The 72,089-nt window shown below is 31.1% G+C and overlaps 4 protein-coding genes and 1 long non-coding RNA gene across 6 annotated transcripts; 1 reads left to right on the top strand and 4 right to left on the bottom strand.

Annotated features, from left to right (window-relative positions):
• Positions 1 to 16,097: 16,097 nt before the first annotated feature.
• LOC105764072 (probable beta-D-xylosidase 2) lies at positions 16,098 to 20,597 on the bottom strand. Its single transcript, XM_012582526.2, has 5 exons — positions 20,155 to 20,597; positions 18,883 to 19,161; positions 17,988 to 18,157; positions 17,470 to 17,918; positions 16,098 to 17,380 (listed from the first exon to the last, which is right to left on the bottom strand). Exons 1-5 carry the CDS (start codon positions 20,563 to 20,565, stop codon positions 16,365 to 16,367), a joined length of 2,325 nt encoding a protein of 774 aa, XP_012437980.1. The 5' UTR covers positions 20,566 to 20,597; the 3' UTR covers positions 16,098 to 16,364.
• Positions 20,598 to 33,449: 12,852 nt separating this feature from the next.
• Positions 33,450 to 37,952, top strand: LOC105762460 (uncharacterized). The gene is made up of 2 exons (XR_008192098.1): positions 33,450 to 33,525; positions 37,303 to 37,952. It is a non-coding gene; the product is annotated as an uncharacterized LOC105762460 (long non-coding RNA).
• Positions 37,953 to 40,356: 2,404 nt separating this feature from the next.
• On the bottom strand, positions 40,357 to 41,242 carry LOC105762457 (uncharacterized). 2 transcript variants are annotated; one of them, XM_052625815.1, is made up of 2 exons: positions 40,835 to 41,242; positions 40,357 to 40,726 (listed from the first exon to the last, which is right to left on the bottom strand). In XM_052625815.1, exons 1-2 carry the CDS (start codon positions 41,126 to 41,128, stop codon positions 40,544 to 40,546), a joined length of 477 nt encoding a protein of 158 aa, XP_052481775.1. In that variant the 5' UTR covers positions 41,129 to 41,242; the 3' UTR covers positions 40,357 to 40,543. The 2 variants fall into 2 exon arrangements, with proteins under 2 accessions (XP_052481775.1, XP_012435707.1); XM_012580253.2 differs by having other exon boundaries at positions 40,357 to 41,242.
• A 21,840-nt stretch (positions 41,243 to 63,082) lies between these two features.
• LOC105764071 (GTP-binding protein SAR1A) lies at positions 63,083 to 65,796 on the bottom strand. The gene is made up of 3 exons (XM_012582524.2): positions 65,419 to 65,796; positions 65,079 to 65,210; positions 63,083 to 63,695 (listed from the first exon to the last, which is right to left on the bottom strand). Exons 1-3 carry the CDS (start codon positions 65,545 to 65,547, stop codon positions 63,375 to 63,377), a joined length of 582 nt encoding a protein of 193 aa, XP_012437978.1. The 5' UTR covers positions 65,548 to 65,796; the 3' UTR covers positions 63,083 to 63,374.
• Positions 65,797 to 68,793: 2,997 nt separating this feature from the next.
• LOC105764070 (universal stress protein A-like protein) lies at positions 68,794 to 69,810 on the bottom strand. The gene is made up of 4 exons (XM_012582523.2): positions 69,564 to 69,810; positions 69,374 to 69,483; positions 69,158 to 69,276; positions 68,794 to 69,060 (listed from the first exon to the last, which is right to left on the bottom strand). Exons 1-4 carry the CDS (start codon positions 69,745 to 69,747, stop codon positions 68,976 to 68,978), a joined length of 498 nt encoding a protein of 165 aa, XP_012437977.1. The 5' UTR covers positions 69,748 to 69,810; the 3' UTR covers positions 68,794 to 68,975.
• Between the last annotated feature and the right edge of the window lie 2,279 nt (positions 69,811 to 72,089).

The raw sequence follows: 72,089 nt of genomic DNA, 5'->3' as shown, positions 1-72,089 counted from the left end.
CCAACAATCCAAAAGAATTAGTGGTTAAGAACTTTGTGTTGATATTTGAGATTCAAGGTTCAAGTTCTGACAATTAATAAATCATATAAAACTTGTTTAATATTCACAAATTTTCTAACTTTACCCTTCTTTGCTACCTAGATTCGGTTCTTATCCCAACCCTTCCTCTTATATATATATATATATATAAAAGACATTGGAAGAACAACTTATCATTTACCCATTTAAATACACATGCTATGTCTCAACACTTCTTTATAAATGGAAATGGCCAAAGTTACAAGAGGCATTAAAACCTTTATCACTTCTCCCCCACCCCCATTTTGCCTAACTATTTGTTTGCCTAGACAAATTCATGTGCTTTTTCTTTCCTTATCATATAACTAAATAATAATTGATGCCAAAAATTCATGGTGGATCCCTCCCTACATTCTTAATTTCTCATTTGTATCTACACATACAATAAAACTTATAACTAACTCCTTTTGTTCTCATTCCCTTTTTAAATCATATACTAACAATTATTTATCATCAACTATAAAGTTTCTATGCCATATTGATGCAATAGTGCCAACAACTTGCCAACTATAAACTAGCACCTAATTTTCATCTCTTACCAAATAAATTTTTTGGGACATGTTTTCATTCTTGTTTTGGGTTTTGTAAAAGAATCACAATTTTAAGCATTCAATTAAATTTTTGTTTTTGAGTAATTGAAGGCATTTCACTAATCATCAATAAGGATCAAACTTCATTTTTGTAGGGACCATATATAAATGTAGTTGGGTAGTTTTGGTTGTACTAAAAAATTGCAATATATTATCTAATTAATGTGTTGAACCAAACTATTTGTGTGTCTAATTAAAGTAGCAAACTTCATCATTGGATCCCAACTTAATTATAGGGCAAAAGGTTCACCTAACCTTCAAAATCCCCATTTCACATTTTAAAACAAAAAAAGAAATTTGAAGACTAAAAGTGCAAAATTATAGAGGGTTTTAGTTGGATCAACTAATTATGAAGGAATTTTAATCCATTTTTAAAAGCTATAAAAAGAAGGGGGAGATGTCATGAGGAACCCACCAAGTCGCCAAGGTGGTTAATGCTTGCAAACAAGATCCTTGTTTAAAGGGAATTAAGATAAATTAATTTATAAATCAATGAGGTTTCTCTCTTTCTAGTTTCAATCTTAGTAATATTAATCATACATTATTCTTTTTGGTACATTTACTGTTTACAAATTGGGGAGAAGATTAACACATAATTTTTATCATTTGCTTTTTAGGGTATGTTTTGTTGGAGGAATATAATAATTTTGAAAGTAATGTGAAATTCTGGTGTTTAAGGATTGGATCCAGTCGGAATAATGCAAAATTTTAGACTTATCTTTTAGGTTTGGGTTCTATTCAACCTGAAAAATAGGTCTAAAATTCTGCTCAAGTTAGACTTAGATTAAAAATGATAAACCCAAGCTCGACTTAGTTTGCCTGTATTAATTTTTTAGATTATTTTTTATATAAAAACAAATTTAAAAAATTTAATATATCAAATACATTAAAATATTAAAATAAATGTTTTCCAACAAATTGGAAATACATTAAAAAGTCTTCATACTTAAATAACACTAAGATAGTTGCAATTTAGCAAGCAAATGCATCTAAAATAGTAGTAAAATTAACAATAAACAAGAGCTATATGATATCCAAACAATAATAACAAAATAGTAGTAATATAATAACGAAATGGTAGCAAAACAACAACGAAACAATAGTAAAACAGTAGCAAAACAACCTGACCCATTTAGAAAACAAGTCTTAGTTTTTGTGCAAACCCATTTTTTCAACTTATATTTTTGTACAAACCTCTCACTTTTTGAGCAAGTCTTCGGGCCTAGGTGGTTAGCTCAGCTCATGGTTAGGTCTACTCTCATATTTATTTTAAAGTTATTTATCTTTGATTCTAGTAGTATTTTAAGATTTTAGTTTATTTTGTAGGTTAGTTTTAGTCTTTAATTTATGTATTTAATTTATCATATATAGATAATGTTAATTCAAATTCATTTTTGAGTGTTTCTTACTCAATGTAGGTAGAGAAAGGATTGCTCAATATATGTAAATAAGACATTTTTCTACTCTAACGAAAGATTTGTTCATTGGAACGGCGTGAGTACTTGATGGAATTTTAAGAGTGAGCAAAATTTTATGGGATGTAAAAGGGAGAAAGACTTAAACTACAAACAATATGGAGAAAAAGAGGGAGAACCCACCAAAGTATTGAAGCATTAAGGATTGACAAAATTTATTGAGAAGACTCAATTTCTCGATCAATTTTTTTTTTCCTATGACTGGTTATTATTTTTATTTTATGATGTTTTTTAATTGAATATTTTTTATTTTCATCTTTTTTATACAGATATTTGATTTTTATTCATTATTATTTTCATTGATCATAGTCTAATTAATTATTAATTTGACAAAACTTAAAGAAATTAGAAAAGGACATGCCGCTTTTAGGCCTAGAATGAATAACCCTTTGTCTAAATTAGATGAGTCAATTCATAATCAATAATTAAGATGAGATTATACATTATTACCTTGAGTAGCTATAAGTGGCGGGATTTGTTTTAACCAATATGGTCTTAATTATTAGCATAGGAATATAAGTCAATAGGATTAAATTAATTCTTTAGTTGCTTGGGAAAAAATTAAGGGAATTTTAATGCCTCAAGTTAGTAAATAGCACTATTAGGATAAATTGGGTGGGTAGAACAATTAGCTAATACATTGAATAAGCTGTAATATTAAATTTTGTTATTGATTGATTATTTTGTTTTAATTTGCTTTGCTTATTACTGTTTATTTGATTTAGTTAAAAATTCCTTTATTGATTTATTAGGATAGATATTGGAGTAATAATTGGTGATTAGCATTATAATTAGTAATAATTCTTTGTGGGGACGGTATTTTTAAACTACTTGCTATGATACGTATACTTGTATGTGTGATATTCACCAACACTATCTTAAGTCGAATCTCACAATCTTAATAATGTTAAGATTTTAAAATATCTATACCTTCTCTTCTTAAGACAATCTTACTTCATTTCTAATGTCTTGGACTAATTTTGCATAAACTAAAATGAAATAATAATAATAATAACTAATTAATCAAATTATCTAGTTGTTTGAGTAACATCTCAACTATATATATTTATTTCAAGTTGAGAAAAAACTAACATTTAATCTATTATATTACATTTTGCTTGGATTATTACTTATATAACAATTTATTATTTTTAAAATCATTTTGATTAAATTTGCCCATAAGCTATAACAAATAATGTTTTAATAAAAATAATAATTTTCTTCTTTCTTTTCCCTATCACTTTGATTTAAAGAGAAACCTAGATCAATTTCAATTTATTTATTTGAGGAAGGAGATATGAAATTAATTTATTAGACAATTGTGTAAAATAAAACATTATAAGCTTCAACTTTTGTAGTAATCAATAAAAAAGGCTTAAATATATATTTAGCCCCTGAATTTAACATTTTCTCTTAAGTTGATATTTATAGTTTTTTTTTTGTCCCAACTCGGTACTTGAAATATTTTTCCGCCAACCAGTCTAGTTTATATTACTTACATGAATGCTTTAACGATTCATATGTTTGAACTTAAAATGACATTTATCAATCCAGGGTTCCAAAATAACCATTTACATTATAAAACTGACTCAAACTTTAGGTACATGCTATATATTTAAAAACATAAAGAACTATACAACTATTGTTGAGTCGAGAGTTGCAGATGGAATGCTGGATCCCTCCTCGAGTCTTTGAAATCTACTAATACCTGCGCATAGAATAAACAAATCGTACGTTGAACGATAAATCTCAGTGATACTTTCATTATTCAAATCAATATTACATTAGAAATAACATGATAAAGTTTCCATCTGCACAATTTAGTTTTCATCAATTCAATTCACAAATCATACCTCATGTATCAAACTCATTTACTAACTCATTTGGCGACACATATAAACATTACATACCATGTTTACGGTCATCTCATAACATTCATTTTTGGATCAAATCATACCATCTATTAATTTCTCAAATACCAAATTAAGCACAATTTCATTTAACCATTTATATAAACATATAATGTCATGCTTTCAAACACAAAGTCTTATTCAAATTCATTTCATAACATACCATTCATTCATTTTTTGTAATATGCCACTTATTCATTTTGTTACCTCGTACCTTTCTAGAATCTATTAATTTGTTTCATTACCATATCAGCCCTTTTTAAACCGATTCGCATGATCTTTCACATGTTGTCATTTGATACATCTCAGCTATGTATACCATTTCATATCATCATTTCAGTTCAAATATCATTTATCAAGTTCCTGTTTTATAATCCTTACTAACCAGACACAGACTCAGGAAAAATATGTGGATTATCTGACCATCATCAATCTGGCACCCAGTGCCTCATCAGAATGCCCGAAGTATAATTTGCGCCTAACGCTAATTGATATATCACTAAAATAAATTGTGTGCCCAACACTCATTGGAACGTTCGAAGTAATATGTGTCCAACGCTCATCGATATATAATCGAAGTATAACCCGTACACAATCTAATCCTATAGCATGCCAACTATATCCGACTCTACCCGTGATAGTTAATAGGGTAACTAATGTTCCAATTACACCTCATATACATGTTCATCTCAATTCAATTTTCGACATATTATAACATCACATATCAACCGAATCATGAGACAGAATTATGCTTACCTCAATAGTTAGTTGCAATAATCATATATATATATATATATATATATGCATATGTATATATGTATTGAACTCGAATCATAAAAGCACAAACCACAATTTTTATCGCTCGTCTACGACTCTCGTCTTTCCCTTCTCTCAAGACGGCCTAGCGTCGTCTTTAGCTACGTTTGATAATTCAATTATAACAATAATATTAGTTTGCATCCAATTTACATTCAAACACATAACCAATAATATTTTACATTTTATTCAATTTAGTCGTTATATCTGGAATACTCATATTTTTCTGAATCTAACATTGAATTAAAATCTGGTTTCATATTTTTTCATTAAGGACCTTATAATTTTCATTTATAACATAATTTCATGATAGTTTTAATTTTATTTAATTTAGTCTCTAACGTTACAAAGTTATCTAACAAGTTTAACTTAGTCTTTAACTTAGTCCTCATCAAAATCTAAGCTTACTAACTACCAATTTCTTCAATTCAAGCTCAAAATCATCAATTTCATTCTAATGGTAACTTATTAAACATAAACTAATTAGAAAAATTAACACATGGGCTAGCTAAATCAAGCTCCCATTATCATAAACCTATAAATATTTTTCAAGAAAATAGTTTGGTTACCTTAGGAATTTTGCAATGGCCGAATGTTGTTTATAACTTGAAGTTTTCTTTCTTTTCTTTTAATGGAGGACGGTGGAAGGAAGAAGATATGTTTTCATCTGTCATTCCACTATTTTTTCTATTTATACTTTAATTAGAATTAGATTAAGTTAATTAATCATGATTAAAACATTAATTAATCTTGTTTTTATTCTTTAATTATAATTACAGCAATCTAAATGCCCATCATCATCATAGTCCACTATATCCTATTTAAAATTGGTTAAATAACCAATTTGATCCTTTAGATAATTTCTAACCAGATACTTAAGTATTTTCTAAATTAAAATTCAATAGCGATTGGTTTTTACAATTTAGTCCTTGAGCTTTAATTAATGATTTTCTTGATTAAATTACATAACTGATCTTTACTATATTTTATATTAACTCCACAAATCACCCTATTTTTGCCTTTACGGACTCGGTTTACAAAAATGAGATTAAATTTTTTTCTTGGGATTAGAATTGTCAAAGTTACAAATTATGATATAAATTTTAGAAGAAATTATTAGATTTCTCACCATCCAAAACTAAGAAAAACTACATTTTGATTTTTCATTTTTTAATTTTTGAATTGCTAAAATATATTAATATTTTATTTTAAAAAAATATTTTTTAATAAAATTTAAACATTTTAAAATAATTTTTGGATGATAATATCATCATTGCCACGTGTTAGCATCACAAGATTCCATTTGTATTAGATTTAACAATGTTACAAAAAAAATGTTGGAATGGTGGACGGAAAAACAATTTGGGCACTAAATTGGGACAAAAAAAATCATAAGTATCAATTTGGGAGAAAATGTTAAATTCAGAGGCCAGGTGTATATTTAAGCCATAAAAAAAGAAAGGAAATTCTACAATAACAATTTAGTATATTGTGCTTTTAGGTAATATTATATTTCGTCAATCAAATAACAAAATTTTTCGTTCATCTAAATGTACCAAATAGAGTAATGTAACATAACTAACAATGTACTAAGTAATCTTCTATTCTAATAATCTTATTACCAAAAGTAATCTTATAATCCACAAATCAAATGCCCATTAAGATTGTTGTCAACCATGCATAGATTTTCATGTGAACAAGTGTTTCAAAAGATCACTCTGGACAACAATGATAACCAGTGGCGGAGCGTAGTGGAGTCCCAAGGAGGCCATGGCCCACTCTAAAATGGTAAATTTTTAATTTAGGCTATTTATAATATTTTAAATTAGTAATGATAAAATTGTACTTTGTCCTCCTAAAAATGATAGAAATATGATTTAACTCTTTAAAAATTATAAAAATATAGACTATTAAAATGATAAAATTACATTTTTACTATTATAAAAATATATAATTTAGTTCCGAACTAAAAAAATTCAAACTCCACCACTTATGATAGCAATCAAATAAGGTAGAAGCATGGCATCCAAGAACATAAAAGGGCACTAGTAACAATCCAATCTCATGTGTCAATAACAAAGGTTCATCTAATATATAATTTCGTTATAAAAAAACATGTGGTAGAAGGGAAGACTCTCTCGTTCTATAGACATGTTTGTAGCGAAGGGAGCAAATTCATGGCGTGAACCTCCTAAAAGATTCTCTAATTAAAAAATAAAATGCAAACTTAAGCTTAGATAAGCTTCTTATCTACTTATTTCGTACTATTACATTGTAGTATCATTTTTATAAACCACTCTTTATTTTTTATTTTCTAAGATATCCACTAAAGCGAGCTCAATGATTAATCATCCGTGTTTTGTAGGCCTATTAAAGAGGTAAACGTTGGCTACAAGCTTTAAAGTTGCTCCATACCCAAAGCGAGGATCGAACCATTAATCACTGATTAAAGTAAGAGAGAATAAACCACTCTTTTATTTAATCTTTGGACATGGGACGTAAATGTGAATTTCAACGTTTAAATGTGATAGATACATAAAAATAATTAAAGTACAATACAAAATATAAAAAAGGTAAGTTATATCCAATGTCACTAAACTATTAGTAAGTTTACGTTTTGGTTATTAAACTATTCAAAACTTTTATTTAAGTCATCGGGCTGCAAAGGTTTTTGTTTTTTTAACAGTTCAACTAACAAGCTTTAAACAATGATTCAATGACTAGTACAATGGATCAATACCTATGGGCAAGTAGAAGATCATATCTTAGATCTAAGTCTATTGAATAGTCAATGTCAAAGATCGAAGAAGAAAGTTGTTTAGATTTTGTTTTGCAGACTGGTGCAGGCAGTGAGTACAAAGAATGTCATAAATAACGATTTTAACATCCTAATTATTTAAGTGAAATTTTTTAAATAATTCGATAATTATTTTATATTTTTTTAAAATTGAATGACTAAAATATAATTTTATTAACAGTTTAGATATAGATGTAGTATACATATTTATATATGAATTAGGGAATGCTGACAGTATGACAAAACAAAAGCCTTATTTTATGGGAATTAAGGATATATAGATTTGGGGGGTTAACTTTTAAGCCAATCATAATGTTGTTATCGGGTAAGGGTTTTAGGGGTACTGGAAGCTCTGCCAGAAATCAGAGTGGGCCGGCGACTGAGCCATGCACGTGTCTACTAGATGGAATTTCACGTGGGGATGGGATGAACCATGTGCCATGTAGCAGCACAGCTTTGCCAAATGCAAAGTGCTAATGCTATGCTTCTTCTCACTTTAAAATCGCCAAAATAAGCCAGCTTAATTTCGTTGTTGCTCCTTTCATAAATAATTCAATTAATTTAAAACCATATTAATCCCACAATTTGAATTTCAAACCATTCTTGTTTTATATTCAAAAACGAAGGGTTGCCTTTTGGGGGTTCTTCCAATTTTTTAAACTAAGCCTCCTTTTCATGGTAAAATAACTATCGATCCTATTATATTAGGAGTCATATTGCATTTTGTCCCTTCAACTCAAAAAATAAGCAAATTAATTCATGTACATTAGATCAAAGAACAAGTTAGTCGTTCTGTTAGAAATTTCATCCAATTCTACTATTAAAATTTGATCATTGTAATTGTTTAGTTATTCCGTCAGCTAGACCAGCTTTTAAAAGTAGAAATGGATAATTTTTTTTAACAGAAAGGATTGATTTGCTCTTTGATCTAACCTACAAGGATTAGCTTGCTATTTTTTTAGTAAATGAAGCAAAATACAATATGATTTTTAGTATAATGGCCTCTGTGACATTTTTACCTTTAAATATCATATTAGTGATCTAGCTTTACTATCAATCCAACAATAATTAAATAAACAATTAATGATATGTTTGTTTACTAGTGTAATAACACGAGGAAAAAATATTTAATACATATATATATTGAAGGGTAAATTCCAAAAGAGTCAATTTTGTTTGCCTCAAGTTACATTTTAGTCACTTATATTTGAAATGTTACGTTTTAGTCACTTATGTTATCATGTTGTAACATTTTATTCACTGAGCCGTTAATTTCCATTAACTGTGTAATGGTAAGCTGGCGTGGCAAGTTAAGTCATTATTTCAAACGAAAATTTTAGGTTAAATTATACAATTGCTCCCTATATTTTTAGTTTTGAACAATTTAATTCTTTTTTTATGTTCTTTTAAGTTTTTTTTTCTTTATTTTCCATTTTCTTCTGCTTCTCCCTCTATTTTTCTCCTTTCTCCATTTCTTTTAACGTAGTTTTTCTATATTTTCATTTGTTAAAACCATCCCTATATATATTTTTATTTTTTGAATAATTTAATTTTTTCTTTTATTTCTTTATTTGTTAAAGTCAAATATCTATTATTAACATACTCTATGTGTAAACCCATAGACCATTTTCGATCATAGCAAGATGAATAAAATCGATCCTATTGAATTAATCAATATTGATTCTTCTTCGATATATAATAGAACACCAAGCTAAAATCTACCAAAGACATTGATTTGCTTACCAAATTGATGCCAAGAACTAGAAACCAAGTTAACCCTAATGAGATCAGAAGGGTTAACCAGGTTCATGAGAATCTTCATTGAAATACCATGTCCAAGCAATTCTATAAAATCACTACAATAATCCATTTTTGGATCCTTTGTATAGCAGCAATAATTGCAAAATATCAGAAACCTCAATTCACAATTGTCTACAATAAGCAAAAAAGATTTTTTTTTTTAAAAAGAATCTTTATTATGGGCTTTCATTGAAGATCAATATAAAATTGTTACCCTAAGCTGAAAACATATTAAAAGCTAATTGAAAGGAAGATTGAGCCGAATGTACAGGAAATATCCAATACGAAAATAAAAGTATAGGGACTAGTTTTAACAAATGGAAAACATAGAAAAACTATTTTAAAAAATGGAGAATGGAGGAAAATAGGGGGAGAAGCGGAAGAGAATGGAAAATAAAGAAAGTTAAAAAACTTTAAAGAAAAAATTAATTTGCTCAAAACGAAAAAATATAGGGACTAATTGTATAATTTAACCTAAAATTTTCATTTAAAATGATGATTTAACATGCCACATCAGCTTACCGTTAAATGGTTAATGACAATTAACAGTTCAGTGACTAAAATGTTACAACACGATAACATAAGTGACTAAAATGTAACCTGTTGCAAACATAAATGACTAATTTGGTAGTTTACCCTGTATTAAAATAGTTAGATATAAAATAAAGAATACTTAGTATAAATTTAAACTTAAACTTAAAATTAGAATGATAAGAAAAACTCTTGCAAAAAATAAGACATTTTCAAAATAAATAAAAAAACCCATTCTCTTTATCACAAATAAGTCATGCAAATGGCTAAAATTATCGATTGTGATTAGTTTATTGCTAACTCATATACTAAAACACGTGAAAAATATAATACTCCTATCAAATGTAACATAATTTTAGGGTAATATAAAACTAGTCTCTATACTTTTTTTTTTGAATAGGCAAGCTTGTGGACTAGTTTTAACAAATGGAAAACATAGAAAAACTACGTTAACAGAAATGGAGAAGGGAGGAAAATAGATGGAGAAGCAGAAGAGAACGAAAAAAGAAAAGAAAAGTTAAAAGAACATAAAAGAAAAAAATTAAAGTGCTCAAAATGAAAAAATATAGGGACCAATTGTAGAATTTAACCTAAAATTTTAATTTGAAGTGATGATTTAACATGCGACGTCATCTTACTGTTACACCATTGATGACAATTAACGACTCTGTAACTAAAATGTTACAATATAATAATATAACATTTCGAACATAAATGACTAAAATGTAACCCGAGACAAATAAAAATAACTATGTTGTTTCAGTTTTTCACGAATTGTAGCCTCTCACGAGGGAATAAATTCCTTGGCGACATGTCTCACATTAACAAATATATTATAAGGTAACAAAAAAAAGAATATTTTTTTTAAATGCATAATAATCTATAGTTTACTTTCATTATCTAAAAGAATCCCAGAAAATCATTCATGAATCTAAACTGTTAAACCATCCATTTGGCAATGCATCAATGTCAGAAAAAAATTAAAAAAAAAACTAAATTATTTCGATAAAAATAATATTAATGAGGCTTAAGCTATACCATCTGGCCTTAATTAAGAACCCTTTTATGATTTTTTTTTAACAAAGCATTTCATGGAGTTGCCATGGCACCAACTTTGTGAGAAAGTCAAATGCTGTTTGTTCACATGTTATTAAAGAAAGTATTAGCAAATGATTAAAATTAAGAAAAAAGTCAGCTTAAGTGAATGATATTAATAAAGATTGAGGGTTGATTTTGCAAATATCCCCTCTCAAAGGCCCGGCAGGATTGCAAAATTTTGGGAGGGGTGATTGCGGTCATGCAGGCCCGTGATTATAGCCGGATTTGTTCGCAAATCACATATTAGATTAGGGTAAAATTAAAGTGTACAAAAAAAAAAAAAAAAAGAGGTAAAAACAGATAGTGATAAAGCAATTTCGGTTGGGTCGAGTCATTAAAATTTTAATGTTTTTAAGTAAAATTTCGAATTTCGATCATAATGATTGGAGAAAATAATATTAAAAAAAATTATCTGTCGGTTTTTTTTTTTTTGTAAAGAGAAACAAGTATAGTACTCTAATCACATAAGATCGTCACTTGCTTGATCATTAAAAGAAAGTGTAAGCAACTCCCTTGGGATCTCCTCAAATATCTTAGATCATGGTTTGTGCTGAACGTCATCTTAGCTAGACAGTTAGCAATTTTATTAAAGTCTCTAGGAAATCATTCGTTAGAAGAGGGTAGATATGTCTAATAAGAGTAGAATTTGAACTCAATAAAGAAGAATCCTGAATGAGTTTGACCACTTTCAAGCTGTCTATTTGAATCATCACGTTTTCATAACGCCTATCGTAAATAAGAGTTAAATTATTGAAAATACATTACAATTCAACATTGAGAACTGAACATTTATCTGCCGTTTAGAGATTAGATTCTATTCGATTATAAATTTAATTAGAATTTAATAAAATCAAATATTTTCTAAAAAAAAAACAGAGAAACAAGAGGTCAAGTTATTGCAATAATTGAAAACACGTGAAAAAGTGTTTACGGGGGCCAATGAAAAGATCCTTACAAGATCGAAACCAAGAATAAGCCGAAGTTATTAACTCATTACGTTATCATTCTAATGGTATTTCGTTTTCAAAATATTTTAATATTTAATATCTATATTTATATGATTTGGATTAAATATTATCGGAAAAAGCTATGAATCTCGAATATGAACTATATATTTATATAAAATTTTACACTTTATTTAAATGAAATAAATCTCAAAATTATATATGAGCTTTGGTTACACGAGAATTTTAACTTTGTACAATTTTATACATGACATTTTTATTTGATTTAGTTTTTACAAGCTACTAACATCATTATTGATACATCACAATTTTGCTTTACATATTACATATACAAACAATTGTACTTATCTAATATAAAAATAAGTAGATGTATTCATTTATATAATATGTATAATTGAATCAAAATCAAAATTTTATGTACACATTTAAACCGAAATCAAAGTTTGATTTATATAATTGCACGTTAATCAAAATTTATGTATAATTTTAATATCTATCCCTATTTAATTTTATTATAGTTTGAATTTGAATTATTTCACTATCAATTCAATAGTGCACTACAATGATTTATTTTAATTGCAATTCCTTAAATATATGTATTCGATACAATTTTGTTACTACCTATAAACTTTCTTAATCATTAAATCAAAGGATAATGCATTTGAATTCACATTTTCTTAATTGTTACAACAATAAAGATGTTAAATGAACTAAAACTCGATCCTATATTAAATTTACATATAATCAACCAATAGGTAAAGGTGAGGTCCCAAGAATGACTAATGCTTTGGCAATTCTTTTAGCATCATCATGGGGTCCCCCTTTGGTAGAGAATATATACCAAAGGCTGTTTGTTGATATGGAATTAGATTAGATTTGATTAAAAGAATATTGTTTTCAATGTGCTCTCTAATTTTACCCCAAAGTTATTGCCTTTTGTTTAATATATTTTAATAATAATCATGCCATCATCGAATCTGATTCCGACTACTCACATTAATATCTTTTACAATTAAGTCCTAAAAATTCACTGTAAATTGTATTAGTCACTCAATTATTAGTGTGTTTATATTTTAGTTACCAAACTATAAAAAAAAAAACTTTCCATTTCATCATTAACATTTTCAATATGTTCTATGTTGTTTACTCTTCATTAAATTATTAACGGAAATGATGGTGTGATCTCTTAATTAGTAGAGTAATACATTTAATCCTCAAGACTTACATATTCTATCAATTTAATCCTAGCTTTAAATAATTCAACACCTTTAACCCTACACATTTACAAATTCTCTCAATTTGATTTTCAAACACATCTTCATCATAATTTGGAATCATAAATCAAATTCAATTGAAAAATGGTTTTATATTAGCTAAGATAAAACATTTGAAAAATTAAAATTTTATTTATTTTATTCTATCTATCATTGGACTTGATTCCAATCTCATCATCTCTTCCTTTCCTCAAGTATTTTGAATCTAATTTATAATTTCAATTTATGATGAAAACATATTTAAAGATCAAAATGATAGAATTTATAAATGTTGAGGGTTAAATTTATTAAATTATTTATAATTAAGACTAAGGGCATAGAATGTATAAATGTTGAGGATTAAATGTATTATTATATTAATAAAAAAATGTTACATCATAATATTTGTTAATGATTTAATAAAGGGTAACCAAAATAAAACTGATTGAAAACGTTACTGACGAAATTAAAAGTTTTTACTGTTTAGTGACTAAAAACAAAAATACATTAATGATTGGATGACTAATTGTACAATTTATCCAAAAATTTATAATAAACACGAGATGAAATTAGAATTATTCTCTCTGGTTCGTAACGAGTGCCATTGAATTATCATGTGTTATATTTTTCAATGTAAGGGGGTCTCCACCCCTGAAAATCCACCATCAACATAATAACATGGTTTCATTTTATGTCTGGCCAAGGGATGACAAAAAAAATTGTACCCGACGTGTTCCGATCCTATCCAAATGGATAGGATCAGATTTCTTTTCAGATTTTAAAATCGGGTTCGAGGTGAATCAAATAAATATTTTTTTTAACAATTGGGTTGGTAGGGGTTGGATTTAGAAAAAACCCAATATTAGAACCTAATCTCTATTATTTGTGCCTCTCCCTTTGTATATTCTTCTCCTGTGCAAGACTTTTTAATTATTTTCTTTTATTTTCACAAGTTACTCACGGTTTGAAAGTGTTACCTAAATCAAATATAAAGACAAAATTTAATGAGAAAAAAAAATAAAAATTATAGTTCACATGCACAACACTATATTAGATAAGAAAAAAATTAAAAATTATCAAAAAATTGTGCCCAAAATGTGGAAGTTTTGCTTATTGGGGTGGTTCAGGGTTGAGTACTTACTTTCTTTTTCAAGGCGGGTTCGAGACATATGAGTAGTACATCGAATGAGGATTGAGATAGTAAAAAGTCCGACCCGAATCACCCCGTTGTCATCCCTAATCATGCCAAAGGGGTGATGATGTAGAAAAAGAAATGGGTTTTAAGGGTTTGAATCATCCACCACTAAAACCCAAAAAATGTTTCAAAAATGTCAAAAAACCAGACCCATACTAGCTGCTCTTCCATGTCTTTTATGTGGCAGAAAACCAGTCATTGTGAACACAATGCACATGGAAACATGACATTTTAAAAAAAAAAAATTTAGGGTCAAATTTTTTGTTATTACAGCAATACAAGTAGTACAATATCATTTAAAATTGATAAGACTTTTAGAATTGCTGACCTATGCCCATCCAAAAGAACATTCACTGAAATCATTGATGAAAGAAACCAGCTAATGTGAAATGACATGAAGCTCAATAATGTCCACTACACTGTAAATCAATGAAAGTGGCGTTGAATTGAAATTCAAATGAGAGGGTCCACAAAGTATTGGCATGAAGCCGAAAATAGCATGGAAGATTTTTCTTTCAATTTTATGGGTATACAAGGAAGCGTGCAAGGGCAGTGTCACCATTTTTCTTTGTGCATTATTGGGTTACTATGGAGTTCATAGGCAAGATCATGAAACCCACATTTTGAGGCTCTTGAAGTTTGTAATATAACATTGTGGGTTGGGGCTGAGTAATATGGACCCATTGATAATAAATTATTAGGACAAGCGCTAACAGGGCTCTTTGTTGACTACATTAATGGGCTTGCTTCTTTATATGGAAACCTAGATATATGTATACCAAGTCATGTTGTATTTTGCTTTCACTACTTAATAAGTAAATTAGTAAATTAAAGAGTAAATTGATCATTCTGTTAAAAAGTTCATTCATTTCTACTGTTAAAAACTAGTAGTTGTATGTTAGAATAAGGTACACGTGACATGCCATGTGTAATTGTCTAGTTATTCCGTCAGTCACACATATTTTTAATGAAATTTTAATAGAAAAGAGCATTATGCTTTTGATCTAATGTATAAGAACTTATTTGTTCATTTTTAAGTAAAGGTGACAAAATACAATTTGAATCCTAGTACAAGATCCTCCATAGTAATTTTATCGAAATTTTGTTGATTTTTGCAATTTTTATACGTGATATTTTGATTTGATTTTCACAATTTATTTTCATCATTATTGATATAAGATTATGTATGTTTGCATATTTTATATACAAATAATATTACTTATCTAATTATAAAATAAATTGATATATTTTTAAATGTATATCATAAAATCAATATTCATGTATTAAATTGCATTTTGAACTAAATTTCATATATAATTTTGATATTTATCCCTTTTAGAAAAACATAATAGATCCACTCATTTTGATCATTGATTTAACCGTAAATTAGTCGAAATTCGAATTAATCTAAAACTAAACTAATATAATTAATCGAAAACTGGATTAATTTGTTCAACTCAAATCCAAACTCGCTTAAATCCAAAATAATTCAAAGTTAATTTATTTAACTCGAAATAATTCAAATCCAAAATTATCCAAACCCCAACACACTCCAACATGCAACAAAAATAATCCAAACTCGAAATTACTAAAATCAATAACAAATTACTTTTAAATTTGATTCAATTAAATGTAATTGGTAGAGACAACCACTTTCGGTTTATGCTTCTTCCACATACAATTAAGTTCTCTCCAATCACAAAAATACAAAGCTTCCTTTCTAAGAAACAATTATGTTCCTTTCCCATTCTCCATTTTCTTCTTACTTACTATGGGCTAATTAATGCTCCACAATATTAATGGTGACATAAGGAAATGAATTTTGCTATTGTTTAGCAATGGCATACTCGTTTTGCCTATGATTTGATCACCCCTAAAGTTGCAGCCTCAAGGGATACCGAATGCTTAACGTCACCAATATGTATACGGTGTAAACCGATCGGGATTCTTCGAACCCCTGATCGGTCCACGACACTTAGAAACTTGCACACATGGATACTGATCCCTACTTGTTGTTCGGACCTTGCCGGAACATACACTTTCGCAAAAGCGACCAGCTGTTTCGAAGGAGCCCAGTGCCCTGCAGGCGGAGTCGAGAATACTAGCATTGTATGAGTGCCGTCCTTGGATCCGGTATTCTTCACGTTTACTTGAAGACCTACTGATAGCTTGTTGCATCTTGCATGGTTAACTTTGATTGCCTTCCCTAAAACGGTTGCATTTCCTGAACGGCGGTGGCCGTCTAGAGGGACTGTGACAACATGTGGTGCATTAACAATGGTGTGTACGAAGTTGGTGTAACTCAATCCGTGGCCAAATGGGTACACTACGGGACCTTTGTAGAACCTATAAGTTCTTCCAGGATAATTCCTATGCCGACTCGAACGCATGGCCATGTCCGTCATTGCCAAATTTGAAACATAATCTTGTGGGTACCATGTCATAGGCAACTTTCCCCCTGGATTGGTTGTACCATACAATACATCGGCTATAGCGGCCCCTCCTGCTTGGCCTGGATAACCAGCCCACAAAATGGCACCAATACGAGGGTCATTTTTAGCGAAAGAAACATCGATAGGCCCACCTGACATTAAAACCAGAACCGTCGGACCCTTGGAAGCCTTGGCTACTTTTGAAACAAGTTCCTGTTGGCGCCCTGGCAAAAGCAACCCTGTTCTATCTCTGAATTCCGCTTCAATCGATTGATCGAGCCCCATTACTAGAATCGTCGCGTCTGCTTGACGAGCAGCATCAATCGCGGCACTAAATAACTTGTCATCTCGACAAGCAACATTGGCACATCCGAGTTGGTGAATCGTTTTCACATAGCTCCCTATTCCTTGCAAAGGAGAAGTGTATCCACAAGCAACACCTAATCATTAAACATTAATACATAAGTTCAATTGTCCATATATCCCATTAACAACAAAAGGAAACAAAATCATTATCATAATGGTGTACCCGCATAGTTTCCAATCATGCTAACAGTAGCATCGGAATTAGGCCCGATAACGGCAACCGTTTGGTGACGTCGATGAGACAAAGGCAACGAAACACCGCTGTTTTTAAGCAAAACAATCCCCTGTCTCGCAGCTTCCAACGCTAGCTCTTGGTTCGAAGGAGTGCACACGTCTTTCGGTCCTAACTTCCCAAACGGTTGCACAGACGGCTCACCGTCGAACATACCGAGTCTCATTTGAACTCTAAGGGTGTTAACTAAAGCATTATTAATATCAACCTCATTCAACAACCCTTGTTTCACAGCATCTTCACTATGTTGTGCCAAAAATGGTCCACAATCCAAATCCAAACCAGCTTTAATGGCATCAGCAGCTGCTTGTTCCGGTGTTGTTGTGTAATGTTGGGTATTATAAAACACACCAACTGAATCACAATCTGAAACAATGTACCTGTAAAAACCAGACCAACATGAAAAACAGGGATCATTAAACTGATCAGTCTTAAAATGGTTGACCTACCCATCGAGTTTCCATTGACCTCGTACTGTGTTTCGCAGGAGATTAGGATCGGCACAGGTAGGGACACCATTAACTTCATTGTAAGAGCACATAACACTGGCTACATTGCCATCTTGTACACACATTTTGAAGGGTACATCAAATGTGTCCTCTATGTCTTGTTTGCTTACCTGCATAAACGTGTGAGAACCCACGTGAGAATCGAATAAGCCTGTCTTATTTTATTATTATAAATCTTTCCCTTTGTTTCATTGTCTGAAATTTTTTTCTGGAAGGAACCGGACAAAAGCAGAGCATTTGGATAAAAAGATTTAATATATTTAAATGATATCAGACAAAGATTTAATTTAGACAGTGGAGAATATGCCATCCTTTGTGGTCCATATTTCAGCTTTCTTTATTTAAATTCATGATCTTATTGCTTTATAAATGCTACGTTTTACTCCCCCATTTATTTCGTTTTATTCATGAATTATAATATTAAAAATCATCATCATCTCCGTAGAATCTAACAAATTAGTAAAAATTAAATTATAATAAAAATGAAACAAGGTGGTTGAGGAGAAAATTGATTATTCCAGCTGGTAAAATCCCGAGTTTGGCCCCATTCACCTACATCTTCAAAACTACGGCTACATTTTCCAAGGTGATCTTATCACTAAAAATTAATGGTCACTATTTACAATATCCATACTTGCACTACACCCATCAATATCATATGAAAGTTAGAAAACTAATAAAGTACATATTCTAGTAAAAAAGCTTAACAGTAAAATTGCTTGACAGATCCTTATATTGTAAGAATCTTATCAAATTAAATGGATCACTTTAATCCTTGCCCTTATAGTTTTGCAAGAGGGACCTTTTATCAGATTTTACCAAAAAGTAAACTGACCTGAGCATTAAAGTGGAACCTATCAACACCATTCCAGTTATCGAGATCATAGGCAGTGAAGTGCTTACAACACGCCGCCACTTTCAACCTATCACCGTCATTTCCCTGTAATCCCTTCACGTAATAGGCTGCATATGTACCGGCCAGAACCGGATCTTCACCAGGCGTCTCCTGTCCACGGCCCCACCGTGGGTCCCTAAATATGTTGACATTCGGGCTCCAATACGTGAGTCCAGCTGATCCACCGTTGTACATAGCCCTTGCCTCATCCGACACCACCTGCCGCCGCCCATCCCATAAAACACATTAATTATTTATATTATTTTTGTGGTAAAATTACGCTTGCAAGTTGCCTGGAATGCTATCCAATAATAATGATTCCACTTGATGATTTTGTGAACCAATCATAACACTGTGAAATGAGCAAATTGCGAGACATGGATCTTACCTTCTTTGTCTTGGAGTTCAAGAAAAGCATAAAGCTAGCCAGGACGTTTATGATCTTTAATCTATTTGTATCAAGTGTGAAACACAAATATCTAATACATATTTAAAAATTTAGTATATGATCATATTTGTTCTTTTTAACGTAATGTTTAAAATTATTTATAACTCTTAATCCATAAATAGAAAGATAATACACTTTAACATATTTGAATCTACATCTTCTTATATAGATAATAATACACACACTAATTAAATTAGGACTTAATCATCAAATTTAGAAGATGATGATAGCTTTATGGATAACATTACTTCATCTAATAATGCTGAGGTATGACTATCTGTCGAAGTATAATGAAATATAAAAAGAAATGAAGCATATTGCAATTTTTAAATCCACAGTTGACAAAGCTGACATATCTACCATACTAATAGTAGAGGCTATGTCATACAAAGTTAACTTCTCAATGGCTCATAAAACTATCATTCAATCCACTTGTCACCTTTTTCCCTAAAATAATTCTACATATACCCAATGATATAAAAGTTCAATTAAATATAATTATCATTACCGGTCTAAAACTTAATTGAATTGAGTTGAATTGTAATGAATTTACAGGTTGGGTTTATTTTTTGTAAAATTATATATGTATAAGACTTTATAAATACGTATATATGCATAAAATTTACTTAACATGTCATATCAATTAATAATATTTATATCATATAAATATATAGATATCACTACTTAAGAGAGAGTGAAAAATAATCAACAATATTATTTTAATTTTTTTAATCTTTAAGATGACAAAAAGAGTAAGAACTTACTCGTCCAATAGCTTCCCATAACGTAGCATTGAAAGACGCAGCAGTCGAGATTACTTGAGGGAAGCTAGTAGCACCAGGGAATGCCCCGCCGAACTTAGTCCCAGGACCCACATCAGAGACCCCATGAAGAGCTTCCGACCACCATTCATACCCTTTGATCCCCAACCGTGGAATTGGTGCCGCACCGTTTATCAACAACCTTACTTTTTCTTGTAACGTCAACCTCCCTACAAGGTCATTCACTCTATCCGACATCGGCATCGAAACCTTGCAAAAAGGAAAACCAGCCGTCACCGCATCTTTCGGGTCACAAGCAAATGGATCAACGGCTTCACCAAAAGCACACAAGAGAAGAAGGGAGAGGATAATGAATTGAGGTGGTGAAGGCAATGTGAGGCTGCCAATACCCATTTTCGTTTTTCTGAAATTGAAAGTGGGTTATTGTTTATGGTACAAAGGCTAATGAAGGGGAATTGTATGGTATTTATAAAGGTGGAAGCTTTGGGCTAAACAATGGCAATTGGTAATGTAATGTAATGGGACTCAACTTTTTGATCATTACATGCCATGCCCACATGTTGCCTTTAAGGAAAAAAAATATTAATCACTTGAATATTTTAGTTTTTAATTCTGAATTTTATTTATGGGCGCAGTAATATGTCACATAACATTAGTTAAAATAATTTTTATTTTCATAAAAAAGGTGGGAAGGAGTGATGTTTTTGAAAGTGCAAAAGTCCCATGTTACCACTGACACATTTTATTTATTTATTAAGATTTCACCGTTTGTAATTCTTTAAACAAAAAGAGATTTACGTCCAATTTTTATTATTGTTATCATTTTAAAATGAAAATAAATAATAGAATTGATGTTTGAGTATTAGCTTAATTGACATGAGTATTGTTGTTTATGTAGGAGAACATGGGTTTGAGTGCGCTAAAGAGCAATATCCTCGTATTTAAGGGTGAGCGTTTGATCAAATCAAGTAAAAAAATTTTGAGTTCACAAATCTTATTTTATCATCCTAACATAATTTGAAAATTTTTTGAATCAAGTGAAATTGTTCGAGTTAAATTAAAAAAATTAAACATGTCAAATAAAATATTATTATAATATAACTAATTTCATGTTAGAGCACATAAATTTTAAAAAAATTCAAAGCAAAATAAAAAAATAAGATACTTGAAAATTTGAATCATTAATTAGGTCCTAAAATTATTATTTTAGATTTTTTTAAAATTTTAAATTTTTTATATATTTTTAATTTTTATAATTTTTAAAAATATAAAATTTGAAATTTTATAAATATTTTGAATTTTTTTCTAACTTTTGTTGTGAGAGAGACCAATTTGTTTATTTTCAAAGTTGACAGGGATCAAAAGGGTATTTACACCAATTTGTTAATTGGATTATTTGAGTTATTCGAATTGTGAAATTCAACTCGACTCGAACTCAAAACTCGAATTGAGTTATTTAAGTTGACTCAGATAATTCGAATAACTCAAAATTTGAATTTTTTTCGATTTTTTCGAATCGAATCAAATTTTGTTCACCCCTACTCCTATTTATATAGGTTGGGGAAAGGCTACGGATAATTGTAGGCATTGTATTAAAAAAATAGAATTAATCTGAAAATAACAAAATAATTTATATATGTTTATAAAATAAAACTTCCATTGATGAAAGAGAGTTAAAACTTAGAAGCATACATTGGTTGAAGTTGAATATAAGAAAATCTGAGTTAAAACCCCTAATTTTGGATTAGGGAGACTAAAATATTACTAATAATTTAAAGATTTAAACTTCAGAAGCGGATTCATAGTATAACTAGAACTATATTTATCAAAAGAAATATACCACATCCTAACCATATATATTAGAAAATTTGTTACCAAATCATTGAATTTATAGAGAAAGTACCAAGTAGACCTGTCCATGGGCCCGGCCCGAAATATGGGCCTAAAATTTTGCCCAGGCCAGGCCCGGCCCATTTTTTAATAAACATTAAAAAATTATTTTAAAAAAAATAATAAAAATATTTTAAAAGTATTTTAAAATTAAAAATTTAAAAATAAAAATAAAAAATATATTTATTATATTCGGGCCGGGTCGGGCTCGGACCAAAAAAGTGGTGCCCGAGGCCCGGCTCGTTTTTTTACCCAAGCCCATATTTCGAGCCTATATTTTTACCCGAACCCTCCCATATTTTGGGCGGGCCATCGGGTCGGGCCGGGCCGCCCGGCCCGTGGACAGGTCTAGTACCAAGCAAAAGAGCTTGGCTTTGAAGAGAGGTCAAGCCATAATCATTAAGAAACACTACTCCAAACAACATTCATTCCATAATAATTAACCACTAAACCCACCAGAAAGTTTTTTGGGGGGGGGGGTTAACAAATTAATATCTTTTTTTCTCTTAGTAATTAATATTTTTCTCAACCAAAAAAAAGTTAACATTTTCCAGCATTTTTATATAATTATCAAATTAATTATGAGTAAACTACAAAAGTAGTCACTTTTGTTTTCCTCATATTACATTTTAGTCACTTAAGTTATCGTTTTGTTACGAAGCGGTCACTACCGTTAAACTCCGTTACCTCCCTAACGACAGTCCTACGTGGCAATCCAAATGAGTTTTAAATGCCAACTTGGATGTTTAGTTGTTGGGATGAAAATAAGTTTTTAATTAAATATATTTCATTTGGATTGGCACGTAAGACATCCAAGTTGGCATTTAAAACTCATATGAATTTCCACATAGGATCACCGTTAGGGAGGTAATGGAGCTTAATGATAGAATGAACATATCGTAACAAAACAATAGCATAAGTGGCTAAAACATAACATTTCAAACACAAATAACTAAAATGTAATATGAGTGACTATTTTTATAGTTTATCTATTAATTGCGCGGCATGAATTTTAAATGTTCTTTTTCATGAAAACACTTCAAATATTATAATAAAATCAACAGTCCAAGTAGTCCACTTGTTTGGTTATATTTCCGATAGGGTTTTTATTTTTTTTATTTTTTTAAATTATAAGAGAAAGTAAAGCCTTAACAGCAATACGACTAACGCAACTCGAATTCAAGTCATATCTAAAGCGGTGAACATCCTAACCATCAGGTCAACATACAAGTTTTGATTTCATTGACTTTTATCATATATTTTTTACCTAAAATGAATCAAGAAAAAAAAAACATACCTAATATTGTCTATATTGTAGGTAAATTTAAACTACCTGTAATTATTATACGTAACTAATATTACTTGCACTTCAAATAGGGTAATAAATAATATTATTTAAAAAATGGTACGAATAAAATATTAGTTTTAAACAAAATCTTTAAAAATATTTTTGTTGAAATATTTTCTTTGTTGTTAGAAATACTTTTATCATGCGATTGATAAAAGAAATTGAGAATTTCGAATAATACGTTATATGATGGAGTTGCCGCAATGTTAGTTAACAATTGGTTAGGTTTTTTCAATTTCAAAAGTTTGTGCAAAAATATTATACTTAAAATGAATTTGAATAAAAATATTAGGTCTGCTTAAAATATAATTTGACCGTTTTTTAATTTTGTAATATATTATATTATAATAATTTTACATATTACATAATTTATAACACAAAAATATAGTTACATATAATATTAAAATGTAAATAATAAAAATGTGAAGTTATCTACATATAAAATTGTAATAAACGAATATATATAATTTAAAAATAATATAATATATTTTTAAAAATTAAAATATATATGTATAGACCTAAAATGAGTTTAGATTAACCATTTATAAATATGAGGCTTAAGGGTGCAAGAAGTCTTTGAACTTTTTCAAAAAAAATTTAATTAAGCTCTATTTTTTTTACACTCATTTTGGTACTTGAACTTTCAAAATGCATCAAAAAGACTCTCAAACCTTTAAAAAAAACAATTAAGCCCCTAGTTTTTTTTTTGCACTCAATTGGGTCCTTGAACTTTCAAAATGCATCAAAAAGACCCTCAAAGTTTTTCCAAAAAAGCAATTAAGCCCCTGCTTTTATTAAAAATTAGAAAAAAGTTATAAAAATTTAAAATCAATAAAATCCATAAATATTATTAAATTTTAGTTAAAAATTCAAATATTAAAAGTTATTAAAAACTAGAAAAATATATAAAAATCGTTAAAAATATAAAAATTGTAAAATTTTATAAAAATCGTAAAAATTATAAAAATATAGAAATATAAAAATTATAAAATTTTATAAAGTCGTAAGAAAATTATACAAAATGTAAAGAAATATAATTTTCATAAATTTTTTATAAAAATTATAGTATCAAAAGAAGCATTTTATAATTTTTCTATAATTTTATTGATTTTATTTTTTATCATTTTCATCACATGTCAAGTTGTGTTGCTACAAGTGATGACTTTAATTAAAAAGACTAGGGTAGTTAATTTTTATGATTTTTATAAAATTTTACAATTTTTATTTTTATGATTTTAACTAATTTTTATGTTTTTATTAAAATTTAATAATTTTCTAAAATTTATTATTTAATAATTTTCTAATTTTAATAAGAGCAGGGCTTAATTGCTTTTTGAAAATTTTGAAAGTTTTTTTGATGCATTTTGAAAGTTCAAGTACCCAATTGAGTGAAAAAAAGAGAGCAAGGGCTTAATTACTTTTCGTTGAAGAAATTGGAGGACCTTTTTGATACATTTAAAAATTCAAGTACTCAATTGAGTGAAAAAAAAGAGGGGCTTAATTTTATTTTATTTTTAAATTTGAGGGATTTTTTTACCCTTAAACCTAAATATAATGGGCAAATTACAAAAAAAGCCCTATTTTTTTTAAAATTTATCGAAATGGTCCTGGTAAATAATTATTTACCAGAATGGGCCCATACCGGGAAAACGCGTCCACGTCAGCGCGATGTCAAGGTACGTGACAGGAAAACGCGTCCTCAAGGGCGCGCTTTGTCGATGTGGACAGAAAGCGCGCTGACGTGGACGCTTTTTCCTGCCACATCAGCACATCCCTGGGGATGTGTTTTCCCCACGCGTGAACAGTGCAATGACTTTTTTTGACCGTTGGTGAACCCCCAAATGGTAAAAAAAACTATAAAAACCCCCACCCCTTCATTTTTTTTCACAAATTAATCATTTATCTACTATTCTCTCAACAACATCTCAATTTCCTCTCAATTTGCTCTCAATTTGCTTCTAAATTTCTCTCAAATCCATATTTAATCTCAATTTGCTTAATTTCCTCTCAAATTTCTCTTAAATCCCTATTTTTTAATTATTTTTAAAAAATTCTATTTTTTTTATTTTTTTAAATCGTAAAAATTTGTACGAATTTAGCAATGGCCGAAGAATTGATTCGTCTTGATAACAAGTACATATCCGTCGAACAAATGAAAATGGTAAGGGTTAAATTTATTTTTTAAATATTATTTAAGATTTTTTATTTATGCATTTTTAAATAATTATTAATTTATTATTTGTTATAAAAGTCTATAGATCGGATATTGGAATGATAGATCCGTAATATGCATGGTCCTCCATCACCATTGGTAGAGAATTACCTGCGGGAAGCGGGTTTTTGGCACGTGACAATGGTAAGCTGGGGATGCAAGTTGGAGGTGCATTGATTGAGAGGTGGAGACCCGAGACGCACACATTCCATCTTCCATATGGAGAGTGCACTATCACTTTTGGGAACTATTCCGGAGAAAATTAACGGAGGTCAGATCGAGATGGGCTGGTTACGAGACACATTTTCGGATTCGGATGATGATTCAACCAAAGTAGAAAGAATCCGATATGCTCGGGCATACATTCTTCAGATAATTGGAAGTTATCTGATGTCGGACTTGTCACGGAACCTCGTATATCTAAGATGGCTGCTGAAACTCGTTAATTTTAGATCACCTGGTGAATTGAGTTGGGGTTCTGCCGTGTTGGTGACATTATATCGGGAGATGTGTAGGGCGACGCGATCAAGTAAAGTGAAAATCAGAGGTTGCCTGTCACTACTGCAGTCATCGGCACGGTTTCGATTTCCATTTTTACGTCCTCGAGTGGACCACCCATATACATTCTCACTCATAATGAGGTAAATTTTATATTAGATTTTATAATTATTACGTAGATTTTAAAAATAATAGTATGCTAAAAATTTATTTAATTAGGTGGAACCATCCGACAAGTTATGCTCGATTACCTACCTCTCTTTAAGATATACGGCTTCTATTAGACCAACAGTCGAAAGCACAAGTAAGTATTAAATAAAATTGATATTTCCATCATGAGCTAGTCGATTGGTATTTAGTATTTAGTATTATGTACTATGTATATAACTAATATACGCGTCATGTTCATATAGTTTCAATGGATACCATACAAGGATCCGACAATTCGGGCAGTAATTCCGGATGAGTACCTCCAAAATCCAAACGCTTGGCATGTGAAAGTTGCATTGGTCAACTATGGGACCGTGGAGATGCACCAGTCGGACAGAGTATTACGGCAATTTGGATGTAGACAACCGATTCCCGTGGGACTTGAAGTGTTTGATGATCATCACAAAATTGACCTACGATAATTGCATACGGATTGGCCGAGATTCTGGTCGTACTACATCTAAATGTGGGAAGATCGGTATGATTATATACCTAATCGGGAATCGATCATCGTTTCGGAGTTAGCGTGCGTGTCGAAATACATGCCATGGTTTAGGATCTATAGGAAGCCATATTTACTGTCGACAGAGGAGAGGCAGCGGCAATTACGTGTCCAAAGGGAATGACGTGGGCCTTTAAATCCAATACGAAGGGACGACGACGCAAGCTCATCAACGAGGCCCACACATTCACACGGCCCATCATCAGCAGCCATTCAATCACCAGGCCCAGCGAGAGCACCGACACAGTCACCCGACCCAGCAGTTCAACTGATAATGCCCATGAAATAGCCTTTTTCGATGATGCCAAGTGCGTATCCTAACCCTTATATGTTTCCTTTTCCGTGTCCTATGGCAGGTTGGAGTCTATGGCCCAGTTCATCTCTATTTTTCGTTACGCCGAGTGGACCGTCAATGTATATGCCAGCGTAGCAAGAGGGATCGCAGGAGGGGCCATCGATGAGCTTTTCTTTTTACCAATCTCCATCACCATATGGGTTTCAAACAGCTTCACCATTGGTAATGCAAACACCTCCATAGTCACTATTCTATCAAGGTGGCTCATCGTCCCAACACCGATACATGGCCTCCCCGCATCTGGCTTGCATAACTCTCCGCTCACTTTAGAAATAGCGCCGCTAAACGAAAATATGTCTCTCGCACAACCAATGTTATCGGTACATGGCGAGTTCCTTTTAGAACAGAATTTATGCATTCAGCTAGGTTTGAGGTCATATGACCATATCGTAGGCCGTCGTTGTATACTTGTGCCCACTGTTCGAAAGGTATGTTGCAAAGGTAGTCCACGCCTTCGCCGTTAATTGAACGCAAAACTGCCAACATCTCATGAAAACAATCTTTATTTATTTCATACCCTGCCAATATAAATTCATAACGAATATTACATACCACTCTTTCAATTAGAATAAATTTAAAATGACAAACGAAATTATATTAATAGAGACTAAATACCCATGTTGGTCACTTGTCGTCGTTCAATCTTAGATGGATATTTCCTATAGTAGTTGGAAGCGACGTGCCTTAGGCAATACCGATGATGTTTGCACTGCCATAAGCTTTCCTGTCGATCAATTGCAGCTAGTATGCCGGTGCCCCGATCCCAAATAACACAGATATCAGGTTGGGGGCACACATGCCTCCTTAACCTAGATAGAAAGAAGTCTTAGGATCTGCCTTCACCATGGGCAGTATTAAGCTAGCTAACATAGCTGAATCCATCTTGGGATGATCTTGTGAAATACCTACAAACGGAGTACATTAAATAATGCAACATTATATAATAACATTATTATTCAAAAACCCTAAATACTGTACCTGCAGCACATGTATGTGAACTTTTGTACTTTCTAATCTCCCACAACCCTGTGTTTTTCCTTAATGAGGCGTAGATTTTCCATGAACAAGTATCATCTTGCATTGCACACTTTGCCTCAAACTTATCAGTTTTGGACTTAACGACGTGGTAGTTTTCGCCGTTATTGATGCTATGTTGTTTCAAAGCACAAATAAAACTATTCTTGTTAGAAAACTGATTACCAACTTCAAATTCACCCGAATCCAGTACCGAACTTGTACGATCACGCAACCGGTGTGGTAGGTCTAGAAACTCCAACGCATCATCTGCAGACAGATCGATATTATGCATGTGAACCCCCTTCAACATCTTCAGGTTCGGTTGGAATAGGCTTCGGTTCATAAAATAATCTAACCTACCATCATCTACAACGTACGAGGTCCTCTCACCGGTGGACGTCGTAGGGAGTACATCATCCTTTCTTTTGGGTGTTTCATAATGTCCCCAATTGGATGTAGATTGCCAACCATTAGAAGTTGATGCTGTTCCCCAGTATGTATTTTCAGCATCAAACATTGACCCACCGAGGTGCATATCCCATCCACTGACAGAGTGTCGTGCAGGGGTTGTGTATTCCACACCGCTACCAAACATGGGCTGCTCCGTGTTTTGTAATGCACTAACAGAGTGTCGGGCATGGGTCGCGTATACCTCTCGAACACTAGTCGCAACTGCACCATTTGGTGATGTAAATTGTACGTATAACTTAATATACGGTGCTCCACTAGCGAGATGAATCTACACCATTGCCTCCAAGCTACGAGCATCTCTTATGTCGAACAAGTCATATGTCACCGGATCAACTGAAGGACAAAATCGATACGTAATAGACAGAACTTTCATTGGCGTCGTTTCAAATATTTTACGCCTAATTCTTTTACGAAGTTCTGTCAAATCTATGTTCTGGTTAAAAACCAGTCGCACTGTATTCTCCGATAAAAAAACAACACCATTCTCAGTGTGGCAAACCTCACCATCATAGTAAATAACAACACTAATATGTTCACTCATCTTCAATTTTTATCCTTTTTAGCCTCTCTAAATGTTTTTTTGTTTTAACTTATGCTATCTGAGGGAAAATTTTGCCTTATTTATAGTCAATCGGTAAACTCAATTGATGGACCTATTAGATAACAATTTGCAAGAAAAGAACAAAATTTACTTTGAAAGCAAAGAATTATTCTTGTAGAAATGCTTTACTTTGTTCAGAATTTTTTATGACATATAAACTTTACTTAAAAACACTCTAAACCCTAACCCTAACCCTAACTCTAATCGATTTTAAATTTTTAATTAAATTACTCAAGTAACCCTAAACCCTAATTTAATTGATTTTTCTTAAAAATAATAAACACGAAAACTAATCCAATTTTGGCTACGAATATTTATAAATAATTTAATTGACAAACCCTAAACTCTAAACCCTAATTTATTTATTTTTCCTTAAAACCCTTAACTTAAAAACACCCTAAACCTTAACCCTAACCCTAATCTAATTTTTAATTTTTAATTAAATTACTCAAGTAACCCTAAACCCTAATTTAATTGATTTTTCATAAAAGATAATAAACACGAAAACTAATCCAATTTTGAAAAATTTATAAATAATTTAATTGACAAACCCTAAACTCTAAACCCTAATTTATTTGATTTTTCCTTAAAAACTCTTAACTTAAAAACACCCTAAACCCTAACCCTAACCCTAATCTAATTTTTCAAAATTTTTAATTAAATTACTCAAGTAACCCTACACCCTAATTTAAGTGATTTTAAAAAAAATAATAAACACGAAAACTAATCCAATTATGAAAAATTTATATAATTTAATTGACAAACCCTAAACTAGAGGTGTTCATGGGCCGGGCAAAAAATATGGGAGGGTTCGGGTAAAAATATAGGCTTGAAATATGGGTTTGGGCAAAAAAGCGAGGCCCGTTTTCTGGCTCAAGCCCGGCACGGCCCGGCCCGAATATATAATAAATAAATATTTTTTATTCTTTAATTTTAAAATATTTTTAAAATACTTTTTTTTATTCTTTTTATATTTAAAATATTTTTTTTGATTTTTACTAAAAAAATAGGTCGGGCGGGCTGGGCTCGGGCTTAGAAATTTTTTCCCGCGTCTGGCCTGGACAAAATTTCAGGCCCATATTTTGGGCCGGGATAAGAAGCGAGCCAAATTTTTTTGGGCCCGGCTCGAACCAGGCCCTGCCCGTCCCATGAACACCTCTACCTTAAACCCTAAAACCCTTATTTATTTAATTTTTAACCATAAACCCTAAACCTTAAACCCTAAAAGTTAAAACCCTAAAACCATAAACCCTAAAACCCCAAAACATGCAAAATGCTCCCTCAGGGACGTGTTTTCCTGTCACGTACCCTGACATCGTGCTGACGTGGACGCGCTTTTGGGGAAATGGGCCCATTTTGGTAAATAATTATTTATCGGGTCCATTTTGGTAAATTTTAAAAAAATAGGACTTTTATTTGTAATTTGCCCAAATATAATGATGTTTAACAAGATTTTAAATCAAACCAAGCTTAGATAAAAATATATTTTCATATAACTACTTGTAAACTCAATTGAGTTTCATCATGAATACCTCTTACCGGTGGTTATATATGATAGTTGCATTTGGTGTTGTCACTATTTTGGTAGTCCGTTTCTGCATATTTCGTTGGTTATTAATTAGCTAAAAAGCCCCAAATTCAGACATAGACAAATAAATTTTGCCCATCTTGGAGTTCTTTTCTTTTCTATTTTATGAAACAGGACTTATTAGGGCATTAGATCCACAAAAACTTTTTATATTTTTTTTGGGTAATATGAATTTTGGCCCCTAAGTTTAATAATTAGGTCCATTTTGATATTTATATATATTTTTAATTTACTTTGGTGCTTGAATTTGACAACTAGGTCCATTTTGGTTACCCTTAAACTTAGAGCCTATAAAAGTTTGATGAGGTTCTACATAATCACTTGAAAATTAAAAAAAAATTATATAAATTTTAAGGTGATCATGTGGTACCATATCATTCAATGTTTTAATAAAAATGTGGTTAAATAGGTTAGACCAATGGTTCTTGATTCAACCAGTTCGACCGGCTTGACCGTCGAGCCAACAATAATTAAATAAATAATTAAAAATTCACAAAAATCTAAAAAAATGGAAAAAAATATTAAACCGGTTCAACTCTTTATTTTTGTTCATTTTTTTTATTTTTACCAAAGTAAAATTTTTTCCAGCCAATCGATTCAACCTTTTTGCTCATACCATTATATTGATTAGTTCTTGGTTTGTGTAATATGATCTTATTCCAATAACACTAGGCACATCATCAAATCTTTACAGAATTCAAGTTCAAAGACCAAAATGGATCTAGTTGTCAAATTCAAGGATAAAAAAAAGTACAGATTCCAAAGTGGACTAGTTGCAAAGTTTAGAGGAACTTATATTATCCCTATTTTTTTAGAATGGAATTTTTAATTACAATTAATTAATTAATCATATCAACAGTTTTAATTAAAATAAACTATTACACTTGCTAAATTGAACAACTTAAATTAAGTCAATTCAACTAATTAACCTACATCCAATTTTCGCATTATTAAGCAAGGATAAAGTTAGAAATTTTATTTAGGGGATTAAGATAAAATAATGAAATTTTGGAGGGTCTAATGCTAAAAAAGTGTGTTAAAAAATGTCGAAATCATTTTTTGAAAACAAAAATTTAGTTATCGACTTTAAAAAACAAAAATTGGAGTCGCCACCGATCCTTTATTGAGGTGTGATCGGCCCACCTTAAAAATTATTCTGGTCTACGAAATTTGAGAAAACGAGTTCGGGAGTCAGTTACGCACGAGGAAGGGTTAGCACCCTCGTAACGCCCAAAAATCGGTACCAAATTGATTATTTAATGTCTTAGTGTTGAGGGTTAAAAAGATTAAAAAAAAAAAAAAACTCCAATAATGAAATCTGAAAAGGATAATCAAATGTTCAAGTCATGCGAAGAAATCGAGACTCAATACGTTAGGGTACAATTTCTCAAAATCCCCGAACTTTGAATATCGCTTTTATTTTATAAGAAAATCTTCATTTCGAGAAGGCAATATGTTACGCCCAATACATTAGGACGCAACAAGTTAAGTTCCCGAAAATGATTTTTATACTTATGTCAAATAAAGAATATTCTCGGTTATTTAGGATTAACAAAGAAAATCGAAACCCAATACGTTATGGCTTAATTTCCTCGAAAATCCTGAACTTTGAATATCGCTTTTATTTTAAAAGTCTTTGAATCAAAAGAAAATGATTTTAATGTTTTACCAAAACCAAAATATGTATTTTCTAAAAGATATGTTAAAAAATGTTAATGCGATATGAAACAAATACTTTAATTTAAATTATATGTACATATGTATTTTCAAAATATAAGTATAATACATAAATAAATTTTGAAAACATGTATATGCATATATTAAAATAGGCATATATATAAGTATACATATATAAAAACATGAAATATACCAAAACAAAATAATAACAAAAACTTATGATAATTCTAAAAGTACATATATATATATTACAAAGAATGTATAAACATATATAAATTATAAAATATGAAAATATAAATATTATAAAATATAAATGTATATAAAATATATAAAAACTATGAAAATAAAATAATAATAAAATATATACATAATATGCATATGTATTTAAAAACGTTTAAAATATACATATATGTATTAACATACATATATATATATATATGTAGGTATAATAATAATAATAATATATGATATAATAAATAAAAAACTAATAATAATATAGTAATAATAATACTAATAAACAGTATTAATAATATAATAAAAAGAACACCTAAAATAACAAATTAAGGATTAAGTTGAAAACAAACAGAATTTAAAGGATGAATTCAAAAATAAAACAAGAAAGAGAGCAATTTAAAACACGCGCAACAGGAGGAGGACCGAAGGAGCAATTTACCCAAGCCTCTCAAAACACTGCACAGCATTGGACTAAATTGAAACAATAGTAAAACGCGTTGCGAAATTTACAATAAATAAAAAAAGTAATTTAAAAACATTGTAAAACAGGAGGACCAAAAGTGCAAATAAGCCATTGAGCCTTGGCATAAAGTCCAAACGGTGTTGTTTCAAAAATTATCATAAATCTAAAAAAACCCTAATCATTCGGCCATTAGAAAGCAAAGGGGAAAAAACTTAATAGCTCATTTCCTTTCTCTGTGCCGGTTACAAACATCTTCCACACAGCACAACGACGCCGCCGATCAAAAGGTAAACAACTCCTCCCCTCTCTTACTATTATTTCAAAGACATGAAATAGAGATCGAAACAGAAAGAAGAAAACTCGAAAAAAAAAACTAAATCACCCTCCTTTTTATTTTGTTTCATACTTATATAAAAAAAAGAACAGAACAACAGAAAAAAAGAAGAAAAACTTTAAAAAAAATCACATCTGAAAAAAGAACTCAGTCTTTCCTTTTCATTTTCTTTTTGTAATTTCTTGATACAATATGCGTGTCTTCCCCCTGTTACAGATTTTAATTGGCTTTTTATAGCCAAAATGAAAAGGAAAATAGATATATAAATAATAATAATATTTCTTTCCTTCCATTTTTCTATTAGTCCCTTTCTTTTTGCTGCTTGCTCCCTTGTTTGCTGAATTGCAGGTACGTGGCCAGTCAACGTGGAGGTGTGGCGCGTAAATGGCGGCGATGACAGCACACTTGGTTGCTGTTAGGCTTGCGGCTACCTAGGGTTTTTTGTTTTTTTCTCTGCTGAAAATGTTGGGTGTATTGGGCTGCTTGTTGGGCTAGGGTTTAGGTTATTTGGGTTTTAATTATTTATGTAATTGGGCTAAGATCTTGGGTTTATTTTTGGTGTAAATGGATAATGGACTGAATTTTATTTTATTTGGTTTTGTTTTTTTATTTAATTTGCATGGGCCCGAGCTAAAATTGGGTATTACAGCTGCCCCTCTTTGCTTGTTGTTGTGAAACGGGAATGAAGTAAAAACTTTAAAAATAGCCAATTTTGCCCGGTCGTGCTGGACCTTGGTACTATTCTTCTTCAAGTAGCCTCATTCCTTCCTACTGCATCTTCAGAGGTATAGGAACTAGTGCTTCAATCTACTCCACTGCAATGTCAGGGTGATCATTGCTTAGTTTTTTATTTAAGCTTTGTCATTTTGTTCAATCAATATTTTTAACAACAAAATCTAAAGAGAAAGTCCTAATTTAGACTCTTCCTTTTCAGATTTCCAACCTTTAAATGTGGTGTGTTCTAAACAATAGTCGTGTTTCAGGTTCCTGTATTATTTAGAAACTTCTAGAGTAATATGCCAAACTTCCCTTTTGAAAGTTTTATTAGTCCATTAATCATTATTCCAATGCAACACGCTTGCAAAAAGGGTATAACAATGGATGAGAATACAATTGGTTCCAATTTTGCCCGGTCGTGCTGGACCTTGGTACTATTCTTCTTCAAGTAGTCTCATTCCTTCCTACTGCATCTTCAGAGGTATAGGAACTAGTGCTTCAATCTACTCCACTGCAATGTCAGGGTGATCATTGCTTAGTTTTTTATTTAAGCTTTGTCATTTTGTTCAATCAATGTTTTTAACAACAAAATCTAAAGAGAAAGTCCTAATTTAGACTCTTCCTTTTCAGATTTCCAACCTTTAAATGTGGTGTGTTCTAAACAATAGTCGTGTTTCAGGTTCCTGTATTATTTAGAAACTTCTAGAGTAATATGCCAAACTTCCCTTTTGAAAGTTTTATTAGTCCATTAATCATTATTCCAATGCAACACGCTTGCAAAAAGGGTATAACAATGGATGAGAATACAATTGGTTCTGAACATAGCTCGAAAGGAATAGATTATCAAAAAATAGTAAATAAGGATAACAAAGAAATTGATTGAGAATGTGTATATTGGAAAAGAATGAATTATTCCAAGAATAGCAAATTCAATATAAAAATTGGATGCCCCAGATATCGCAGCTTGAACTTCTCTATACAAACTTTCTGAGTTTGACATGTGTTTAGGAGATCTACAGTACTCTGTCGATGTCTCAATATGTTGTTTACCCTTTCCTATTGATTCAAGATCATCATATGCCCCAATCTAATCAAAATTTGAACTGCTCTGATCACCTCATGCCCCATTCTGATCAATATTTGAGCCGCCCTTTTCGGGTTTTCAACTTAAATCCCCTTTGGTCTCAATGCGCCCTTTGCGAGTTTTCATCTTGGCCTCTCCATTTTCTTTCTTCTTTTCTCTCTCTCTCTTTTTGCTTTTTTGTTTATATTTTGAAATATTTTTGATTGAATCTGAACTCATAGGATTAGGCATGTCCTTGTTATCCTTTTTGATCAAAATCGACGCTTTTCCAAATAAGGCCTTCCACATAAGGTTCTTCCCAGCTTGGGATGAAGTTCTTTTTGTATGGGAATGATCTTTATCAATACCAGGTTCCTCTCAAGGAATTCTCTAGGATGGATCTTTTTTGTGAACATGCATCATTTGCTTTTGGCGCATTTGACCATGATGGACAACTTTGAACATTCCTCTTCAACCGGAATTGGATTCAAAAACTCAAAAAGAATTTTGTCTTCAATAGGCAAAACCGCGATGGGCCCAAGAGAAAGGCATTGCCCCGGCAGAGTTTTTTTTTTCGCGCCATCTTTTTTTTGGGCGATATGGCATTAATCATGAACAAACTGCAAACTTTTGATATTATGCTGTTGTTCAAATTTAGTACATTGTCAGATATAATCCTTTTGGCGTCCGATACTGACATGATTTTTCACGAATTTGCTAATTGTCAACTTTGTGACATTGGCATATGAAGCAGCTTCCATTCATTTAGTAAAGTAACTGACGATTACAAAGATGAATCAATGACTGTTAGACTCTTTTGGCAAGATCGACCAAATGACCTTCATGCCCTATATAAAGAGAATCCATGTATCCCAATGATTCTTTGTAGGGTAAGATCCGTTTCTCGACTTGTTCTACCATACTTAACAAGTCTGAAAATATGTTACAATCTATGTTATCTTCAAAGTAATGAAATCCCTCTAAACACATGCCTCGCTCAAAAGGAAATTCTGAGCATGTAGCAGCGTCACTCATGTTATTGATATCTGAAAACCCAATATAAAAGAATATACAAAAGAATGTATTTATGAATAACTATTCGTACAATATAATTATAAATGAAAGAATGACGTGGAAGAAAATCCAAAAGAATGAAAGAATAATTATTTCAAAAAGAATGAAAAAATATTGGCTCAAAAATGAATGCAAAGATGTATTTTATTAGAATAACGACGTTTAGACATGAGCCTATTTCACAAAGGAATTTCTATCATTTTTAGGCTATAAACAACAAAAATGTTCTGAACATTACTCTAAATAAGCTCTAAAAATTACAGGGATTTCTTCCGCAGTTCAATTACTTAGAACACTGCCAGATTAACATACATATGCGCATATATATATGTAGGTATAATAATAATAATAATATATGATATAATAAATAAAAAAAATAATAATAATATAGTAATAATAATACTAATAAACAATATTAATAATATAATAAAAAGAAAACCTAAAATAACAAATTAAGGATTAAGTTGAAAACAAACAGAATTTAAAGGATGAATTCAAAAATAAAACAAGAAAGAGAGCAATTTAAAACACGCGCAACAGGAGGAGGACCGAAGGAGCAATTTACCCAAGCCTCCCAAAACACTGCACAGCATTGGACTAAATTGAAACAATAATAAAATGCGTTGCGAAATTTACAAGAAATAAAAAAAGTAATTTAAAAACATTGTAAAATAGGAGGGTCAAAAGTGCAAATAAGCCATTGAGCCTTGGCATAAAGTCCAAACAGTGTTGTTTCAAAAATTATCATAAATCTCAAAAAACCCTAATCATTCGGCCATTAGAAAGCAAATGAGAAAAAACTTAATAGCTCCTTTCCTTTCTCTGCGCCGTTTACAAACATCTCCCACACAGCACAACGCCGCCGCCGATCAAAAGGTAAACAACTCCTCCCCTCTCTTACTATTATTTCAAAGACATGAAATAGAGATCGAAATAGAAAGAAGAAAACATGAAAAAAAAAAACTAAATCACCCTCCTTTTTATTTTGTTTCATACTTATATAAAAAAAGAACAGAACAACAGAAAAAAAAAGAAAAACTTTTAAAAAATCCCCTCCAAAAAAAAAAACTCAGTCTTTCCTTTTCATTTTCTTTTTGTAATTTCTTGAAACAATATGCGTGTCTTCTCCCTGTTATAGATTTTAATTGGCTTTTTATAGCCAAAACGAAAAGGAAAATAGATATATAAAAAATAATAATAATATTTCTTTCCTTCCATTTCGCTATTAGTCCCTTTCTTTTTGCTGCTTGCTTCCTTGTTTGCTGAATTGCAGGTACGTGGCCAGTCAACGTGGAGGTGTGGCGCGTAAATGGCGGCGACGACAGCGCACTTGGTTGCTGTCAGGCTTGCCTCTACCTAGGGTTTTTTGTTTTTTTCTCTGCTTAAAATGTTGGGTGTATTGGGCTGCTTGTTGGGATAGGGTTTAGGTTATTTTTGTTTTAATTATTTATGTAATTGGGCTAAGATCTTGGGTTTATTTTGGGTGTAAATGGACAATGGACTGAATTTTATTTTATTTGGTTTTATTTTTTTGTTTATATTTGCATGGGCCCGGGTTAAAATTGGGTATTACAAAAAAAATTTAGATTAAATTATTAACTTTTCATAGGGCCAAAAATGCAATTATTCTATTGAATAAAAAACTAAAAAGACTAAAATTTAATGTTTTAATTTAGCTAAAGAAGAAATAAGTCCCCTGTTTGCCCTCCTCTCCGCTGATTATGTCCCTATTATTAAATGCTAAGTTGAACACTCAAAATCTCAGAACTTCCACATTCATCAACAAATATAATGTTAAAGCTTCGTTGGTTTAATTTCTTAAATAATGCTAATATCATATGACTCTCACTTCCTTCATGCGTAATTATTAATTATTGGAAGGATGTGGGTGAAAAATAAAACCTATTAAAAGTTAAGGTTTAACTTTAATGATGGTCTATAATTATTTTTTGTAATCACAAGTACCATCGTTACCATACATTCTTATTTATTTATTAGGATAAAATATTATTTAATTAACTTATAATAAAATTGTCTGTAAGTAAACAACCTTACAAGTATATAACTTTTATTTATAATTAAGTTTTGTTGAGGGAGGTTGCTTTTTTGATCCATCTCATACTCCGAAAGGAGATATTTTTCCTATGTACTTATATTCAATTTTGTCCTTAAATTTTTATTTTTTTATTTTGAGGAGAACTCAAAGAGATTCGTAGAGCTTGATAGAAGCGGCCTAGCCAAGTAATAGGGTTCTTACCTAGTAAGACCCTTTAAGGGCACAAATTTTAACTCTACTAAGGCCAAAATGCTAAAATGTTTCCTTGGTAGATTAAATGTTCGCTAAACTCTGTGAACTCCTTTGGGCTCTCCTTGGAGTAGGAAGATAAAACCCAAGGCTAAAACTGAGTATAAACACCTCGGACACAATACCTTCGTTGAGGGTCCAAGAACATCCCAAAGAGCGATCTCCCCTTAACAAGGAAATCGTCTTGGGACACTTATGCTCAGTTTTAGCCCCGAGTTTTATCATCCTACTCTGAGAAGAGCTCAAAGGGGTTCATAGAGTTTGGTGTGAGTGCCCTAGCCAAGTGGTAGTGTGCTTACCCACTAAGACTCTTTAGGGGCATAGGTTCGAACCTTACCAAGACTAAAATACTCCCTACACTCAGTGAACCCCTTTGGGCTCTCCTCGAAGTAGGAAAACAAAACCGAAGACTAAAACCAAACATAGACAACTTAGGGATGATACCTCTATTGAAGGTCCGAAATCTCTTGAACCCCGTGTGTTAACTTGATGGTCAGGGTGTTCACCGCCCCAGGTGTGGCCTGAATTCGAGTCGCGCTAATCACGTTGCTGTTAGGGCTTTACTCTCCTTTTGTAATTCACAAAAAAAAAAAGAGTTATCTCTCCTCAACAAATTTTTATTTGTAATTTTATTATTAAATTAATGTGACTTGATTCCTAATAATAAACTTAATCAAAATTTTAATTATGTTACTAAATCATTATATAACCACAACAAATCATTATCAAGTGAATTAATTTTGTTTTAGAATTGTATACATTGTCATTTATCAAATAAATTGATGCCTTTAAATCAAGTGAAATTCATTCAGTACTATAACTATAAAATAGATTAACATAACCAGAACACTTGATAACTGAGTTTTAACTTCCTTAATTTCATATCATATCATATTTGGTGTTTAATTATTTCGTGAACGTCACCCTTTCTATATATATCATTTCATCTTCAATTGAAAAATAATTAAACTTTGTATAAAAAAAAAAAAAAACTAACTTCAAATTAAAGATTGAATGTGATTAATGTTTAATTCCTTTGTTAAATAGGTTGGTTGAGTCTTAACTCGATTGACATCGGTATTGTTGTCAGTACAGGAGGACATGGGTGTGAGTGCGCTGAAGCGCATTATCCTCTTATTTAAGAGTTGGGGAGAGGTTATGGATAATTCTAAACTTTATATATATATATATATATATATATATATATAACAGATATATTAAGAATCTATAATGAAATTAATATTAAAAAAATTCTATAAACTCCGCTAATTTGCCGATGTTAATTAATTTTTATTATAACAATTTTCAATTAGAAATTTCATGAATATTCATTACCTTATTAAATCCATCCAACTTATAACCTCTAAAACCTAATACATTCGTATGATAAAAAGAGTACTTAAACTAATTACATAATATAAATTGATTCCTAGCGGAAGCCTTGTATAAGCATAAATCATATGTTCTATGTTGAGCTAATTTAATTTATCTATCAGCATCTTGGTATATAATTTAACGGATTTTTAAAAAAGTATAAAATTTGAATAATTTTTAACTGAATCAATTTAATCAATCTACCGACCATCATATAGTTTATCACAAGATTATCCACCAAAGCTTCAAAATTTATTTATTTAAAACTCTCTGTTTATATAAAAATAAAAACTAGTTCCTCAAACAAAAAACACTTTTTAATTGTTTCTACAAAGAAATCGAAGAAGACCCAACATTAGCTAGTGTTTTTTCCATGTAATATTTCGAAAACAGTTGCATGATGAAGACGAATAATCTAAATTAAGTACTTAGCTAGCTTTAAAACAACCAATGCGGAACCTTTGTCTCAATCTGCTTCTCCTTTATAGTATCCAAGCTTGGTTTCCATCCCTTGGCGGAATATTGCCTGTTCATATACTCCACCCTCCCTTCCATACTTTCCGGTATTAGCTCCGTCGAACTGCCAACTTCCTCAAGTCTTTCGCGGCCGTTTCCCTTCCCCTGCAACGGCGATTTTTGTCCCATCACTTGCATATGATTTGCAGGGCAAATCCTGGAAAACAAAGGAAAGAACCTCGAATTCGATCTCAAAACGGCGTTGGCACTCACCAGAACCCGGCGAGCTTCCTCGGACGACAACGTGGTTGGTTTCCCTTGCTTCACCGGCAGCATTACGTAAACTTTTGCCACGTGGAGTTTATGGTCAGCCGGTAAGGGAACGGGTTTCTTCTCGTTAACAGCTGCGTGGTATTCTACCACCACTTGTTGTGGATGCTCCAGCATCAGCTCCGCCACCGTCAATGGCCAGCTAAACTCCTGAATCGTCCCGTCCCTAAGAATCACTTTCCCGACAACAGCAATATCTGATGGACGACAAATGAAAGCACTAAAGTAGTTACCCATATGACGGCAACGAAGAGTGAATCAAAGCTAAAGAAAGGATACGAAACTACAGGATTTTATTATGCTTGGAAATGTTGAAAGGGCCCTTAAGTTGTAGAGTTGCTGTTTGTTAAGCGGCACCATATTGTGAAGGGTTTCATGGTGGACTAGGTAACTGTTATATATAATGGGGTCGTTGGGTTTTAGAGTGCCTTTTTCTCCATCTAAATCGAATTAAATCATCCTATCGAAATAATTAGATAAAAAATCAATTAATATATCAAATTTAATATAAGAGTTAAATTAAATTTTAAATAAATTATTCAGAATTTATCTGATTAATAAAACATTGACCAAGACATGTGGGGTAAATGGAATAGGTGTAGTATACGTTCATGGCGTGAATTGTTCAACTGTACCTATATTGACTAATTTAATGCTTTAATTCTATGCTTTACGTTATGAAGGAGTTTGGAAATGGATCGAAATATCGATTCGAGAAAAGGTTTTGGATTAATTAAATTAAAAATTAATATAAATTAAAATATTTTTAATATTATAATTTATTTAATTTAACTCGGTTGAATTAATAAATCGGATTCAATTCTAAAAACTTCAATTAAAATTGCACCCTAAATCATAGTTAAAGTATCTAATGGCTCTATTTTGGTTGAACTAGGTTTTATTGAAATGGGGGCAAATCCAAAGAGCACAAACCCCTCTTGCCTCTTTGTATAAAACAATGCAATTTCATTTTTAGTCTTAATAATTCAATTTAGACCTGTCTAACAATTTCTTTTTTACTTTAATCCTCCCAACACAGTGTTTATATCTAAAAATCTTAATTATAACTGCAATGATTTGATTAAAGATTAAGACTAGGGGCTTAGCGTGATTATGACAATTGATTTCATCTTTTGGTCATCCTTTTTGTCTAATTAAGAAAGAGTGGGGAGTGGTTTAATGATGAAACATACCAAATTGCCTTAGAAAAATAAAGATTATGCAATCAAAGATTAAAAAAGGGTACGAATTGTCATACGGGGGGACGCAGTCCTTTTACCTAATAGTTTACCGGGTCAAAGATTAGTATATAAGGGAGGTATTTAAGTAGTTTTATATTTTTTGTAATTTTGTATATGATTGTTCTTTTAAGAATTTGGTCGTTGAATTTATCAATATATATTTAAATTTTGAATTGATATGATATCTTATTATATTAATATATATATTTAATGATGAAAGCTATTTATATAAAACAAATAACTTATTTATGCTAAACTCAACATACATGATATACATGAATAGAGTATAAAATATGATGGTTGGATTATTAAAATATTATTCGTATAAAAGATAACAAAAGGACATAAAACTACTTAAGTTTTACACCAACCTAAGTATAAATAGATCTCTTTACATATATAATTTAAAGGTATCCTATTCAAGTAAATGTCTAAAGAAGAAGTACACTGTCACCTTTTCTAATCAAGTGTCATGAAACTTTCATCACCAAGTTTTGTTAATAGTTTATTATTGGTTCTGTCGCATGCAACCAGGGGCGGAGCCACGTTCAAGGTTACGGGGTCAATTGGCCCCACAAAAAATTAAAAAAATATTACCTTTAAATTTTTTAAAATGATTTTATTTAATTGATGTATTAATTCAAAAAAAAAAATTTGAAAATGTCCCCATAAAAGAATTGATCTCACAAAAGTTTGAAAAAGTACCCACTAAATTTTTTGAAAAAAAATATTTTATATAAAATAAATAAATCTCTCCTCATCACTAAAACCCAACAATCCTTAATTTTTTATTTTCTTTCAACATTAATATTTTTTTCAAATTTCTTTTATTCTCTTACTCTCTAAAATTTTAAAAGATAGGTGAATCTTTCAAGACTTTCATCTTGGTCTTTCAATTTAGTGATAACTCTTTTTCTTTTCTTTTCATGCATTATTGATTAATTTATGAAAAATTAAGATTGTGGCTTTTTTATTATAGATTAGTATTTTTTTATGCATGATTTAGTTTTTATTTATTGAATGATTTTGGTATTATTGATTTTGTATGAGATTTCTAACCTCGTGATTGTGGAAGAATTTTTAAACCTTGAGGAAATTAAGACTAATTAATACAAACCATTGAAAAAAATCACGATTGATTAGAAATTTAGAATTTTCATTTAAAAGTTATTGTAGCTAGTTTGATTAGTGTGAATCTCTTGTTTCAAAAATTGATATATTGCATTCTTATGACACTAAAAAGTATTTAAGTAATGTTTATTTTGTGAAAGAAAATTACTAGTGGTATGTTGACTTCATGAAAACATTTATATGTTTGTTCTTTAACAGAAATAGCAAAACATTGTTTTTTTAAAAAGTCTACTAGTGAAGTAGAGAAGAATAACAAAAAAAATTATGCCATAATTTATAGGACTTTTATAAACATTTTAATTTTTAAAAAATTGACCCCACAATCCAAATTTCCTAACCCGTCCCTGTATGTAACTCATTTCTTTTATCTCCCAATCAAGATTATTTGAACACACTAAAAAGAAAAGAAAATCATGTTTACTTAACTGTAGGTTGGTTCAATTCTAGATTCATTTAGAAAGTATGCAGATCCAATAAATTGAATTTTAATGTAGAGTTCAAAGAAGTTTGAAATTTAATCATTGTATATAGATTTGTAACCTTAATTGTTAGTATAATCTATCTATGTTGATTTGAGGGATTCAACTACGTTGGTTGATCAATATAATGAGCATGTTTAGGGTCTGTTTGATTGGGTAAAAAAGTGGAGGGATGGGAGGAGGGAGCGAAAAAGTAACGCCCTTTGCTTATATTGATGGCCGGTACGAAAGTGTGACACTAATGGAAAATTTTTGGAGCAAAATCAGTACTTTATTTAAGAAAATAAAAATGATAAAACATTTTTATAAAATTATAGAAAAATATTTAAATTCTATTCAGAATGAGTTTTATGCTTTCAAAACAAAGTTCAAAAACCTTATAGCGCCAATTAAAACAAATAACTATGTAATTTGTAAAATATAGGAATGTTACTTCATTTGTTTAAGGTTACTCAAATCTTTAAGGAATTTATAAGAAATTAAGTAAAACAAAAAGATAAACAATATGTTAAGTTTCCACCTAGGCGGCCAAATCTCCTACTTAGGCAATATTGGAGTTATTAGTTTTTTTTTTTCCACTAAGGAGCTGCTCAAGCCACCGCATAAGCGATACTAACTAGAAGTGATTGTTCGACAAGGAGCTACTCAGGCGGTACTGTAACCACTACACCATTACAATTTTGCACACTCTTGAACTTTAACTAATTTCTTAAACCTTCAACCACTACACCATAACCCAAGTTTCAACTACTATTTACATATGATATAAGCATATTTATACATGTTGATGCCCTAAGTACATGCCGTTCCCATTACAATCTTCAAATTCATCACGTGACTTAGTATACATGCCACTAATATAATATAAATTACATTTTAACATTTGAAAAGCAACCTTATAGGATCGTCGGGTGTTGCAATTCTCCCTAGCTATCATAGCAACTTCTCAGTAAGTTTGTACCTATGCGTTTTAAACAACTAACGTGTGAGTTATAAAGCTTAGTAAGTAACAAGGACAATTAAACTTTATCTTAAGCCTTTATAAACCTTGAGCCCTTTAGATGAATAATCATTTTAAGTTTTTTAAGCCACATTGTCACTATTTTTAACCATTTTATGTGAGTTTTCAAGTTAAGTCTCAACTTATAGTTTGATAATTTATTAACAATTTTGACATTTGATTCATTTATGAATCTTACCTTTCATTTTTAATTTTTATCCCTAAGGACTTACGATTATTAACTCACCTTAATAACGCATTAAAGGTTTCAATCATACCACAATTTGTTTAGATTTTTCATTACACCACTTTCTTCAAAGCTTACTTTTCCATTCCGTTTCTTTACATTTAATACCCTTTTAAACAAAAATTCGAACTTTGTATAATGGTTTATAAACCATTTAAAAGTAGTGTTAATAGCATCTAAATTTTTTTTTTAGAATTCATTCATACAATGACAAAATTAGTTTAATCTCAGAATCGGAACTAGTTATTTTTAGCCCATAGTAAACTTAGAGAAATCATAATCGGAAACAAGGGACTAACCAACCAACACACCAGAGTAATAGTAACACGTCGTAGCGCTAATTCTAAAGACCAAAGTAGTGCAATAATAGTGCACATCGAAGTGCTACGCCCAAAGGCTAATCACGATTGAAATCGTATCTCCTAACAATCAAAAATAGATGCCCCCTTATTGGCATATCAATCGTATCTTGAACTATTTATCTAAGCTACTAAGGCCTCATTTTAGAATTACCAGAACAATACTTGATTTTCAAGTAAATTTATAATTTAACCACTGTGTCCGTGGTATTAATATCTATAACATAAAATAGTAATTTCAGTCATGTCATTATGCCACCTCAATAAATTTCAAAGCTTCATTTACATATTTGTAAAGAGACTTTAATCAAAACCATTTATAAAATAAGTTCCATACTATTAACCCATTTTGAATAACATGTCCAAAACCACATTTTACAAACATGTGAACAATAATATACAAGAACATATTAAAATCAATAATAATAAGTCAGTTAAAATTAACTTAATTTCAAGGTAAGCATTTTAGTAGATTTTTCCATATATTTTACAACAGTTTCAGATTTTTTTTACTGTAATGGTCTTATCTAATCTTTCCATAATAGTGACATGGTTCATACATGTCTACATGGCAACAAAATTCTCATGTCATAATTTTAATTAGTAAAACACTTCATGGCCATATAATTATAACTTCACATTTAAATGTGTTATTTCAAATCTTAATGTCATGGAATTTCACACTAATATTAGCATCATTAAACACTTAATTATAACATTACTCCTAAGCTTACTAACTTAGGAGAAAAATAAGTATTCATGATACTTACCTTGATGAATGAATTTCAACACTTAAATCAAGCTTCTATGAACTTCAATCCATCCTAAAACAAGCTTGGAACTCCATGAATCAACATCTCTCCATTTCCATAGAACAACAAGATATTCAAAAAATAATATAATTTCTTAACAAATATCAAGCTAATAGAAATATAGGAAGCCTTATATTACCTTACTTGAAGCTTTCTCACACTAACATCAACATTTCTCACTAGAACCCCCATAAACATTAGATTGAGAATGATAGAATTGATGATAGAAGTGGGTAGTGAAAATTTTTGAAAGAAAATGAAAGGTGAAAGCTTCTATAGTCTACTGCTGGTGTTGGAGAAGAAGAGAATGAGTTGATGGGTTTCTTTCCCATCTTTAGAATACAAACAAATGGGCTTTGGGCCTATGTTTGCATGTTTCATTCATTTTATGTCAATTTGAAGTCCATTTCTTTAATACGATGTTCAAATGATCTAAAATGATTCTGGATACTAAATATAATATTTAAATATTATTTCCATAATTAAAGTCTCGGGAATTGACCAAATTATCATTTTACCCTTTTTTTTATCCTTTTTAGTGATTCTTCTCAAAATTCTATAATTAGACCAATTCAATTTAATAATTCATCATAAGTATTTATTATAACTCCATGAGTAATGAAAATCTCACTTTGGCTTTTTCTCCACAAAAATGAGAAAATTACAATTTAATCCTTGTACAATTCAATATTTCCAATTTAGTCCCAAAATTGATTTCATCACACCAAATTACATTCCAATCCATTTCAAGTCAAATAATCCAAAAAATTAATATTTTACATATTCAAATGATTTTTCACATTAGTCCTCATACTTTTTAAAATTTGCAATTTGGTCCTTTTTGTCATATTTGCACCTCTGCGATTCTTTTCACTTACTTCCATCTCCAATATCAAAATTATTTCATAAAATTCTCATTTGATTCATTTGATAAATTTTCTCATAATTTTCTCGATATTCAAGCTCAAAATTATACCCTGTATCATATCAGAATTTTTAGGGCGTTACAGGAAAAGTGGATGGAAAATTAATTTTGGGTGTGCTTGGATGGAAAGAAAAGTAAGAGGAAAGGAAATAGGAGGGATGCCCATTTTCCATCCTAATGCTTCTTCCAAATTGGAAAGATGAGATGATAGAAAATTAGGGAGAGGTGCATGTTAGTTCAAAATTATGCCTTTTTCAAATGTTTTATTTTTTCCTTCCCTTTTCCAACTTTACCAAGTAATGGATGGAACTTACATTTCATTTCCATTTTACATCTCTCTTACCAAGCAAACCTATGAAAAGAAAAAAAATATGTTTTCCATCCTCCTAGTTTTCTACCCCTACAACTTCCATTTTTCCAATTTTCTTTCCACTCTACCCAGCAAAGCCTTAGTAATTGAATCTTAGTTCAGTTAGCATCATTATTGTTCAAACAACCAAAAGAATGTGTTCAAGCGTGCTTAAATTCATATTATCTTTCAATTGAAGGGTTTGGGGTTATGGGTAATATATAAAAAAACAAAATAAACACATTTACTTTAGCTTTTTTTTGTCTTTTCAAAGAAAATTTTGACTAACTAAAATTAAACATTTATTATTTATTTATAATTAAATTAATTAATAGACACATTAAGAAATTAAATCATTTTATAACTCTTTTATAAATAGGTCATACTATATAAAGTTTATTTTATATCTAATTAAATAAATTAAGAAATAAATAATAAAAAAGGATAAATCTCTGAGGAGAAACCATATTTTATAAAAACTTTTTCTTGATTCACTAGCACTATAAGAGAGTCACCTTCAAGACATTCAATGCAAGTGCAAAAGTTCAAAAATGCGTATTCAAAATCTTGAACAGAAGATTTTGAAATTCTCTCCGAAAAATGAAGAAGTCTTTAAATGAATAGAAGAATTTGAATGAATTTTGAAGAATTTTACAGTAGTTCTAATAAATTCTATAAAAAAAAAAAGGTGCCTATTTAGTCTTAGTTCTCCAAAAAAGGGAGATCAATTCTAGTTTTAAGATCAAGTCTTGAAGACCCTTAAAGTGAGCTCAATTATCCAAGATCAAGTCTTAAAGACTATTGGATTAAAATCTCTCAAATCTGGTTGAATCTCAAAGTTCATCAAAGCTGCAATGTCTTTCAAGAACTTTGTCTACGATTTAAATAATCCACATTCGTTGTCGAAGCAACTACAACCAACAATATACAATTTAATGTCATTATACAATTAAATACAAGTAAATCATGTACTTTAAACATTATGTTATCATTTTCGAGTCTTATACAAGCTTCCAAAAGTTCTTTTGTTATCCAGGGTTGAAATGGATTAAATTGAAAAGATTACGAAACTTTGAATTGACGTCTTCAAAGATTTTCTCAAGGCGACGTGACTCTCTGGTTAAGGTTCATCGTGAATTTAGGCTATGTCATCGTAACCTGAACCTTGCTCTATTTCTCATCACGACAATGTGACAACCTATTCCTTTGAAAATCAGCTTGTTGTTTGGGTAACCTGAAAACACTTACATACTGAGTTTCACGCAACCAAAACATCAACTTACAAAATGATACTAAGTGAAAATGTGCCAAAATGGTAGACTTAAAAAGCATTACCTATAAAAACTAACTTCAATAATTTATACTCCAAAAACTAACCAAAATGTAACACCTCTAACCTGTATCCGTCATCGAATTAAGGTTACAGAGCATTATCAAGCAAATCCAAACAACAATCATTTAATATTAATTAAATGCAACTCATTACAAACCAATAAAACATGTACATTTGGGCCTTATATCGGGCCTCCGAGGCTTTAAAATCAGTTTGGAAACGATCTGGGACTAAATCGAAACAAATAAAAAATTTTGGAAAAAAATTGATAAATTTGAAAACAATGGTCACACGGCCGTGTGGCCAAGCCGTGTGACATAGCCCGGATCATGTAACAATCGAATAAAAGGACACACGGTCGTATCCCAGCTCGTGTCTCAAACCGTGTAAATCACTGAGTTAGATCAATGGCCATGTCAATGTCACAGGCCATGTGCCAGACTGTGTAAATCTCTAACTTCTGACATAGGCTCGGGTGCTAGGCCGTGTAACTCATTGACTTGATACACACGGCCATGTCTTAGGCCATGTGCTCCATAATTTGACCTTAAAAACAAGCTATTTCAAGACTAAAACATACCTAATCAACCATTCCATTTGTGCACAGACTTAAATATCTTTCAAACACATATAAATATCAATTCAATCAGTCTATTTCACCTAACCAATATGCCATTCAAAGACACCACATTTATACCAAAACATCATTAATCAAAACAAAGCAACATAGCTAAAAGACTTAAGCTTGTCAAGGCACTGAAAGTCCATTAAATAAAACATAAACTTCAAAAGCATATACATACCAAATTGACCATTAACACCTTCAAGAACTACCATTATAAAAAGGTCCTATACATGTCATTCATAACCTTGGCCAAAATAACTAAAAAACTACCAAAATGGTTGCTGGATAGTGTGATAGATCTCCGACAAGCTTCCAACCGATCGAGTTTCCGATAATCTACGAAACAAAGGAAAATAACTACATAAGCAACTAGTGCTTAGTACGCTCGTATAAACTCAAACATAACTTACCATTCTTAAGCACAATTTATAGATTAAGCATAATATCATTACCAAGACCATAGGCTTAGTAAAATCCTATATAAGCATCATCAAACTCGCAAGTTAGTAAGTTCATGCATGATACATATAAGTTCAACCATATCATAAGTAGATTTTCATGTACACATCATTTATCACATTAACCTTTCCATAAGATCATGAACCAATGTCCAATTGTATACATACCATGCCATTTCCTTTACTTACCCGTTAAACCATTTAGAATTGTATTGGATACTTGAGAACGCTCACACATAGTGTGCCTTTCCATGTAACAGTAACTTTTCCTTTTCAATAGTGCTCATACGAGCTGTGAAATAGGCCTGCTCACACGAGCTGTGGGTTAGAATATTAGCTACACGATGCTGCTCACAGGAGCTATGGAGAATCCGTAACAAATGCAGGACCTCAACCATCATTAGAACATTAAAGACCAGCACCCGGAACATGAAATCCCTAATGACATGTCATTCGTATCCTGAGAATTCTTAAAGTTCAAACGATTATTTATCCCTTAATTTATCAAAACATCGATATACATGCATTTTCAAGTCATGTTATAACTAATACAGCATCGTTGATAATTAATCAAACTATCATTAATAAGATTATAATTTATACGAACTTACCTTGATAACTATAGTTGTAGAATTGAAGTTTAGTCTAAAGCTTTAGCTTTTCCCTGATTTAAGTCCGGTTGTTGTTTATCTTGATCTAAATAGATAATTTCATTCAATTAAGTACTTCAAATAACTTCAAGTATTCAATTCAATCAATAATTCATATTAATGTAAAATTACGAAATTACCTCTAATATTTTAACTTTTTCACAATTTAGTCATTCAGGTCGTAACTTGAAATTTAACTATTTTAACCTTCCATACATGCTAGCCAAACTTCTTAGGGACCCATATCAACCCACTTAAACCATCATTTCATAATGTTACCATGAAATTTTACTATTTTAACTAATTAATCCCTAAACACAAATTTACCAAAAATCACTTAACAAAACATATTGGTTTAACAACCAAAGATAATAATCTATCAATTAACATAAAAAATCATTCAAATTCAAATATGAAAAGTCCCTCAAACTTTAATAGTTTTGCAAATTAACCCCTGGGCTAGCTAGACTAAGCTAAAACAAGCTCAAAAACATAAAAATCATTAAAAACGAAATCAAAATCATATGCCATGCATCAAAAGAAGCTTGGCCGAATATTTCTTCCTTTCAACAATGGATATTTCGGTTTTGGAATAGGAAAAATAAGAAAGATGACAACCTCTTTCCTTTTTCTTTGTTTAACCTTTAATTTAATTGTCAAATTATCATATTAACTTTTTAAAACTATTAACATTTCATTAAAATCTATCCATAAACATCCACTGACATATAGCATGGTATAATTACCATTTAAGTTCATTAACTTTCATTTCCATAACCTTTTAGTCCTTTTAACTAATAGAATTCAACTTTTGCACCTTTTTCAATTTAGTCATTTTTACCTAATTAACCATTTAAACCTTAAAATTTCATAACAAAAATAAAATACTACCTTAAATTAACCCTATAGACATTAAATAAATATTAAAATAATAGCTCATTTTTCAGTGTCGTAGTCTCGAAACCATTGTTTCCGACACCACTAGAATTGGGTTGTTACACAAAAAACTATTTCAAATGCATAATATTTAACTTTAAGACTTCAAACCAACTATATGAACATATCCAAACATAATTTCTAAACATTTGAATAAGATCATGTCATGTTCCACTTAACCATTTGAAACATTTAACTAAAAGCCCCTAGATACATGCCACAAAACCAAAATGAATGAACTATACAAACTTTGTTGAGTAAAAAATGCGGTCTGGATGTTGGCTTCAATTCTCGGGACTTCGATAAATATCTACACCTGCGCATAGAAGAAACAACCATACGTTGAGCAATAAAGCTTAGTGATACTTTCATGATTTAAGATAATAGAACAAAAAATAATGTTAATAACATGCTATGATACTTATAATCTGAATCCCTACTAATACATATTCTATATGGAAAAATAATGATCAAATCCAATTACATATACCAAAACCTATCTTAAGGCCTTTAGCTATCAATGCCAATTCACAATGTAAAACATTTAAAATTAATTCATTATGATATTCAATATCAAGTTCCTTTCATATCAAAACCCGTTTAACAAATTGTTCGGACCTCTTTCTAGAGTCTATCAACTCATTCGTATTCATTTCGATACTATATTCTATTATTAATATATTGTATTACCTTTTTAAGTTTTCTAATTTCAAATATAATGTTATGCTCGATGAAACCCTAGTAAAACAGACTTGGATACATGGGTAAACTACACCACACCAATTATGTAACACCCCTTACCTGACTCGATTGCCGAGTCTGAGCAACAAAGTGTCACATTCATTACCGGAGCAACTACTAACAAATACACAGTACAAACATCATTTCACTTTATCAATCATGAAATCAATCAATAATACAACATTGAATAACATGAAGATTTTTTCTTGGGTCTTATATGTGCATACGAATGCTTTAGAGTCAACCCGAGATCAAATAGGGATCTTTTTGTAACATTTTTAAAATTTCTGATCAAGTATACCATAAATAAATCATTCAAATATTCAACCATATCACAAATACCTAGATAGTAAGATACAAAATTAAATCTAAGCCTTAATTGAGCTTACGAAAGTTCTATAGTAGACCCGGGAATGAATAACGACTAAATTGCAAAGTTTTTAAATCTCAGTACAAGTATCAATACCCATCCTAGGTACCGATACTATTTTAAGCTTCGATGTTTTAAAAAATCTAATGAAAATCATAAGGTATCGATAGTTGGATCAATGTACCGATACTTTCTAATAGGTATCGATACCTTACCTTAGTATCAATACCAAATTGGCATTCCGTCATTTTTAAATCATGGTAACTTGGTAAAACATCGATACCTTTACATGTGGTATTGATAAATTTTGCCAAAAGGTCAAAATTTTCACTTTTTAGGTACTTTTTCATGCTCAACCCAACATAAAACACAATGATGCTTATAAACATCCATCAACCTACATATAATCAATGCAAAACATGCTAAATACCACAACTCAATTAAATTCAATCAACCATACTAACATGTCTCAAATGGTACTCAAACAAGTAACTTCCGTCTACACAATTCATACCAAGTGGACTATATAAAATTTTAATACATATGTAACACCCCAAACTCGGCCTACAAGTTAGGCCCGAATCTGGCGTGTCACATTGAAGTGGTTTTCGAAAACCATGTTCTCACTAAAAACTCTTCTTGAAAATTTCAAACTTCTTGCCATTTAAAATTTGTATAAAACTTCAGTTTGCGTTTGTTTATTTTCAATCGAGCTTTATTAAAAGTTATTGCCTTCAAAACCTTAGTGTTGTGAAAGCTTAATTTAAAGCAAATGATTTACGAAAACGTGATATTTAAAAATTGAGGTTCAGAAACGTAATGTTAGAAAACAATTATTGATTTGGAAAATCGTGTTCTACTTCTAGTAGATATAAATCACAATCACATCAATTCCCAAATTTAAAATCCCAAAATTATAGAGGCCTTATTACAACCCAAATCGAAATCAAATTGCTTAAGTAAATGAGCAAAACAGAATAAAACATGTGCAGTTGTAAGGCCCTCTCCGAGTCCCTCGCAGCTCCGAACCGTCTAACGTTGGGGATTACCTGAAAGGTTAAAAACGGAATAAGTTTACGAAAACTCAGTGTGTAATCCCCTTATTAAAGAAACAACCAGTATATAGAAACAGAATCAGTCTAGGCCTGAGCCCTTAACAGTAACAATACAGTGTGGGCCTTAACCTAAAACAGTAACGATGACAATTGGGCCTTAGCCCCCATCAGCCTCGGTTGGTCCTGAGCCCATATCAAATGGCACATATCACATATATCTGGGCCTAAGACCATCTCAATATCAGAATCAGTATATGCAATGCATAAATACCCATACCAACCCTACACTCTGTCTCCTGTCCAACCCTACACTTCTGTGGGGATTAAATCGACCCACCCATCCCTACACTCCTTATATAGCACTAGTTGTGGCACTGACCAATATTGCAGCAGAGCTGCCAATCACATAATCGACTTAAAGCCATCGGTGGGTCCACAGTCGTCTCATGCGACCCGTGCGACCCTCACATATCAATCACTTCCTCTAATACAAGATCCCAACCCCATGCAGGATGTCGTGTATGCAGTATGCCATGCTCAAAATCAGTCATATCGTTCACATTTAAGTCAATCAAACCATAGCACAAATCAGTCATTTACCCTTGATGGGCAATATAGTCATTTACCCTCTAGGGGCATTATGGTCATTTTATCTTACTGAGGCATTTCGGTCATTTAACAACCTTTTTGAAGGTCTATAGTTGCCTCGAGTGACACATATAACCTAAATGGTCATAATGGTATGAATGGGCCCAATGCCCATATTCAACCCAAATGGGCCCACACTCTCGTGTGGCCCATTTAGCCCAATTTCAGTCATGGCTATGCGAACTACATAGCTCAATCTAGTATTTACCACTTAATGTGAATTTTATTCGTGTGGGGCCCACGATTCCTTTGGGCCCACACGACCCATTTCAACCCAACGAGGCCCATAACAACCCAAGAGTACAAGAACGCTCATGGTGACCTCTACAGTTTAACACCATGTTTTGTGGGCTCGGTTCAATATATGAGCGTTTGCACGCCCTTGTGGCCTCAACTGCCGTATTCTCAGCTTTTCGGCTTTTACCGTGTTACAGTCAAATCAAGGTGTATACACACCTGTTTGCGAACACTTGCCAAAAACTCTTGAGCACCAACCTACATTCATTCCAACCTTCAGTTAGTTAATTGACAAATCAAGTTAACCACTTCTTAACTTTTATCCCAAAAATACACCACCTTACCTTGATCGAATGAGGGCGGGTTAATCCTCTAAGATCGTTAACCCAAAATTGATCACACGCTTTGTCGAAAATCTGAATTATAAACAGATCTTGTTAGCTAAGGTCGATTGAAAATGTGGCTTAAATCCACGAATACCATCTTCTCAACCAAAAGAATACTCGGCTTTTAGAAAAGCTTAAAGAACCCAGATTTGAATGGAAGGAGGGAATACAACCATTTACCGCCTCGTCAGAAATACTTGCGGAACCGAAACAGAGAGGGGACAATGTTGAGTTTCAGCTAAAGTAAGAACCACCTGAAAAAGAGAAGAATCTGAATCGAAAAGGGGGAAAACTTTCAGTTACAAGCCGAATAGGAGGAAGAATCCCAAGGGCTAAGGCGATAGATTTGGCTGAAAGAATCAATAGGCAAGAAGGGATGAAACAAGCAGTTGGCCGAACTTAAAAAAAAATAGAGAAGAAGAAGAGGAGGTTTCGACAGATGTTGGTGCAAAATAGGGGGAGAGGAATGGACTTGAAAACAAAATAGTTTAATTTACCAGAATGGTAGGAGTTGAATACCCAAAATGCACAAATGGCCACTTGCGAATTCGGCACAAGAGAGCAGAGAAAGAAAAGAGCCTTCACAATTTCAGAAAATGATGACGAACAACCAAAACTGAGAGAAAACCCCTCAGCACGAATTTTTTAAGGCCTTAGATCCTATTCGGCCACTACGCTCCTCCCTCTTCAAACTCCTTGAAAATCTCTACACATCCCTCATTGATATCCTCCATAACAACTCCAAGACCAATTCAAACTTCACCTTGTAGAGTTTCATTCTAACTTCACTTCTCAAGCTGCAGAGAAATAAAATAAATACTCTTTGCATGCCAAAAGATTCAAACCCAAGCTCTCGCATCAGCCAATTCACGCCACTTGCCTCTTTGCCACAAGCTCTTTTTGTGTCACATTTTATCTGCAAATAATTAAAAGGTCTAAAGGCCAAAGTCCAGGTTCCTTTAAAAGAAAAACCAAAATAAATTGCAACAGCCAAGACTTGAACCTAAGCTCCCTTGCAACCTTAATGATGCCACAACCATTAGACCACATGCTTCCTTACATCATTCTTTTAACACAATAATTTAAAAGGCCTACATCCAAGCATCCAAGATTTTATCCACTTAAAACCAAAATTTTTGCTAAAGCTCAGGTTTGAACCCAAGACTTTTCCAACTCCTCTGAGGACCCTTAACCACTAAAGCAGACATACTTTTGTGCACAGTTTCCTAACCGTTCCCTTGCTCAAGGCCTAATACTTCTAGACCTAAATTTCAGGGCGTTACAACATACCAATTTCATCTATTTACCAAACATACAACTAACCGTTCCCAAGTTCAATCAAGCCATTAGACATCAGCAATACCTTTTTGTCTTGGCATTTCAATCTATGAAACAACCAATTAATCAAACATTAGGTCAGTTTCAACTATACCAACATTTAAACTCTAAATTTTCATAACACCTATGTACATGCCAAAAAATGGAGCTTTAAACAATAGAAAGACTATCGAATCATTAACAAGATAGTGTGAGCTCCTCGACTATTCGCTAGACACGTTCTGCAAGTTGGCGATCTACAGGGAAAAGGGAAACAACGGGGTAAGCGTACCGAATGCTTAGTAAGTTCACAGGTATTTAAACAACAACTTACTTAAAATTACACCTTAATTCCGTAAAATACTAGCTTTATGGGTTTTCCTAGACATGACAATCACATATCAACAAGGTGAGTATCAACATATATAACATCTTATAATAAATCAAGCATATAACATTCTCAATCACTTATAACCGACATTTATTCAATTCAATATCAATTTCATACAATTTTTTTTATCTATTATCAATAATACATTCAATTTAAATATAATGACATTCACTATTTTGTTCCATTATTCGAATTCTGAACCAAATTCATTGATTCGTCACATTTCATATCGGCCCTCCGGGCTTGTATAATCGGTTTGTATGATCTTTCACATGCTATCGATATTCGTATATCACAATGTATATATAGATCATCAAATCATAATATCAATTCAATTTGAGTATATTTTATCCAATTTACATTTTATATCCCTGTTAACCTAACTCAGGCGGATACATGGATCTAACCAATCACATCAGTTTGGCACCCAGTGCTTCATCAAACAATGCTGAAGTAAATAGTTTACGTCTAACGCTAGTCAATATGTTTGGCACACAGTGTCTCATTGGTATAACTGAAGTATAAATGTGCCAAACACTTGTCGACTCGTATTCGAAGTAACCCGTACTCGACTTATTCTATGACATGCCAATATATCCAACTCTACTTGAACAATTAATATGGTAACCTTTTATTTAATCATCTTATTGTTCAATTCCATTTAAAAAATTCAATTCATATCCCAAATCATCATTTTATCACTTAGCATATCCTATTTCAAACCAATTCAAGATCAATTCCATAATTTCATCGAATTACACTATTTTTAATTCTATTCAATTTAACCTCTATCTCGATAATCAGTCAAATTCATACCATTTTGATTTTATCAGTCATAATCAACTATTAGTTCATTAATATTTCACATTTCAATTCGACATATTTAATTTATTAGTTAATTTATCATTTTTTACAATTTAGTCCATATATTACCTTTTGTACCAAATTGCAAACAATTCAAATTACTATAAAACATATTCAAATTCATAATTTAAATATATATAGAAATTTATATGCAATCATACCATATGAACTTACTTGGTCAAAACAACAACAAACAACTCTCTAAGGACTAATCAACAAATTTTGTTATTTTTTATGTTATCTTTGATTTGGTCCAATTTCTAATCTATTCAATAATTAAATTCAATTTATCAATTCCAAACCTCTTATTTCATCCTATTATAAGCATATATCAACTCAATTTCATTATTATAATGCCCCAAAAATTTTCATTTTATTCAATTTAGTCCCTAAAACCAAAATTACCAAAACTTTCAAATTTGAACTTTGATTTTGAAATAATTCTCAATTTCATCCTTTTATAGCCCTATATTATCTATAATTATAGACATTTCATGTCAATTTTGAAATATTTACACTTTAGTCCCTATGTTCAAAATTAACAATTTTCACTTTACAAATTTGTCCTTTTCATATCTAAGCTTAAAATCTAACAATTTATTACTAAAACTTCAAGAACAAAAATGAAAAATTTTAAAATTTTAACAGTTTTACAAATTGGTACATGGGCTAGCTAAGTCAAGCTCCCGAGACTTTAAAAACATAAAAATTATGAAAAAAAAGGAGTTGTCAGCTTACTGAATTAGATGATAGAATGCTTGAGAGCTTAAAAACCTTATTCTCTTTTCTATATTTGGTGGAGAAAAGGTGACATGAAAATGGTTTGTTTTACCTAATTTTAACTTATATATTTAGTTTAATAATTAACTAATTAATCTTAACTTAATTAACAAAAATTAACTAATACTAACCTTGATTAATCAATTTGTCGTCCACTATATTAAAAAGGGTTAAAATGCTCAATTGGTCCTTCAATTAATTAAAATTTTATAGCGATTAACTTTTACCACTTTTACAATTGAGTTATTATACATTAATTAACTATCCAATTAACAAAATTAGATGACCAAATTTCAATTAGACTTTATACTAACCTTGTACATATCAAATAATAATATTTATGGACTCGATGATAAAAAATGTGGTTCTGAAACCACTATTTCCGACACCATTGACTTTTGGGTTGTTACAAGATTGCTCATAAGAGCTTTAACTATACCATGCCAGGGTCTCCGTAGAGACATATAATACTCGATGATCCACAAAAAATATGGATCCCGGTATAATCTGTAATGATATTTGTATAATCACATATTTGGTATAAGCGCGCATAAAACCCTATTAGTATGTCAATCATATCCTAACCTTTTATAAATTTTACATGGACACCAATTATATATATAAGAATTTTCATACATGTAATCATCTTGCTCTCATATTCATACCTCAGTATTCGGTTACATATACATTTTTGTATCCAGTACATCGTTCTATTGCATAACAATTATTTTGCAATTTAGTACATATATCGATTCTTAGTAAAATTCACAATCACAACCCTATTTCATCATCAAACACACATATTCCATATTATAAGATATATTTCGATATAATTTTCATATCACATATCATAATTTAAGTATTTCATATCATTTCCTTTTATTCATTTTAGTCCTGTATCTTAATGTTCCATATCAAATTGAATCAAAATATTTCATATTATCATAATAGACTCACCTAAATGATTCAACAATCAATAAACATGCATATAAAATTAAATATTTCTATCCCAAATCATAAAAGTACAAACTGAGGTTTCGTGCATCATTCGTTGATGGTTTTCGCTTTTCCTTTCCCTACCGACTATTTGGTGTTGTTATTAGCTACGAATAATCATAAAACATATCATACAATCAATTTCCAGTCAAATCATAATCAAATACCAAATTAAACAGATTTTGCAATATATTCCCTAAAATTAGGATAAGCATAACTTTCAATTTAGGGCCTCTGATCCAATTTCACCATGACTCATTAGGGACCTTCTATTTTCTATCCCACCAAAAGTTCATGATATTTTTCATTTTATTCAATTTGGTCCCTAATGTACAAAACTTACAATTAAAATTTACAATTTAGTCCTTTGTATATACTAAGCTTAATTTCTAACAATTTCACACCAATTTCATTCAATTCTCAACAATGATAACTTTAAAAACTTTAACTATTTTACAAATTAGTACATGGTCTAGCTAAATTAAGCTTCTATGATCTCAAATCTATAAAATTAATGAAAATGGCTAGGGACTTACCTAAAAATGGTGGGCGAATGTGGAAAGCTTTTCAAAAGCTTTCTCCCATGGTTTTTAGGGTGGACGGTGGTAAAAACATGAACAAGATGATGCTTCATCATCTTTTTCCATTATGTTAGGTATATATAGTTGATTTAGTTTTAATTAAACTTAATTAATTAACTTAATCATAATTAATTAATCATTAATCTTTAATTACTTTAACTAATGGTAATTAACATCACATCCCAAATTACAATTCATCAATACTTTAACTCCGTAAATATTCTTATTTAATATTTACATACATGGTTTATGGAAACGAGATCCCAAAACTGCATTTTTCGACACCACTGAAAACTAGGTCGTTATTTATGATGACAACTAGTATTACTTTCCTTTAAAGAAAACACGGTTTCTCTTATGAAGGCTATGGAATCCATTGCATCAAGCATCAAATGATGGGATAATCAAATTGCTTTCATGATGGTATAAATTGAAAGTTTAGATGGAAACAATTAACTGTTACAGGCGAAACTCAAAATCAAATTCTTTAAGTAGTTGGTGAAATTTCTAACAAGGTTGTTGAAAAAAGGCTTCACAATGTTTCTTTAGATCAACTTAGGAAGCTCGTAAAGAAAGCCATAAAAGATAAAGCTAGAAGTGCTGCTCAACCTTCATACACATGTAAAGTCATGTTCTTGAAGGATTGAAGAATTTGATAGAGTAGATTATCTCACAATTGCAAGTATCATCGCTTATTTAGTTCCCCTATTAAAAAGTGCTTTGTTTTGGAAAAGAAATCATGCGACTTGAAAAAGAATAGTTTGAAGAATAAGAAGTATCATGAAATTTGACATCAGTCATCATGATTTTCTCAACCTAGCTTATGTTTTGGCTCCTTTAATCTTTATCACACTGACTCCAGACGTAAATAAATTGATGGATATCTAAGGGAATGGAAGCAATTGTATTCTTTAAAAGTATCAAAAGTGTCATGGTTGGGCTTTTTGGTATGTTGAAAAGGTACTCCTAGGTACGTAGCTTAAATTGTTTATTTGAAATGATGTCCTTAAAACAAGCCTAAACTATTCATTCAAAAAAATGATACTCCTAAGTACAAACCTTAATGAGCATAAATTGTAAATTCAAGAAAAATGAGGATACTCTTAAACACAAGCTTAAACTTTTTATCCCCAAAAATGATGACATTGTTAAAAAAATGCTCTTAAGCGCAAGCTTAAACTATTCATCCAAACTATGATGTTTTTAATCAAGAGCTTAAATCATTCATAAAAAAATACTTGCATACAAATTTTTAAATTTTTATATAATTTATTTCTTATTAAATTAAATTATTTAAGAGAAAAAGAAACCATATTCTATAATAATATGTCTCTTTTCTTGACTCGCTACTCACTAGTATTATTAAAAGGGTTACCTTCAAGCCATTCAACATAAATTCAAGTGTAGAATTTAAAAGCTCAAAGAGAAGGTTTTAAATATCGAAGTTCTCTTTAAAATTCGAAGAGGCTTATGAAGTGAATTTGAAAAAATTCTGGAAAATTCTATGCCACTCCTCAGAAACCTTGTCTTCGATCTTAGTTCAACAAAGAAAGGAGATCAATTTCAGTTTCGATTGATTTTAATGTCAAGATCAAGTCTCAACCTTTGAATTGGACTCAATCGTTCAAAATCAAATCTTAAAGAGTCTTGAACCAAACTCTCTCTCTAGTTGCACCAACACAAAAGTGATCAGTTATAACTTCAAAACAAAGTCTTGACGATCCTTAAAGCAGGCTATATTCATCCAAAATCAAGTCTAAACAATAATTTAACTAAAGTTTATTAACATTTTCAAAATTAAATCTCAACCGCCCGTGAAGTGAGACTACATCTATCTTCCATCAACTTTCAAAAATATGATAGTATGTCAAAATTCATTAAGTACAATTTTAATCAGTATCCAACATTTTCTCATAAAATTCAACACAAAATTTGTCTGCGCATGCTAGTTGCAATATACGCACCGCCGCTTTCATCAAATGAAACTAATTCTATTGTTTAATTACATAAAACAATGAAAGAATGATGTTCATTATATTCCTCAAATCACTTCAGAAATTGATTCCAATACAGGAGTCCACCGCCTGTACCTCCCCAATCGGCAGCCACGAGGAGCACGAACTTGAACGTAACCCTCTTCCACCACCGCCGCATACGGCGAAACCTTTGCACCTCCACTTTTTCTCCTCTTCTTTCCATTACAAGCTGCTTCCATAATTGCTACATCCATATCCGTAACCTTGCAATGAACCCTTCCTATGGGAACCAAAACATAAACTTTACCCACCAAAAGTTCATCCTCAGCTCGCATGGCCACCACGGAACGACTTCGTTTTAACTCTTCCATGGCAGAGATGACATGACCTGGTTCTTCAATCATCACCTCCACCGCCGTTACTGGCAGCTTAACTTTCTTAAGGTTCCCTCGAGCGTCGATTATTTTAGCCATTTCTTTACTGTTCGGAACGAAGCAGCTAAAGGTAATGTTTCCCATGTAAGTTGAAAGTTATTAACTCTGCGAAAGGAAGTGGTTTACGTAAAGAAGTTAAAAGGAGAATATATTGGGGAGACTTGAAAGTAAGTAGTGGAGGGTGCATGGGTATATATATTATGGAAGGAGGCGGATGAGTCAAAGAATGAATTGTTTAATTATTGAAAAGAAGGGACACGTAAAGGGAGTTGACAAGAAGATGGTAAACAATGGCGGTGAAAGTGGACGTGTGATTTAAGTTTCAGACTTTGCAGGGGAGACTCAGTCTCGGATTATTAATATATTGTGAGCTGTGTGCTAGTTGCAGCGTGGTTGAAACAAAGGGTTCTTGTGGGCTATGCTCATGCCAGTGTAGCCTGTGGGCGTTAGGGTTGACCAAGAAAACATCAGTAAACTTAAAATCAACGGTTTTTAAAATGCAAGTTAAACCCAAATTGAATTATTATTATTTAATTTCTAATTAATTATATTTTTATCATGTAAATATAAATATTTTATATAAATTAATGAAAACAATTTAAATTTCTTATATATTTTTCTAAAATAGTTGTTGATTACCTTTTTTCTATTTAGTTAAAAATTTTATGAAAAAGAATTTGAAGAACTTTATTAAATAATGTCTAATATCCACAAAATAAAATTTATTTTGTCAAAATGAGTCTAAAAATTAAAAAAAATACAAGCAAACCGAACCAAACAAACTCACCTCTAGTGGCCATGAGTTTGCCCCTCATTACATAATCGAATGACAGGAAAACAAATCATAACTTTAATGATAACAACTAATGGTGTCAACAATTTAGACCTATTAATAAGATCAAATTGTATTAAGTTAAAGTAACTTGCCATTTTCTAGTTCTGGTAGCCACATGGAAAAAAAGGGGAGTGAGGAGGGATATGAGTACCTCCCTATCACACAAATTCAAAACCAAATACATCCAATTTAAAACCCACTTAGGGGCTAAGTTTCTAACAGTTTGATGAATACAGTTTCTTTGTCCCCCCTGAAGTTGGGAGTTATGGAATTTGGGGTTTGGCACCCTGTAAGATCTTTCCTACTGCATCTTTGAGACCATTTTCTCTATTTGATATATTGAGACATCCACTTGAAGCCATTGCCGTAACCCATTTTGCGGACGATGCTGCACATAAATACTTCTAGTGGACGGACGTTTGAGTCTGCCAGGTTTACCTTACCCTTGCCGGTGGTAAAGTTTGTGAGCCCAAGATGGTATCGTAACTCGTCCTCTGAGGCAGCGTATGGTATATCGATCTTGTTTCCTAGTATAAGAAACGGGACATTGGCAAGGGCCTCATCGGAAAGGAGTGCATCCAGTTCCTTCTTTGATTCTGCAAACCTTTCTTTATCATAGGCATCTACCAGGTACACCATAGCATCAACCTTGACCCAGAAATGCACAATTCAAAGTAAAACACTCGAGACAAGGCAAACAATATATAGCTTATAACAAGAAACGATAAGAACAAGGTACAACAGAAAACCAATCGAAATGAGAAAAAGGTATAATTGGATCTCCTGAATGTACTAAAAGCTAAAACAGAAAAATCCCATGTTGCTTGAAAGCATTGACCATGGTTGATAGAACCGTGCGCAACACTTCTACCATATGACATTGAACTTCCAGCCAGCAATTCAAGATCACCTTATTGAGCACCCAGGTAGACATTGCCCACGGTGAGGCTTGTTTTGGCGCAAAAATAAATCATTGAGCAGAAATAAGGAAAGAAAACCACCTCACGCCTCAGCGAGGAGCAACCAACAGCAAGCTACTAGGTTGTGGAAAGCTACAGCTCCACAGATAATACTTGGTCACTATGCAGAATAAAATATTAAGAAGACACACTTTTATAGAAGACAAAAAGCCAACTACTAACAGATTGGATAACCAGAGTTCAGGCTTTCCATTACTGTACAAGACCCGTGTTCAACCTAAACAACTAGAGAAATAAGTCAATCTGCTAAACATATCATTTATGCTACAATTGGTGGGAGTATTATTTTTCACCATGTTTTAGTATTTAAGTTACCAATAAACTAATTTCAATTAGTAATTTTTAGCCACTCACATAGCTTGTTTTGGGGAAAGAGGAGGAAAATTTTTCGCTGATTTTGAAAGTTATTTTTTACTAGAGTTTTACTTATCGTTTTAATTTCAAGTTTAAATTTGTACTAACTATTCTTTATTTTATGTCTAACTATTGTAATACATATGTAATAAATAAGCTTTTATGGCCATCCCTACAGAAAATTTATGGCCATGAAATAATAAAGATATTAGCATATAAAAGTATGTTAGAGATATTCTTCTTTGGTTTCTCATGCATCACGAGACAGTAAAATTCCATTGACTATTAGACTGTACATGAAGATAGCTCGGGTGCATTTATATGAAAAACAGTAATCAAAGAGAAAAGCAAAAGCAGAATGGGTGACATGAAAACAAAATGATAATGATATAATCAGAAAGAAAACAGCATATAAATAATGATGGTTAAACTCCTGACAATAAATGATTTCTTGAAGCCTATTTTCATAGTGAAGAAAGCAAGTATAAATTACCAAACAATGACAAAAATATACCAAAATCTACCAATTAAAAATGATATGAAAATGGAAAAACAAGAGATTAAAAACTCTGAAAACAAATGACTAAGAATTGCAGCCAATTGAAATTGTAAGGAAACAGATTCAGTGAATGCTGTATCACTAAAACTAATAACCATCATGTTAGTGAAAAGCATTTACTTTGAGCTTTTAAGCTACCTTAGCATAGTAATCTTTCCAGACTCGACGAGCAATCTGATGACCACCCAGATCAAAAGCTTTGAACTTGATTTTCCCAATATTAAGCTCTTCCGATGTGGGATACTGAGTTGGTTGATGTTGAACCAATCTCTGCAAAACAGTTCAGCAATAATCAAACATCAAAACTTTCCTCATTTCCCAATTAGAAAAGAAACTCAAATTTCTCAATTAGTTAACCAATCATATAAACCTGGAAAAAATTAGACTAACAAAAGCGATGGAAATTGATTCAGAGATTCAAAATCATATAAACTTTTTTTTTTTAAAAAAAAGAACAGAGCGAAATGGGAAAACGAACCTCGTCTTTCAACATATGAAGCAAAGTGGTTTTGCCGGCGTTATCGAGACCGAGAAACAAGATCTTAGCCTCTTTCTGCCATAGACCAAGGGAAGCAAGAACACCGTAGAACCAATCCAAAAGAAACATTGTTTTAATACGGTTCGGGTCTGGGTATACCGAGAATCGAAATGGGTCGAGCTCGAAATCGTGAAAGATGGTCGTCTTAATTCAAATCAAACCCTTGATATGGTTCATATCATAGAAGAAAATGACTATCAAATTTGACTAAAAATCCATAGAGCGAGGAGCTAGGGAGGTAAATATGGTCAGCTGATTTTCAAGGAAGTGATGTTTCCCATAAAATAAAAATGCTTACATCTACATCTTTGTTCTTTCTTGATAGAGTCGAGCTCAAGCTAAAATTTTAATTAATTGAATTTGAAAAAAATGTTAAATCTTTCATAATTAAATTCCATAAATTGGCGTCTCAGGTTGAAGAATTTATAGTTTTTGCCGACTGATTGAATTTATTTTTATTATAATAATTAAGTTATATAAAATATTTTATTACTCACAATGCATATAGTGTGGAATATTATTATTACGGTAAGATTAATTTTGATGAGATATTAGTTTCGAGATGATGTGATATTAAGATTTTGCAATGATGAAATTAGAAAATGATATTTAAGAATCTTAATTTGATATATATTTCATTATTTACTTTTAAACCCACGTTTGTATACTAAATACCTTGTGTCCAGGGTAGTTACTTCTTCTTTAGCGATGCCTCATGCTCCAGCCAAAATGAATTTGAATGTAATCCAGAAGGATAATTGTGAGGAAATAGTATCAAACACACCTTATTGGAGGCAATTGGGCATTTTAAAAAACTCTGAAGGATGGTGGTTCTAAAGGGTAATAGTGGGTCTGAATAGAATGTAGGCTATATAGTTGATCTCGTATGTGTGCCTCTTTAGCATCCGTCTCAAGTATTTTTGGAGTAGATGTGAGGGAGTTATATGATGTGACTGGTTGAAACATTGTTAAGTTCAAGGAGGTGAAAGATTGATGAATCTACATCAAATGATGTAATGTTTTGGTGAGACAAGTTTGAGACTATGCTTTTAGTAAGGTTGCGAGATGAGTTTTGCTAAATTTTAGCTTTAACCATGGGCGTTGAGTAACATAAGATGATATGGCGAAGGTATAACAATTTTCATTAAATATTTTTTCTATAAAATTTTAACATTTAGGTTCCGTTTGTTTCACGGAAAATAGCTTCCGGAAAATGACTTACTTTTCTGGAAAAGTTAATATTTTCTGGTGTTTAGATGAATCTGTGTAAAATATTTTCTTTTTTAAAATATTTCATAAAAGTCTTTTTCAATTAAACAAACATACATTTGAGATTTTATTTCTATTTTTTCATTGTTTAATTGAGTTTATTTTATATCTATAATTTTATATTTTACATTGTTTTTACATATATTAAAAATATTTTGTTAAATTTAGGTTCATTGCAACGATTATTTTTAGTTACATGACTACCAACTGAGCATTTTTTATTTAAAATGTGACATTAACAAAATTGACAAAAAAATCAACAATGTCGTGATTGGACTTGATTTTCAAATCTGGAAAGTAGAGGACTAAATTCTTGAAAATAAATGTACGAAACTAAATTGCAAATTTGTGAAGAGTATATAGACTTATGACATATTTTAACATTTATACTAAAAACATTTATTATTAATATATTTATAATTGTAATAAATATTTAGTATTAAAATATTAATATTGATATTTTCAATAATATGTGAATAATATTATTTAAAATTATTGTTTTTAAAATTTACTATTAAAATAAAATTTAAATATTAAATAATTTATTAAAATAATAAATTATATTAATAATTTATTATATGACTAAATATAAATAATTAAATACGTATGTTTAATAATATTAAAGATATAATATTTTATATTAATATTTTAAATATTTTAAAAATAAAAATAAAATTTATTATCAATATAATAATATTAAACTTGTTTTAAGTTAATATAATAATATTACGCTTTACAAAAGGGTAAGTCATTTTATAAGAAAAATGTTTATTTTCCGTTTCATTTTCCGTTGACCAAATTATTTTCTATGAAATAAACATCCGTAAATTTTTTACATGTAAATAAAAGGACCTTTAATAATTACATTAAACCCCAATTAAATTGGATTAAACTCTTACTACTACTCAACATTAAAACTCAGTATTTTATTGGAGAGAAATCAAACTCCTTACTACTACTCTTATTTAAGTTTTGGTACTATTTGTGAGAGATTTGTTTTCAATCCTCCGTACTCACGAAAATCATACGCTACTATGACTACATAATTTAAGAAAATTCCCTGATACACTAAACTACATTAGCAGTTATCTAATTACTGGTCACTCAATTATAAAAAGTTCTAAAATGATCAATTATTTAATTTTATCTCTTTTTTTTTTGTTACGAGTTGGCAATGACAGGTCTTTAAATTGATATAATAACAATTTTAACCCTCAACATTTATAAATTATGTCGATTTAGTCTTGATTCTAAAAGGATTTAACACTCAACATTTACACATTGTATATTTGATCTCTTTTTTGTAACTTTATTTTTTTATGACATTGAGGATTTATTTTAAATGAATGAAAAATATTAAAATTATTATCTTAAATTTTTAGGTGTTTCTATTTTTTATATTTTAAATTAAATTTAACGATAAATTTGTTTCCTTATCTTTTTAGGTGAAAGGATCACAAAGAATAACAAAACTACATAATAAAAAACAATTTGCAAGATGTGTTAATATTAAGGATTAGATTTTTTTTTAAATCATGACAATATAAAAATACTGATATGCCAATTTTAAAACAATCATCATTAACCAACTAGTGATAAAAAATAGACAAAATTGAATAATTGTGGATCATTTTATAAATTTTATAGTTGAATAACTATTTTACAATTTTTCATAATTAGATAGACAAAAATACTAATAATTAAGTCACTATTAATATAGTTTACCCTATTATATTACATAAAAATCATTAAATTCCCGGATTTTAGTTGCAGAGGAACTTTGGGGTAAATGTACTTTAGAGTCCCCTCTGTTATAGGGACTTCATCAAATTAATTCGATTTAGTCCCACACTACTAAAAAGAATCAAATTGAAATATAATTAACATTTGCTATATAAAAATGTCATTTACTATTTCACAGAGTTAATATTTTTAAAATTTTGTAAATGAAATCTTTTTTGAAATTGAACTGCAATTAAAAATAATAATTTTCAAGATATTTTTATACCATAAATGTTAATAGTGTTATAATTTGATCCTGTCATATTTGCTAGATATATATCTATTTCCTACTAGTTTTACTGCACAACATTATGCGGAATCACTACATGATTTTACTCCTGGAATTGACAAGTACAATATAAAGTGCCTAACTTTTAACACCTACACCATGCTTCTTGTAGGAAGCATCAGATGATATTACGCGAAGAAAAATGGTGAAGATAACTTCAAATCTGCTTTGGGTGCTTAACGATCACCACCGGACATTTAACATGCTTAGCACAGTGATCACTCACACTTCCCAGAATTGCCCTGTTCAAAATCCAAAACAGGGACCCCGAAAATATCATCATCAACTAAACAAGAAGGAAAAAAACCTCACTTGGCTTATTGAAATTTTATTATATACCTTTTGAAGAAACCATAATCATGGCATCCCATCACCAACGTATCAGCTTTGATTTTGCCCACTATGTTACATATTTCATCCTTGGCATCTCCACTCCCCACGATTCTCTCCACATTTATCTGCACCCACACCCACACACAGAGTTCATCAATAAACCATGACAGAGGCAAATCATCAAACAGTAAGTAGAGATTATAAAAACAAAGAGGCTTTTACTTTGGTGGTGGATTTTCTGCAAATAGCTTCGGCTCTTCTCATCACTGTATTCACCATGTCACTGCCGTATTTTTCCAAGGCTACGATCACATCGGTGGAAAACATATACCCTGCAAAACCAAAAACCCTCTAATTATCTGTTTGTTCTTAAGGAAGTACCAAAGAAGACAAAGAAGCAATGGTGGCTTACTTGCAGCGTCGAGGGAAGAGTAGACAGGGGGTGAAGGTTTTACATAAAGAAGGACGAGGTTGCTGGTTGAGGTCTGGGAAATCAAATTTGCTAAGCACCATGAAAGTGCATACATGCTCTCATCACTCTCGTCCACGGCCACCACTATTTTTGGGTCTGTTTTCTTCATGTTCACAGCTTCCATGGCTGTTACAGTATAAGAAAGAAAACCTTAAGGAAATTGTAGATGAGGAAGGAAAAAGGAAGTTGAAGCATTTAAGGGCTGGGTTTTGGGGTTAGGAGAAAAAAAAATCTTTCCAGCAGAGCCAATTGATTGGCATAAAAAACGGTGAAAGTGACTAGTGGATCCCTTCATTATAGAGAGTCTATCAACTTAGTCCTTATGTTATTAAATAATTCAATTTACCTAGGCTTTTAGCCCCCTAAAGTTTTTGAATATTTTATTTTATTTTATTTAAAATTTAATCCAAACGAATTTTATTGGCTTGAATTAATTTGATTTTATCAGTTTTAATTTTCTAAAATAATATTTTATGTGATAATACTTTTAAATTATTTTGGTTATTTTAAATATAAAATTTTAATTTTATGCTATAAAATAAAAATAATTATAAATTAAAATTTTAATTTAACTTGGTTCAAAGATTTTTTAGTTATGAATGAAATTGAATTAAATCTAATAAATAAATTTATGTACCAATAGAATAAAAGCCCAATATAATTTAAGAAACTTAAATCGAAATCAAAGCATAATTCGGATCTTTTATTTTATTTTATTTTGGTTCATATTAGTTTTGGAACTTGTCAAGTTTTTTCAATTTCGATCCACACGATGACTTGGCACGTATCACATCATTACATAAAAAATTATAATTTTAAAAAAAAAGTTAAGCCATAGTGCGGCACAATCTCATAGTGCTATATCACCGCAAAGACCAATATTAAAAATAATTACCAAGTTTAGAGACTAATGTGGAAAAAAAATTTAAAAATCAAATTAAAATGTTACCAAATTAAGGGACTAAATATTAAATTATCATTTTTCAAAGAAATCTGGATGGTCAACATCTAGGCTTCAATGATCAATTATCTTTAAGGGTAAACTATACACCACCTGTCCTTAAACTCCATCTAAAATATCATTTCGATCATTTAACTTTTAAAAGTTATATAATAGTCACCTAATTGTTAACTTTGGTCAAAAAAGTAACATTGCACCTTAATTTAAAGGGTTGATAGCTAATTTGATCCTTGAGCTACGGTTAAAAAATCATTTTGATATTTTAAAATCAAATTAGCTATCAACCCTTTAAATTAAGGTGCAATGTTACTATTTTAATGGAAGTTAACGGCCGAGCGATGAAAATGTAACAATTTGATAACGTTAGAAACTATTATGTAACTTTTGAAAGTTAAATGACTGAAATATAATTTTAAAGAAGATTTAGAGAGAGTTGGAATAATTTACCCTTGTGTTAAAGCAGAAAAGGTGGAGCTCCATTCAAGCACGCAATTAGCGGTGCAAACTGTACGACAAAATGATGGAAGTGGTAACGTATGGATATTCTTTTTTCCCGGAAGCGATATGGATAATTGATTTGATTGATGTGATTTCTTTTCTGCCATTGTCATATTGGATTATAATATCTCACAAGATATTTATAAGTTTTGAAAGCAATGTTTAATCTGTTAATTTTTTTATTTAATTTTTGATTTTTTATTTTAATTCGTAATATATATTTTAATAGAATTCAAATTTACAGAACAATTAAGTGTTGGGATCAATTTGATTTATCATTAGTTTATCATTCACATGTTATTAATTAACAATTAAAGTAAATATACTCAAATCTTCCATAAAAACTTAAACAATTTACAAAATTTAATATTTATCTAGTTTGTAATTAGCTTTATAGTAATATGTTAAAAGTCTGTCGAAGTGCAGCCTAATCGTCTGTTCGAGTGCATGTTCTTCATCTGACGGTGTGCACGTGTTTTCCTTTTGCCTCTGTGTTTTTTTTTCTATTCTCGCTCAACAACCTCTCCTTAGAGGAGTAGGAAGATTCGGAGTTACAGGTGGCTTCAGAGGCAGGTGTTGGGGTGGGTGTCAACTACGAGTTGTGCTTGGTGGGAAAGTTCCTTGGTGAGTGCACTATCAATTTCATGGCTATGGAGAGTACTTTGCTATCCCTTTGGTGACCGGTTCAAGGAGCGATGATTACACCTATAGGTGATACGAGACTTTATCTAATCCAATTCTATCACTCTGTAGATTCGCGAAAGATGCTTTCCGAGGCCCCTTGCTTCTTCAGTAATTGTATCCTTTCTTTCTAAAGTTGAGATCCCGAAGCTTATTGAATTTAGATATGCTGATTTTTGGGTGGTTCATGCTTGCCTCCCAATTTCGCGTTGGAGAGTTTAGCCGGCAGTATGGGTAATCTCATGGGCAAGTTTTTGGACTATGACACCACTAGCCAACGCAATTATTTGAATAATTACATGAGTATCAGGGTCCGCCTAAATGCA

The sequence above is a fragment of the Gossypium raimondii genome, chromosome 12, assembly GCF_025698545.1.
Source record: "Gossypium raimondii isolate GPD5lz chromosome 12, ASM2569854v1, whole genome shotgun sequence".
NCBI classification, from domain to species: Eukaryota; Viridiplantae; Streptophyta; class Magnoliopsida; order Malvales; family Malvaceae; genus Gossypium; species Gossypium raimondii.
Note: the sequence above shows the minus strand (reverse complement) of the source record. Positions and strands in the feature narration are given on the sequence as shown.

Coding starts and splice junctions, on each gene's coding strand:
- LOC105764072 (XM_012582526.2), bottom strand. CDS start 20,565: ATGGGTATTGGCAGCCTCACATTGCCTTCACCACCTCAATTCATTATC. Junction 17,919..17,987: donor GGTCAATGGAAACTCGATGG/GTAGGTCAACCA, acceptor TGGTTTTTACAG/GTACATTGTTTCAGATTGTG. Junction 17,381..17,469: donor CATGATTGGAAACTATGCGG/GTACACCATTAT, acceptor TTTAATGATTAG/GTGTTGCTTGTGGATACACT.
- LOC105762457 (XM_012580253.2), bottom strand. CDS start 41,128: ATGGGTAACTACTTTAGTGCTTTCATTTGTCGTCCATCAGATATTGCT.
- LOC105764071 (XM_012582524.2), bottom strand. CDS start 65,547: ATGTTTCTTTTGGATTGGTTCTACGGTGTTCTTGCTTCCCTTGGTCTA. Junction 65,211..65,418: donor TTCATATGTTGAAAGACGAG/GTTCGTTTTCCC, acceptor ACTGTTTTGCAG/AGATTGGTTCAACATCAACC. Junction 63,696..65,078: donor GGAAAGATTACTATGCTAAG/GTAGCTTAAAAG, acceptor TTCTGGGTCAAG/GTTGATGCTATGGTGTACCT.
- LOC105764070 (XM_012582523.2), bottom strand. CDS start 69,747: ATGGAAGCTGTGAACATGAAGAAAACAGACCCAAAAATAGTGGTGGCC. Junction 69,277..69,373: donor GCAGAAAATCCACCACCAAA/GTAAAAGCCTCT, acceptor GTGTGGGTGCAG/ATAAATGTGGAGAGAATCGT. Junction 69,061..69,157: donor GATTATGGTTTCTTCAAAAG/GTATATAATAAA, acceptor GATTTTGAACAG/GGCAATTCTGGGAAGTGTGA.